Genomic DNA, 72,089 nt, shown 5'->3' with positions numbered 1-72,089 from the left:
ACCCTTGCTAGTAACCTCTAAGACATGGTCGTAACAAAGGCAACATATTGAGCACTGAGCATTCTTGATTCTGCAACAACTTCAGAATCAGTCCTACAAGAAAAATGCATCTTTGCTCCTATTATGGTGTTGACGGCTTCAGGAGAGAAAATGGGTGGTTGAGGCATGTAGGGTTCCTAATTCAAATCTAGAATATTAATAGAAGAAAATTGCTCAGTCATACCATCGTTATGGATAAACAAAAACTAGGTCAAGGAGCAATGTGATAAATTTCTTTTTTTTTTTTTAAGTATCCAATGTGTGAAAATGGTCATTTTTAAATAAAAATTCAAAGCTTTCAAATATCTACAAAATTTCGTTTGTCAATAACATCAAGTGAATTTAAATCTCCTTCCACATTAAATTGATAGAGCTACACCTCATGACTTTGCAGCACTTTTTAGGACCCAGGCAGCTCCAATTATTCAACTCTGTACATTTTCTACATGTAAAACCCAGCCCAAAGCCCAAGCCTAGACTTAGAAAGCCAGCCCTTGAGGGCTATACAATGCCATATAGGTAGGTCCTTCCCCCTTTCAATTTCAGTTTCCCCTCCCCCGATTCCTTCTCTTTCACCCATCAGTTTATTTTTGCTTTTTCTCCCCCACATTGCTGTAGCTTTTCCTCTTTTCCACGCCTAGATTTTCCTTCCCCATTATCTCTCCATTCCAATTCCTTTTCTTCTTCTAAGTTCTTCCACCCGCTAACTCCTCTACACGGTTTCATTTTTATTTTCTTCCTCACATCAAACTTCTGTAAGTGCAGATCACTCTCTCTCCCTATTCTGCAAAATTTTTTGAGTGTAAGTGCTATCATGCATGGGTCTCCTTGGATTTCTGGTGTTACCGTCAATCGTCTCCACCATCGGTAAGCCACGCTACACTTGTTCTTTTCTTTGTTTTTCATTCATACACACACACTGACCTCACTCAAAAATCATCTTTACAAATTCGTTTCTCCCCATTGAATAGTACCACCACTATTTTGGCTAGTGTCATCACTAATTACCCATTTCGTGTAGGTAATCAAACGCTAGTTTTGAGGTCATGGTTTATTTTAGAAATTCTGTTACACACGTTGAGTGGAAATTTTGTGCTATTTTGGTAATCATGAATAAATTAGTGAATTATATGAAACGTTCATGGGGATGTTGGATGGATTTGGAATTGTTGTGGCTGGAAGTTGCTGGAAAATTTATTGGGTTATGTTTAAATGGAAGGATCTATAAAGGGGTAGTTTTTCTTGTATGTTGTTGGTTGGGTTAATATTGTTGGTTGTTTGAATCTTTAAGTGGCTGTTTTGTTGAGATACAGCAGTGTGTATATATAAATGGCAGATTAGAGTGGATGATTGATTTATTCGAATTGTAATAAGTTGCTTTTGGGAGTTATTGAGTAAATTAGAAGGTATTGATTTGGGTATTATATTTATTCTTGAATATTTGACTTTGGTGACATGTTAGGAGTAAATTGGTTAACGAAGAAATAGCAATATTCACTTGACATAAGTATAGCCATGGGAGTTGGATTACATGACTACTTTTGGTTTGACTTATTTATGTACAGATAATAGTCAATAGGATTAGTGGTGATGATTTTTATCATTAAAACTCAATGAATATTTTCTGTGGTGAAATACTTAGAGGTAAAACTCAAGACTAAGATAGCACGCTGCAAAAGCTAAGGTAAATGGGGTTCCTATACTAAACTTTGCATAAAAGAAAACTAAAATGAGGTTGATTTTAAAATGTGCATACTTGTTTTGAAAAAAAATGTGAAACAATCTCAATTATTTATTCTGTATTATTCATGAAATTTGTACTAAGGAGAAAAGTATTTTTATCATGAGTGGTGTAAACATGAGCAAATTTTTGGATTTCTGTTTCTAAACTATGCAAAAAAGAGCAAATGTGAAATTTATGAAAATTTGTGCATGTGATGCAAAAATAATCTAAATTTGTTTTTAAATATGTTGCCCAGATGACTAACACAAGAGAGAGGGTGAATTGAGTTGTATAAAAAAATAACAATTATAAATCAAATATATAATATAAAATATAAATAAAATATGAAATAACAATAAATATAAAGAGTAAGGGTAAGAGAGAAGCAAACTCAGAATGTTAACGAGGTTCGGCCCCATTGCCTACGTCCTCGCCTCAAGCTACCCCTTGAGGATTCCCAAATTCACTATTCAACCTCCTTCAGGTGGAGATAGAAACCTATTACACCTTTGAACAATACCGCTACAAAGGATCCGTGTAGAACACCCTCTACACTTGCAATCACCTTACACGTGGTGATTCAACTATTCCCCGTGTAGAATACTTTCTACACACACAAGGGTTATACACACCCTTTTTCTGATACAAGAGCTGATAGTGGGTAGGTTATCAGAAAACACTCCTCAATGAGTGAAATAAGAACAATACAGCGCAAACTATATCTCTCAAAATGAACAAGGATTAAGGCTCAATGCTTAGAGAAGAGAGAATGAAAGCTTTGAATGAATGTTGTATGCTCTTAGTGTTGTGAATGTGAAGCTCTCAAATGATCTATTTATAGGCATATGAGACTTCATATTCAAATTTAAAAAGATTAACATGTCAAAGACAACATCATTCACTTTTTCAAAAAATTCAAATAAAAGGTTCTTCTTTTTCAATTGTCAAAGACAACATCATTCACTTTTTCAAAGAATTCAAATAAAAGGTTCTTCTTTTTCAATTGTCAAAAACAACATCATTCACTTTTTCAAAAAAATCAAACCTAATCTTTTACTTTTGGCATATAACAAAATGAGCACACTTTCATTTTCAAAACATTCATACCTAATCTTTTACTTTTTGTATAAGTCTAAAAAAGCATCAATCACTTTTGAAAATATTCAAATAAAACATGCACATATGAAAAATGACAATCAATCATCTTTAATATTTTCAAAGTTCAACCCTTTAATCAAGGCATACACATGCAAAAGATGACAATCAATCATCTTTAATATTTTCAAAATTTAACCCTTTAATCAAGGCATGCACATGCAAAAGATGACAATCAATTATCTTTCAAAATTTTCAAATTTAATTTTCAAAAATATTCATGCACATGTGGAAAATGTATTTTAATGCTTTATGATAAAATATTAATTTTGAGCATTAATCCTAATTTTGAATTTTGAAGAGATTTACAACATTACTCTATAATTTTAATGTGAACTTGTTCCCTTCTTGCTCATGCTTGTTTCCTTGATGTGCTTGATTCCATTGTGTAGATAACTTGAGTTTGAGACTTCTTTATTCTTTGAATTCATTTGTTATCATCAAAATCCATGTGTAAATATATAATTACACAAAACTTAAAATCTTGGATTCAACAATCTCCCCCTTTTTGATGATGACAAATACTTGATAGAACCTGAAACCTGTATTAATACTTAAGCTCCCCCTGAGAATGTGCGTTAGTTTTTCAAGCAAAAGTATAAATATAATTCCAAGCATATATAACAAGTTTAGCAATTTAAACAGTGTTAATGTTCTAGTCTAACACTTCTCTCCCTTTTGGCATCATTAAAAAGGATCCGCAATAAGTAAATAGACTAAAGAAAACGGTGCGTTAGTAGACACTATAGATAGTTGAAAAATTGAGCCGTCCGTGACCCAACAAGTACTGCAAAGCCTCGAGGCCTAACTCTATGAATTTAATATGGCTGAAGATTAAACAATCGCCTGATGTTGTTGACAAACGGGATTGAAGGCTCCGAGTTTCTATAAAAAAATGATCATTTTCATCTATCGGATGCCAAAAAAATAATCGCTTCTTGACCTGAGTTCTATTTTTCCACAACGATAGAATGGCTGAGCAATTCTCTTCCACTAATGTTCCAGACTTGAATCAGGAACCCTTGACGCATCAATCATCAATCTTCTCTCCTGAGGCCGTCAATACCATGATAGGAGCAGTGAACCATTTTTCTAGTAAGGCTGATTCTGAGATTATTGCATAATCAAGAATGCTCAGTAGTCAATATGCTGCCTCTGTTACGATCATGTCTCGGAGGTTAATGGCGAGGGTGAGTGAGATTGATCATCTTAACATGCAAATATTTGAGTTACGACAGAAGCTTGCTAATAAGGATAGTGAGAATAAAATGCTAAAGCAAGAAAACCAAGAGTTGAAAAAATTTGCAGATTGGTATGCTCATGATCTGCAACCACGAATAGAGGAGCTGGAACGAGAAAGGGTTCAGATACAAGGTCAACATCGGCAGATAACAGCAGAGATTCATCGTTTACTAGAAAAATAGGGACAATCTACTGTTAATCTCGCTGGCTTAGTAAGAAAACTTTTGACAATGTGTGTCCAGCATATCTTGTATTTCTTTTGACTAAATAAGATTTGAATAGAAAATAGTTTGTCTTATTCTTTATGCTATCTCTATAAAATCAGTCCTGAAGTTCATTCAATCTGCATCAAGTTTTCATCTCATCTCTATAACTCATCTGCATTCCTTCAGCATTCTCGTTTTAAGTTTTCTATTCTTTTCTTAATGGCTCATTCTTCTAACATTTCTCTAGATCCATCCATGAGGCATTCTGCATCTCAACCTCCTGTCCTTTCTGCAGCTGCCATTGGTGCCATGTTGCAGCAAGAAAATAATAATCTGACTAATAAGTCAGATTTTGATGCTATTTATGACTTGGTGAGTCTTGGGACTCGCTACTCTTCCTCTATTGTTGCTTTTTCTCAGCGGCTACAAGCCAAAAATCATGAAGTTGAAAAGCTCAAAGAACAAATTGTTATACTTCAACGAATTGTTCAAGAGTCTCACACAAGGGAAGGAATCATTCGGCAGAAGAATAAACAGTTGAAATCTTTATTAGATTCTTCATTCCGCTTGCCGGTTCCCATGGATAAGAATGACATGATATTGTATGAAAAGAATGAGCGTCTCAAACATGAGGCTAAGAATCTCAAGTTTATGTAAAAGTATTTAAAAAATCTATCTCTATTTTTATTGACTCTAGTCTATCTTTTAAGAGATATTCATAGCATGCATCATACATATTTCTCTTCTGATCATAAATAATCTATCTTCTGGTAAAGGCTTTGTGAAAATATCTGCTAACTGATCGTGTGTGTTTATGAATTCTAGTACTATATCGCCTTTCTGCACATGATCTCGAAGAAAATGATATCTTATTTCAATATGCTTAGTTCTAGAATGTTGTATTGGGTTCTTTGAAAGATTTATAGCACTTGTATTATCACATTTGATTGGAATGTGATTATACTTGAGTTTAAAATCTTCAAGTTGTTGCTTCATGTAGAGAACTTGAGCACAACAACTACCCGCAGCAACATATTCTGCCTCAGCAGTAGATAGTGCAACAGAATTTTGTTTTTTACTGAACCAGGAAACTAATGCATGACCTAAGAAATGGCATGCTCCACTAGTGCTTTTTCGATCTATTTTACAGCCAGCATAATCTGCATCTGTGTAGCTGATTAGATCGAAAGATGTGTGCTTAGGGTACCTTAACCCTAGGTTAATTGTACCACTAAGATATCTAAGAATGCGCTTAACTACAATTAAATGTGATTCTTTTGGAGATGATTGAAAGCGTGCACATAAGCACACACTAAACATAATATCTGGTCTACTGGCTGTTAAATATAATAAGCTACCAATCATACCTCGATATATCTTCGAGTCAACTGGCTTACCGGATTCATCTTTATCAAGTTTAGTTGATGGGCTCATTGGTGTTCCAATTTCCTTAGCATTTTTCATCTCAAACTTTTTCAGTAATTCCTTAATATATTTTGATTAATTGATGAATGTTCCACTTTTTGCTTGCTTAATTTGCAATCCGAGAAAGAATGTAAGTTCACCCATCATGCTCATCTCAAATTCTTCCTGCATAGTCTTAGCAAAAACTTGACATATATTTTCATTAGTAGCACCGAATATTATATCATCAACATAAATCTGAATCAAAAGAATATCATCATTTTCATATTTAATGAAAAGAGTTGTGTCGATTTTTCCTCTTGAAAAACCTTTTTCAATCAAGAAACCATTGAGTCTCTCGTACCAAGCTCTAGGAGCTTGTTTAAGTCCATATAGTGCTTTTGTGAGTTTGAAAACATGATTTGGGGAAATATGATTTTCAAAACCTGGAGGTTGCTCAACATATACCTCTTCATTTATAAAACCATTTAAGAAAGCACTTTTAACATCCATTTGAAAAAGTTTGAAATTTTTATAACAAGCATATGCAAGTAACATTCGAATAGCTTCTAATCTTGCGACAGGTGCATATGTCTCATCATAATCGATTCCTTCTTCTTGATTAAAACCTTGGGCTACAAGTCGAGCCTTATTTCTAGTAATGACTCCGGACTCATCTTTCTTATTTCTAAAAACCCATTTTGTTCCAATAATAGTATGATTTTTGGGTCTAGGAACAAATGTCCAAACATCATTTCTTTCAAATTCATTCAACTCTTGTTGCATAGCTAGAATCCAAGATTCATCAAGAAGTGCGTCATCAATATTTTTGGGTTCAATTTGAGATAGAAAAGCAGTATGATTGCAAATATTTCTAAGAGATGATCGAGTACTTACACCTTATGAAGGTTCTCCCAAACTTTGTTCCACTGGATGATCTTTCACAAATTTTCACTGTTTGGTTGCATCTTGTATTAAATTTTGATGATCTTTCCTGATGACTCCATGTTGAACTTCCTCTATTGTTTTCTCTTTGTTGAAATTGAGACTTTCTGTGTTATTTATACCTTCTGTTTCTTCATCAATAGATTTCTTAGAGAGTGGAGAATTAGATTCATCAAATACTACATGCATAGATTCTTGTACAGTCAAAGTCTTTTTGTTGAATACTCTATAAGCTTTACTATTAGTAGAATACCCGAGAAAGATACCTTCATCAGATTTTGCATCAAACTTGCCTAAATTATCCCTGTCATTCAAAATAAAACATTTGCATCCAAATACATGAAAGTAACCAATGTTGGGCTTTTTCTCATTCCAAAGCTCATAGGGGGTTTTATCTAACTTAGACCTTAACATAACTCTATTTATAACATAACATGCAGTACTTACCGCTTCGGCCCAAAAATAACTAGGCAAGTTATTCTCATTGAGCATTGTTCTTGCCATTTCTTGAAGAGATCTATTTTTCCTCTCTACTACCCCATTTTGTTGAGGAGTTCGAGGAGCAGAAAAATTATGTACAAAACCGTTTTCATCACAAAATATTTTAATATTTTTATTAACAAACTATTTTCCCCTATCACTTCGGATACTTGAAATAATATAACCCTTTTCATTTTGAATTCTCTTGCATAACTTGGTAAAAGCATTATGTGCCTCATCTTTATGAGCAAGAAAGATGACCCAAGTATATCTAGAGAAATCATCAACAATAACAAATGCATAATATTTTCCTCCTAGACTTGCAACTCTATTTGGTCCAAAAAGATCCATGTGTACCAGTTGCAATGGTCTAGTAGTGGAAATATGTTTCTTAGTTTTAAAAGAAGTTTTTGTTTGTTTACCAAATTGACATGCATCACAAATTTTGTCTTTAAGAAAATATATTTTTGGTAAACCTCTCACAAGATCATTTTTTGAAAGTTTGAAAATAAGTTCCATGTTGGCATGACCTAATCTTCTATGCCATAACCAACTAGTTTCATTTTGAGCTGACAAGCAAATAGTATCTTGTGAGGTAATTTCTTCAAAATCAATTGTATAAACATTATTGTTTCTAAAAACAATAAAACAAATATTACAATCATAATCATTCAAAATAATGCATTTATCCATTTTAAAAGTAACTGTAAATCCTTTATCACATAATTGACTTATGCTCAAAAGATTATGTTTTAAACCTTCAACAAGTAGAACATCTTCAATTATGAGAGAAGATTTATTATCAATTTTACCTATTCCCACGATCTTCCCTTTCGAGTTGTCTCCAAATGTCACATGTCCTTCTTCTTTAGATCTAAGATCAAAGAACTTAGTCTTGTCTCCCGTCATGTGTCTTGAACATCCACTATCTAAAAACCACTTATTTTTACTTGTGGATGACTTCATGCATACCTATAAAAACAATTAAAATGATTTTTCTTGGTACCCAAGTTCTTTGGGTCCTTTATTTATTAGTATTAGAAGAAACAAGATTTTTAGATACCCATATGGCTCTAATAGTCATTGTATGATTTCTTCTAATAGGACAAGTATGATAATTATGACCATTTCGATTACAAAAATTACAAATAGTATGTGACATATATGAAAAACTTGAATGATTATAATAATATCCTTTTTTGACAAAATTATTTTTATGAAAAAAATTTTGAATATTAGTCTTTGAGGTAGAATGATTATCAAAGAAATTTTTATAAGGTTTGTATTTTTGTTTTGGCATATATCCCAAACCTGCCTTGTCAAAAACACATCTTTGACTACCAAGAAGTTTTTCAAAATTTCTTTTTCCATTCATAAAGTTTTCAACAATATTTTCTAAATCGGTTTTCTTCTTATTCAATTCAAGATTTTCATCTTTCAAAATGATACTTTCTTTTCTTAAAATTTCAATTTCGTTTGTTAAAGAAGAATTTTTCTTTTTCAAAGCAGTATACTTGATATCCAATTTTTCAAATTCCTTATAAATCTCTTCTAAAACATTTTGCAATTCTTCATATGAAGGATTTTCAATATTATCAAGATTTGTTACCTCAATGTCATCTTTAGCCATAAGACAAAGATTTGCTGATTCTTCATTGCTTGCTTCACTTTCTGAGCTACTTGAATCATCATCCCATGTAGCTTTCATTGCTTTCTTGCCCTTGTTTCGATCTTTCTTTAGCAGAGGACAATCTGACTTGATATGACCAGGTTTATTGCATTTATAACAAATTAAAGTGTCGTTTTTACTTGAATCTTTCTTGGAAAACTTTTTGAAAGATTTCCTCGGAGGAGTTCTATTTTTCTTCAACAACCTCTGAATTCTTCTTGTTATCATCGCAACTTCTTCATCTTTATCGTCATTTTCCTTATCTTCATCACTTTCACTTTCATGAGGAACAGCTTTAAGTGCTAAACTCTTCTTTGGCTTTCCTTCTTCTTCTCCTCTTTTCAATGTGTACTCATGGGTGATAAGTGACCCGATGAGTTCATTGACTTCGAGCTTCTTGAGGTCTCTAGCTTCAAGAATCGCTGTAACTTTTGATTCCCAACGTTTTGGTAAAGAGTTGAGAATTTTTCTTACTATCTCCACCTTGGAATAAACTTTGCCAAGAGCTGTCAAGCTGTTTATGATGTTAGTAAAACGAGTGTGCATACTAGAAATAGATTTATCATCATTCATCTTAAACATTTCATATTTATGAGTAAGAATATAAATTTTTGATTCCTTCACTTGCGAAGTTCCTTCATAAGTTATTTCCAAGTTATCCCAAATTTTCTTTGCCGTAGCGCAATTCATTATTCTATTAAACTCATTTCCATTAAGAGCATTATATAATAAATTCATGGCAGTTAAATTTAAAGTATAAAGTCTATCGTCTTCACGATCAAACTCTTCTTCTTCCTTTTTGACCTTTACTCCATCAACCACTTTTGTTGGAATATAAGGTCTATTTACAATACATTTCCAGATTTCTCTACCTTGAGCTTGAAGAAATATTCTCATTCTAACTTTCCAGAATGAGTAATTATCTCCACAAAAGAGTGGAGGCCGTGACCTTCACCAAATGAAGCTGCAATGTTAGCCATAAGATCTTAACTCAAAAGATAGTTAATCTTATAATAGAACTCTTAGCTCTGATACCAATTGTTGCCCAGATGACTAACACAAGAGGGGGGGTGAATTGAGTTGTACAAAAAAAATAACAATTATAAATCAAATATATAATATAAAATATAAACAAAATATGAAATAACAATAAATATAAAGAGTAAGGGTAAGAGAGAAGCAAACTCAGTATGTTAACGGGATTCGGCCCCACTGCCTACGTCCTCACCTCAAGCTACCCCTTGAGGATTCCCAAATTCACTATTCAACCTCCTTCAGGTGGAGATAGAAACCTATTACACCTTTGAACAATACCGCTATAAAGGATCCGTGTAGAACACCCTCTACACTTGCAATCACCTTACACGTGGTGATTCAACTATTCCTCATGTAGAATACTTTCTACACACACAAGGGTTATACACACCATTTTTCTGATACAAGAGCTGATAGTGGGTAGGTTATCAGAAAACACTCATCAATGAGTGAAATAAGAACAATACAGCGCAAACTATATCTCTCAAAATGAACAAGGATTAAGGCTCAATGCTTAGAGAAGAGAAAATGAAAGCTTTGAATGAATGTTGTATGCTCTTGGTGTTGTGAATGTGAAGCTCTCAAATGATCTATTTATAGGCATATGAGACTTCATATTCAAATTTAAAAAGATTCACATGTCAAAGACAACATCATTCATTTTTTCAAAAAATTCAAATAAAAGGTTCTTCTTTTTCAATTGTCAAAGACAACATCATTCACTTTTTCAAAGAATTCAAATAAAATGTTCTTCTTTTTCAATTGTCAAAGACAACATCATTCACTTTTTCAAAAAAATCAAACCTAATCTTTTACTTTTGGCATATGACAAAATGAGCACACTTTCATTTTCAAAAAATTCAAACCTAATACTTTACTTTTTGTATAAGTCTAAAAAAGCATCAATCACTTTTAAAAATATTCAAATAAAACATGCACATGTGAAAGATGACAATCAATCATCTTTAATATTTTCAAAGTTCAACCCTTTAATCAAGGCATGCACATGTAAAAGATGACAATCAATCATCTTTCAAAATTTTCAAATTTAATTTTCAAAAATATTCATGCACATGTGGAAAATGTATTTTAATGCTTTATGATAAAATATTAATTTTGAGCATTAATCCTAATTTCAAATTTTGAAGAGATTTACAACATTACTCTATAATTTTAATGTGAACTTGTTCCCTTCTTGCTCATGCTTGTTTCCTTGATGTGTTTGACTCCATTGTGTAGATAACTTGAGCTTGAGACTTCTTTATTCTTTGAATTCATTTGTTATCATCAAAATCCATGTGTAAATATATAATTACACAAAACTTAAAATCTTGGATTCAACAAAATATTTGAAATGATCTGAATCTTTTCAGTACTTTCTTTTGATATGATGTGGCATCTTAAAACCTTGGCATGAATTTCTATTTCTATATCTAAATATGATCTGTTTCCAATGATGCTTCTATTATATTTCCGCTAAGGCTCTACCATGAGTATAATAGTGTTATACGGCCCCACCATGGGTATAGTAGTGGTATACAACCCCGCCAAGGGTATAATAGTGGCATACAGCCCAACCACAAGTATAATGATAGTTTATAACCTTACCATGAGGGGTTAAACAAGGTATATAGCCCAGCCACAAGTATAATGGTGGTTTATAACCCTACCATGAGAGCTAAACATGTCATCTGTCCCGATGTGATGCTTTGATATAATATAAAGATCATATCTCATGTTTTGATATGCGAAAGGATTTTTGAAGAAAAATGTTTCTGAAAGTTTCGCCTTGATATTTTGATAACATATTTTGATTCTGCATTCTGAAAGTAAATGTTCTAATTTTGTATTTCAAAAGTAAATGTTTTGTTTTGCATTCTGAACTTTATAAATGCTCATTTTTACATATTAGTATAGTTTCTTTGCTTACTGAGTTGTTGATAACTCATTCCTTATCTCTACAATATTTTTCTGATGGTTTGAATTTTTCAGTTGATGATCAAAATTATGGAGCATGGATGAGATGTTTTAAGCATAGTAGAATTAGCAAAGTTTTTATGAGTAATGGCAAATTTTATTAAGTAATTTTGACGTATTTCTCATGACTTGGTATTTCTCATGACTTGGTATTTTGGGAGATTGGTTATATTGAGGTAATTGGTTTGAAATAATGAATTGTATGTGTAATTAAGAAATTAGAGTCTATATCTACACTGTGAGATGTGAGTGTAAGTGACAAGAAGTAACTCTTTGACCCTATCCTGGACCAGGGCATTACAATAACGCATTGTTTTCATCAGTCCATTATTTACTACGATTCCTTTTTAATGATACTAAAATGGAGAGAAGTTTTAAACTAGAACATTAACATGTTCTTTACAATACTTTATTTTAAACTAAAATCCTTTGAATTATTAAACTTGTGATATATGTTTGGAATAATGTTTATCTATTGCCTAAAAAATTAACATACATTTTTAGGGGAAGCTTAAATATTACTACAAGCCTCAAAGTTCTACTAAAATTTTGTCATCATAAAAAATGGGAAGATTATTGAACCCATGGTTTCAAGTTTCATATAATTAAATATTTACATATAGATTTTAATGATAACAAATGAATTCAACCATAAATGAGTTTCAATTTCAAGTTGTCTACACAATGAAGCCAAGCACATAAACAAACCAAGCTGAGCAAGAGAGGGAACAAGCCAAAGTTTTGAATATCGTTTCGGTTAAAGTACTAGAACGAAATATTTTAGTACCAGTATCTTTTCAGGTGTCATTTCGGGATAGTCTATATATAATAAATTAATTATATATGTATAAATTATATTTTAAAATAATACTAATGCAAATCTTAAAAAGTTAAAACACATATTTATAAAACTCAATAATACTTCTAAATTCTCAATCCAATTATTTAAAAATATAATCACTCATCTTTATTACAAAAATGGGACTAAGAATTTGATTTGTAGTCCTCGAGAAAAGGGGATTAAAAAAAGTTAAGATAATTTTCTGATGTGAGAATTAGAATGAAAATTATGAAAAAATTAGAATTTTTACATTAATTACAAAAATTTACTAATTTTGATCGGTACCGGTACTGGCCAGTATTGATCAAAACATATCGATATGGTCGGTATTTGACCCAGTACGAAACAAATGCATTTTCTGTACTGGTCACTATTCCAATATGAGAAATAACAGCCATACCGGTCGATATAGTTTGAAATTTAAAATGTTGAAACAATCGCACAAATAAAATTGTTAGAATAATTTTGTATATCTCTTAAAAAATTCAGAATTGGATTAAGGCTAAAAAAAGAATCTTTTCTCAATAAGCATCAAATTACATTTTCTACATGTGCATGATATATTTGAAAGTTAAGAGTTTGACATTTGAATTTTTTGATAAAGATTGATTTTCATTTTTTACATGTGCATGACATGATTAATTGTCATCTCTCATATGTGCATGATAAGTTTGAAATGTTTCAAAAGTGATTGATGCTCTTTTTTTACATGAGTAAAAGGTCGATGATTTTGTTTAAAAATTTTAAAAAGTAAATAATGCTCCTTTTTTCATATGCAAAAAGTAAAAGATTAGATTTAAAAATTTTTTAAAAGTAATTAATACTCTTTTTTATATATGCAAAAGATAGATGATTTTGTTTGAAATTTTGAAAAATAAATAATGCTCATTTTTTCATATGCAAAAAGTAAAAGAAAAATGAATGATATTGTTTTTGAAAATTGCAAATAGAACAAACTTTTATTTGAAAATTTTAAAAATTGAGTGGTGCTCCTATTTGACATGTAAACATTTTTAAATTTGAAATGGAAGTTCCATATGTCTATAAATAACTCACTTGAGATCTTCAAAATCAATTTACTACACATCAACTACAAGTTTTACAATATTCATTTAAAACTTTCAATCTCTCTTATCTAAACATCAAGCTTTAACCTTTGTTTATTTTGATAGAGAAATTATTTGCGCTGTATTATTTTAATTTCACTCATTGAGAAGTATTTTCTGATAGCCTACTCTCTATCAACTCTTGTATTAATAAAAATGTGTATATAACCCTTGTACATGTAGAATGTATTTTATATAGAGAATAATTGAATTACCACGTGTAAGGTGATAGTAAATGTAGAGGGTGTTCTACACTAGCGATACTGTTTAAAAGTATAATATGTTTCTATCTTTTCTTAGAGGAGGTTGAATGGTGAATTTGGCAATCTTCAATGAGTAGCTTGAGGCAAGAATGTAAGCAGTATGATTGAATCTCGTTAAAATACTGAGTTTGCTTTTCTCTTTCCTTACTCTTTATATTTACTGTTATTTCATATTTTGTTCGTATTTTATATTATGTATTTGATCTATAATTATTAATTTTTAAGTACAACATAATTTACTCTCTCTTATGTTAGTCATCTTAAGCAACATTTTCCTTCTTATAATTTACCTTGGCTTTTGTGATACGATAACATAAAATCCCAAACAACTTTCATTAATACAATTCCTAACAGATCTCAAAAAAAAGTTGTTGTCCCGACAATTTTACATTCTACTTCTTATCCTAACAAGTTATCATTTTTTCTAACACAAAACACACCAGATTTTCCATCAAGAATCTTAAAAGAAATAATAAGTTTTTTTTATTTACCAAACATGCTTAATTAGTCTCTAAGTAGTAGGAGTGACAATATTCTACAAGCCAAGTTATCATTTATAACTTAGTGTAGATTATAACTCTAAAAAACTAATATATATAACTTCATCGTCCAATTTCAGCTTTTAAAAAAATGAAAAATATGTGAAAGCTTAATGTTATTAACTATTGTATTAATTATTATCTTTACATATCATCTTTAATGTGTCATCAAATGATTGGTAAATTATCTATTAATTTTCACTGATACACCAACTATTAAAAATCACATCAAGAATAATGAAACAAAATAAACAATTCAACTTTTTCAAATCTTAAAAAAAAAATATTAAAAAGATATATTCTAACAATATTTTATTCAACTTTTAATTTTTATCTCAACTCATCTCATCTCATCTGCGAAAACAAATGAGGCATAGACGATAAATAAGTTTTTTTTTATAAAACATACGATGCAACACAATTTTAATTATCAGATATTATCAAAGAATACATATTCTAATAACAGTTTGAGGTTAACCATTTATGGAGGTTGATGACAAAAGTGTAGGACACGTTTTAATTGGAAAAAATAAATTTTATATATATATTAATTATATTTTGGAGAACTGGGGACGGGCTGATGCAGCAATGATGTGGCAAATCACTTCCTCCATAAACACAAGATATACATACACGTCAGCTTAATATTTATGTGTGACCAAAGGCAGGTTGTGGCATTAAAAGTCTTCTCCAGTAGTAGGCCAATTTGTTTAATTGAACCTACTGATATTAATTGTTAATGTTGAAAGGGTTATGCATTTGTCAAAGAAGCAATACATCTTTGATCTGGCATGGCCTACTGTCCAGTCATTCACACCTCAGACTGAAAGTTACATTATTGACTAAATAATCACCAAAAGATTGTGTATTTAATGTTTATATCTATATTCAATATTTATATAAAGTTGTTATGAATAAATGGTTAACCCACTACATTGTATATGTGTCCTTTGGGATTAAATCATGTGGTTATAAGCAGCCCAAAGTTATTATTATGCCAACTCATAAGGCTCCAATGCCACGCCCTCACCATCAGTAGGAAAAAGAAAGGGGCAACCAAGACATATGATGCATGTTGTTGTTTTTTCTTCACAAAAAAGGCCGGTTGGAGGGGGTAACCAAAGATAGCTTCCCTACTAGGACATGACCATAATAGCACCCAACTCACTGGGGAGCCAGACAAGAGGGACCTAGACGACGAGAACCGCAGGCGCTCCTTACAAGACGAACTTGAGCTATAATCTGACCTTAGCCTCACAAGAGCATCGATGGTTCATAAGCCAATAGGTCACCAATATGATTCATGTTTTTAGTGCATGATTGAGAGGGGGTCATGACTTAAGTCATAACCATACAAATTGTTTTTTGTTCTACCAAGCCTTATGCAATAGGGTGGTGTTATCTTTTACTGATATATGATAGTATGACCAGTAATTATTTAGTAATTTTGGAATACGAGTATGTGATACTCTCACCAAAGATTGAAACATCATGAAATTAAAAAATAAAATAAAATGCTTATAATATATACAATTTTACCGAAATTAGTTGCACGTTAATGGCGTAATGTACAGGACAAAGTCTATGAATTCATATGATAGGATAGGAATATTATCTTAAAATAAGATGACAGTGAGAGGTATCTCGAATTAGCTAAAAATCTCCTTAAAATTAACATGACTGACTCCCTTATACAATTCCTTAGTCGAATCCAGATGCAATAAGACAACTTGTGAAATCGTTGTAAGTCGATAAAGCAAGTCACTTTCTGTATGTTTCCAAGAAGTTCAAATCTGTCATTAATTGACCAAGTCATATATAAGAACGTTCACCTAGAAGGATTGGCCCACTGTTTATCTATCAATTCAAAGGCTTGTTACATGCAATATATAAGAGGATTATTACACATGCAAAAAATACCTTAATTCATTCGGAAAATATTAAAGTAATAACACAAACAAACTTTTCATCCATAATTACAGCTATAAACAAAAGAGTTGTCTACCATAGTATATATGTGTGTGCACACGCGCGTGTTCACTGCTCTATGTAAGACTGATTAATCACAATGCAAGGTTTTAATTTTTTATACTTATTTTTTATTATTAGTTAATTAGTCGTAAACTCGCTCGATGTGTGGGCACAGTTAAGTTATTAAAAAAAAACATGGAAAAAAAAAAATGGCTGAGACGTTCCCACGTAGATTCAACCACAAAGCCAGATCAGTCCAAACCCTTCAAAAGGTATCACTTTTGGAGATCAAACACTGTTAGATTTGTATTCCGTGGATAGTCTCTTCATTGCCTTGTTTTACATAAATTTTATTTATAGTTACTTTTATATATTTTTTTTGTACATTTTATTGATGTAATTAATTATATATTAAAAAAATAAATACAGTTATTTATATTAATAAAGTACATAAAAAATATATAAAAGTAATTGTATATAATATTACTCTTTTATTGTTCATAAGAAATGGCCAAATTTACAAGGAAATACTAGGTAATGCTATGTGTAACTAAAAAAATTTAAGATGCAGTTCTTTGAACCGTCAAATACCCAAATTTAAGGGGAGAATATGAATGATTTGACTGAAGGGAACAAAGGTTTTGGAATTATATATTTTAATAAATAAAGTAGAAAAAGCATTGCAAAAGGAACATGCAGCTAATACTAGGGAAGAACATGACTGAAAGTCTGAACTCTCCTCGCTATTATTATTATTTTATTACTATTTATTATTTTATTATTATTTTTTATTTACTTTTTATTATTATTTACAACTTTTTTTAACACTTCTTAACATCCAAACTCAAGTCTGATTTTGTTGAGATAAAATGAGATAAAATTAAAGTTAAAAATTGAAGAAGATATTGTTAAAATATTATTTTTTTAATATTATTTTTACTTTAAAATTTAAAAAATTTAATTGTTTATTATACTTTATTTAGAAGTTTGAAAAAATTATAATAAAAGTACTGTTTGGCTTTACAAAATTTTCATCTCAAATATAAAATTCTTATCTTATCATTATAATTTTTCTAAATCTCCATATAAAATATAATAAATAATTTAAATTTTTTTTTATTTTTTAAATTTTAAGATTAAATATTAAACCTAAATGAGATGAAATGAATTCACTATCCAAACCGCCATAATGTCTTCTTTGTGAAGTAATTATCAAACTTTACGTGTCGCTGTCCCTGCCTTTATTCTTGTTGGATTAGCAATAGATGATGACTCACGCAACATAAAGTTAAGAATCCTCGACCATGTTTTAGGCCTTTAAATACAAGGCTTGATCAACCTTAGCAAGCTCCCTCCCTCCCTCTCTCTCTCTCGATCTCTGAAAGGAAAGAACTTTAATTCATCGGCACAAGGCTTTGCAGAAAAACAGATTCAAGAACGCCAAAGGGAATCTTTGCCATTTACTGAAACATGACATCCCAGATTCCTGAACCTGTTATTGGAATTCCAATCAGCTCGCCAGCCGTTGAGGGTTCTTCAAATGGGCCTCCCACTTTGAAACATGGTATGTCTCTCTCTCTCTCTCTCTCTCTCTCTCTCTCTCTCAATGAAGGTTTTGTTCCTAATGAAATGGTCTTCATGTTGCAGGTAGAGCAGATTCTGTGCTTAATATGATGAATAAACTCGTAAAGAAGGCAGACAATATAGCACATGCTGCATGTGGAGTTCGAGAGCATGGTAAAAATTTCATTGCTGTCTAGTTCCTGAATTGTCATTGACTTCCGTGGATTCCATACTAGTTTTAGTGATTCAAGTTATGGGGTTTCCCCAATTAGAAATTCTAATTTTCGAAAGTTATGAAATTGCAGTGAGATTGGGGCCCAAGATCACTGAAACCGTGATGGGAAAATTGAGGTTGGGGGCTAGAGTTCTTCAAGTAGGTGGAGTGGATAAGATTTTCAAACAGTTATTTGGAGTTAGAGAAGGAGAAAAACTATTCAAGGCTTCCCAATGCTATATATCAACAACAGCAGGTCCTATAGCAGGCCTGCTCTTCATCTCAACCGACAAGGTTGCCTTTTGTAGCGAGAGATCTATCAAAATCTCTTCTCCAAAAGGTGAAACGGTTAGAGCCCATTACAAGGTAAGTCTTCACAAGATATTCTCTCTCTCTCTCTCTCTCTCTCTCTCTCTCTCTCTCTCTCTCTCTCTCTCTCTCTCTCCATGATTATTGAAATCTCAAGTGGCATCTATTTTGTGCAGGTCATGATCCCGATTAAGAAGATAAAGAGAGTCAACCAGAGTGAGAATGTAAAGAGGCCCTCACAAAAGTACATAGAAATAATAACTCTGGATAATTTTGACTTCTGGTTCATGGGTTTCGTAAATAATCAGAAAGCCTTCAAACTTCTTCAGCAGGCTGTCTCTCAGTCTTTAGAGTGAATGTCAGCCTTAAAATACAAGAAGTACCTTCTCCTCTGCTTCAGCTACTGTAATACAAGCCATTTATAACGTCCATATACATAAAAAGGTCATGATAAGAAACGTCTTTTAGTTCCTCAACCAATACTGATATCAATAATACTGGTATTGGCTATGTCCCATTTTGATATTTGATGTTTGGACTTGGTTATCAACTTTATGAGCAGAATGATTCTCCCCTGCTTCAACAACAACCAATAAATTCTAACCTAGAAAGCAATATTCAAAACAAAAATACATCTTGTTCGGAATGGAACGTCATGCACTCTGTCATTGAGACAGGAAACATGCCTCTCAACTAAACTAAATGTGGAATAGTTGCCAAGTAAAACTACTAAAGTGAGTGGCGACAGCATTCAAAGACCCCAATTGAGCAACCAAGCAATTAGTTTACAAATTAATCAAAAGATTGGTTCTTAGACCATTAAAAAAAACTGATTGTCAACAGTAATGTAAGTTAAAACTAAGAGATAGCATCAAGGTAGCAGCCTTCTAGGATGACATTCAAATCAGTCAAACATATTTCTTATAGGCCACCATTTTACAGACTTCACTGCTATTTCTCATTCATTCACAGCTCAGGATTTTCTTTATTTGAAAGACACAGCTCAGGATTAATATAAAAGATTGACAAAAAGAATTCAACCAAGTTTTATACCTCAAACTATTTTTATCCAATGAAAAACGGAAGACTATGTAGGCCTTTTCCAAGGGCGTCTTCTTTTCTGCCTTACTTCAAAATCAGAAGTTCCATACTTCTTGCAATAAAATCTCAGGCCACCAACCATCATAGTCATACAATTATTTTAAAACCAACGAATGTGATGGTGCCACTTCATCAAAAATATTGAAGTTTATTAGTTTGAATTCCAAATTTTACATAGGAACATGCTCTTCAACAGTTGCAAAAATAGTTGTAAAAAAGATTGTATTTGCATCTGTATTCCTGTAGCACCAAAATTATGAACTCTCAATAACCATCACACTAGTATACAAACACCCACATCAACATCCAATAACTTGACTCCATTGGTTAGTTCCAATTATAATTTAAGACTAAACTTCCATCCGTTAATTGCGAATATACATTATCATTTCTTTCTACATGAGATTTGGTGCATTTAACATCTCTCTTTTTTCTTTCTTGTTCCGTCTCTTTTCCTTACTACTGGAAGAAAGTTGGCACCAGAAAGCTAAGATGCACGTGGTAGAAGAAAAGGGAGGCTACATGAGACAATGCCTGTGCCACTTATAACTCACATATGGTCCGCTGAACAGCCTAAGTTCAACCGCGTCAACTTTTTCCCATATGGTTGAAAGGATTAATTCCTATAAGTGTGCGTTACCAAAAACAAAAAAGAGACGGCAAAAAAGGACACTAACTATTGGAATCTATAACGTAAGATTAACCAACTACTTTACACCAACAAAAACAACTGCAGATATCAATGTCTCACTCCCTAAGCCAGTATCTCTTCATCAAGATACTGAGAGTAGATAACAGTTCACAAGGAGAGAGAGAGAGAGAGAGAGAGAGAGAGAGAGAGAGAGAGAGAGAGAGAGAGAGAGAGAGAGAGAGAGAGATGAACGAACGAAGAAAACTAAATACATCAAGAGAATAATTCTCATATTAAAAGAAATATAAAGCAATATGCAAACAACAATAGATTTGGTATTTGACTTCCTTTTATCTTGCGTTGCCAGCTCCGTTTTGTTGAATGTGCAGAAGTCAGTACTGTGCACCATTCTACTGAACGAAATTTAATAAAAATATTTGATAGATGCAATGAGATCGTTTGTGATGGGAATCAAGATGAACCAAGTCATAAAGATCATTTATAAATTCTATATGGAATAATTACCAAATCAAGAATCAGAAAGATCACGAAAGCTATGTGGAGATGCGTCAAATCCACTTTAGAAAAGTCTAGCAAAAGTCTGATTCTTGAAACGAATTCCTCAACTGGTCTAGATTTTTCCATTCATTGACTTAATTTTGACTTTTTTAAGTAAATCTTCAAATTAATTATAAGTTCAAAGAATTCCAATTCCGCAGATTCATATTAGTTTGAAAAGGGATAAAAGCAAGTTGGAAGTTTCCATCGATAAAATGGCTAACCTCTTTTCAACGTATCTATAGTTGGCATCAGAAGATGCTTCCAATTGAAATCCATCCGACTGGCGAACACATCAAGCCCTCTTGGTATTCTAGAGCGATCCCCAAAACCTTTTCACATTCATAACAAAAGATAACCACTCCACTTTATTTGATTTATTTTAAACACAATCAGCAGCTATCTTCGAGTTCCTCCTACAAATCCTAATCTCCATAGTGCAATAATCTCTGCGGGACGTTAAGTATGAAAAGTCGATTGCAACAGTTACGGAACTAAATTATGAGGAGTTCAAAATGCAGACCAAGGGGAAAAATACAATATTTTTCGATCCAAAAAAAAATCAAGGAAAAGATTACAAGGCAACCGAAATACAATGCACATGCAACATATACATGTAAAATATGAGTGGCAGGTATCCAAGTCCAACAACAAATCAAATTCTAACCCCAGAATAAAATGAATGTGAACAGGGCTGCCAGTAGGATTAGCTCTCTCCAGTTGCAGTAACCTGTCAGGCTTTCAAAGGCAGTGTTTGCTGTATGATAACTCTGAAGGGAAGAACTTTCTTCCAGTAGTGCCAGACCATTCAAATCAAGGGTTTTAAACACAACACATCAGACTCGGATAAACTCCCTTCAAAGTTCACCATACAGTGTGTGGGAAACTGCAATCCAGCCTCATCGAATCCCGCCTTTGTAATAAGTGGGCATGACCTCACATCCAGATATTCCAGAGAGTTGCATTTGTCAAGAAGCAGACCAATCGCCGCAACTGTTATCTTTGGACAGTTGCTAACCTTCAAAACCTTCAATCTCAATTCAATTTCCCTAGAACCTAAACCCTGGAAAGCAGCATCTGTCACCTCCTCACAGCACCCAATGTTGAGAGCCTCTAGGTTTACACACTGATTGAGGATACAGCTCAATGCAGAGTCAGAGATATTTGAACACCAATCCATCCGTAAGTTCTTCAGACTATTTTTACAAGAAGCAGCAAGTGACTTTAGAGACTCGTCAGAGATGTCCCGGCAGCCACCAACAATAAGAGTCTCTAGATTTTTGCAGAATCTGACCAAGGAAAATATAGAAGCGTCCCCAATTTTGTCGCAATCCAACAATTTGAGTGTCCTGAGAGAAGCTGCGCAGGCCTCAGACACACTTAAAACCCCACCATCCCCAACATTGCTACATTTATTGATATCTAAAAACTTAATACGTTGACAACCGTTTACAAGATTCGTGAGTCCAGAATCACTTATATTGGTGCATCCTTGCAGCCCCAACTCTTCTAAATCGTGACAGTTTTTGGAAAGAGCATGTAATAATTTGTCTGTAACAAATCTACAGCCAGTAAGATGTAGGCTTTTCAGTTCACAACAACCCTCAGCAACAGCTGAAAATCCCCTGTCAGTTAGCTTCCTGCAATAGGATGCATCTAAGCATTGTAGTGAAGAAAGACCATGCCCAATTTCCACCATGCCAACATCAGTGATTCCTGCAAAACAAGAAAAATATAACAAAGGAAACCATGATAGGCATGTTAAATTCTACTCCAAAAGAAATTATAAGGGAAAACGAAAAACTGATTTCATCAAGTAAAAATAATATAAAGAAAAAACAAAACAGGAACTCCAGATGGAATGGCATAGTAAAAGAACATCAAAAATCAAAACTGGGAATAAATTACAAACTATAATCAACCGTGCAGTAAGCAAAAAAAACCAGCAAACCATATGAACATTTTATGAGTGTTAATTTGGTGGTCTTCAACCCACGATCAGACCATAAGAACATTCACATTCTTAAAATCAACTAACATGATGCAAACTTCTCTCTAAAACATGATGCAAGCTTCTCTCTAAAGTCAATTGGAAAAGAATTATTCCTATTTGTGAGTTGTAAAGACTGATATCTTATCTTAGAAAATAAAACAGCATTTTATTCAATCACAAATTGTATTTAAGTAAAGTTAAAAGTTAACTGGTGACCTCAAGTAAAAGTTTGAAAGCTCAAGTCCAACCAGCAACAAGATAGGAGAGGTTGAAGATATGTTTTAATGAATTCTATGATGCTCCAAACCATACCCAAGCAGATCTCCCACATAGGTTTCATATCTTAACTTTCTCACTAGTAAATAGAACTTTCATGAGAGACAGCAAACCATCCAAATTTGTCGTTGCCATCATTCTCGAATTCAGCACTCTCACACACCTCCTATACTTCCATCCCATCCACACATTTTCTCAGAAAAATAAACAATTCTTCCCAGAAACAAACAGAACAGTCAAACAAACACAACCAAGCACTCCAATTCCAAAAGCTTACTAAACCAATACAAAAAAGAGCTTTGCAAATTGAGCACAAAACACAGTCAGATAAACAGATTTAGTTCACTTTCTCGGAAAAAACAAAAAACAGAAAAATATACCTTTGCAGTTCTGCAAATTGAGCACTCTGAGGCATCTAAACCCATCGGCAATAACAAAGAGATCGGAGTCGATAACACCAGGGAAAAAGGAGCGGGAAGCGGACTGAGAGAGGTCGAGCTCCACAACCCGAGAGAACCTCGCGGCCACCTTGCGGAGCATGTGGATTCCGGCCCGTACGGCGAGCCTCTTCCTCTCCGTGCTCTGCAGGTACAGCCATTTCTTGCAGACCAAGCCGAACGCCTCCTTGTCCTTGTCGCTCCCAAGCCTCGCCAGAATCAATCGTATCTCGTCGTCCGTCAGGATTTCGTTTATGCAGACGCTGGAAGCCATGGCTTGCTTGCAGAGTCACAAATCCCGATCCCTAACACTGATTTGGGGAGATTAGGATAAGGGGTTTCGTTAATTACACGAGTCGGAAGGCTTGTGTGTGTTTTGTGCGAAGAGCGAGAATACAGTATAAATAACTTTCTTGTTGATGAAGTTACATAAATATCCTCGGTGGATGATTACCACTGTGCTTCTTCATCAGGGGCATTTCGTAGTTTCGCATGACGGGTGGAGGGTTATTATCACTCTCAAAGTCTCTTATCATTGTTGTTGGTGGTCCCAAATTGTCATATTTTTTTTATTTTTTATTAATTTTATGCAAAAAAATATTATGCTCACTCGGTGTACTTAAACCGTTTAATTAAAAATAATTATTTTTATTTAATAATTAATAAAATGATTTTAAATATATTGATATATTTTTTATTTTTTAAAAATATTTAAATCTATTAAAAAATATAAAAAAATTATTAAAAAAAATACCTAGAGATCAAATAAAGCAGTGCAACCAAGACAGTAAAGTAACTCGATCCTAATTTTACTTAGCATTCAACACACATCCCATATCATTTAATTCGTTTATTATAAATAAAACAAAATAAATTAAAATATATATATATAATATATTATGTGTAATGATAAGTTGTGTTTCCTTTTTGGAGTTTTTAATAGTTAAATATATTTTGCTAAACTGAGAATAATAATATTCCCACTGTTGTATCCTTTGATTTCGCTTTTCGAGAAACTATATTTCGATTCATGTCACACATCATAACTTTCTAGAAATATCATAAAAATAATATTATCATAACTTCAAAACATTCCACGATTAATCAGAATATAATGAGAGGTGAAGTATAATATCATAACAGTAATTTTACTTTACTTGCCAATTATTGTAGAGAAATACCATTTGCGCCGTTATCATGAAGAGCTTAATTTTTAGAGAGTAGTTTATAATTTTTTTCATTTTTTTTATCATTTTAAAATTTAATCGTCAACTACACTAGCAGGTGTAGTGCATTGGGTGGCACCACTGCCATCGCTCCAAGCTCGAGCTAGCGTTAGTATGAAAGTGGGTTTTATTTCTTTTTTTACTTTTTTTTACATGTATTTTTTTAATACTTTTAAATATTTTTTTTAAAAAAATTATAATATCATTAAAATACAATTCCTTAATCATGAAGTAAAAATAAAAATGAAAACTAAAAAGTTGGCAGCTGTAACTCTTAATCGGAGTTGGAAGCGGTGTGTTTAGCATTTTAAGTGACTTGATTTAAATGATTGGCATAAAAATACATTTAAAATGCGTCAAGTGACTGATATAACTATATGTATTTGATAGGTGACCGTATAGACTATACCTTATTAGTTTATTATACATGTGATAGTTTGTTGTGTATGTGATAATTTGTTGTCCATATAATGGTTTGTTGTGCATATTGTTTGGTTGGCACAATAAACTACCAAGAAGTTGCCTATAAAATGATGTCTTGAATATCATTTGTAATACACAAAAAGAAATGAGAGGGAGGTGAATAATATTGAGTTCTTGAAAATCAAGTATATTGCAATATCTCAACCTGGTAATATACAATTAAGCAAGTATTTTTAATTACAGTTTTTTACTTTAATGCTTAATTTTTATTATATCATGCATATGGTCAGTTATACCTCCTGATTATTATTATCTGTGACGATTTAATATTCACATAGTTTACATACCAATTATATTTGTGATTAATTAATATTCACATAGTTTATATAACAATTATATCTGTGGTTGATTTTTATTCACATAGTTTACATACCAGTTATATACTCAATATATTTGTTATAGATCATATCAAGTCTTACAAAAGTCAAGTTTGTTGCCCTTGATATTTATAGCATCAATGATCCATGATCCATCATGGATCATTGATGCTAATATTCATCTAGTTAAATGAATCTTAGAAAGGAAATAAAGCATCCCTAAATGATCACCCTAAACCAATAATTTTATTGAGTACCTCACAATAAAAGATTTATTGATTCTGTGAAATAGTTTAAAGGAATGATACGTGTACAAGAAGATCATGATTGTTCCAAGAGTTCGTTATGATTGATACACATGAAGTTTCACAACTGAAATTGTGTAGGGGATAAAAAACACTAAAGAGGATATATTTGAAATGAAATATACAACATATTCATACTTCGAATATGCTCTTGCAGTAGCAATATTGATTAAGAAAGTTCATGAGATATTCTAAATTAATATCTTGTATGTTAGTAGCTAAACAAAATAGTGAGCTTTTAATGAAAAATCATTAATCTCATCCAACTGGTTCTACCTCATTCGTTTCATACATCATTTCCTGAAGCGAATATAATCTCATTTTATAATAATATAGAAAACAATGGTTATGGATGTCATGATAGAAAAAAGACCATTGGAATAAGGGAAGCATACTCAAAACTTTTCAAAGAAAAATGTTCTATACCAACAAAAGTGGAACCATACCATGATAAAACGAGACAAAAATGAAGGCTTGAAGAATAAGGCTATAAAGAAATAGGTGTGGTATGAATGGGCATTGGTTAAGTACATGTCATACGTCCAAACATTTGGTGGATCTATATCAAGCATCCACAAAGGAAAATAAGAAATAAATTTTGCCAACCATAATGATTCAGAAGATCATATAAATTGTAATCATATTATATTTAAGTTGTTATCTTTTTATACCTCTTGTTAAACTTTCTTCGACATTAATAATATTTTATACATACTTTTGTTTATAAGCACATATGGATTCTATTGTGCATTAATCAATTGTGAAACTATAGGTGAAGATTTGTGTCTAGAAGATATTTGCATAACATAATTATTAAGGATAAGAAATATTTTCATTATTTAACATTGAATAGAGCTAATGTCAATACCATATCCGATTTTTCGAACATATTTGAAGGCTCTAGAAGAGCAAATATAATGTTATTAGAAGGAACAAAATTTTGTATTGTAGATACTTTGTATTCTTCAAAATCTAGAAGAAATTTAAAAAGTTTTAAAATATTTGTCTTAATGGTTATCATATTGAAACTATCAATGAAGGCAATAATGAATATCTTTATAGGAAAAATCTGATTGTAAGCAATTATACACACCAATATAAGCACCCATTCAACATGATTGATCAAAAAATCAGACTTTAATAAAAACTGTGCCAATTTGGATTTTGAATATGAATGCAGCCGCATTGGTACGCAGATTGGTATGCGGATTCGCTTATATGTAGCAAAACTCTATGATTTCGGGCCAAAAATTACTATTGCAAAAACTGTCATCTTTCTCTTTAGGATTATATTATATTATATAACTATTTAATCAAATATGCATCAGAAATGTTATGATTCAAAATATTTTTTTGTTTTTTCATGATTAACTTGGTCATTCGAAATCAATTATGATAAGTTGAATAATTTTCATATGCACATCTATTAAAGAACCAGAAGATTCTTTTACTATAAAGTCTTCTTACTATGAGGGGGAAAAATTGCCTGAAACACTAAAATAAATAAGATGAAATAATTCGACGTTATCTTGATTATCATATAAATTTATGTGAACTGGAAGTTCAGATAATCATTCATTATAAATCAATTGATGGATACAAAAAGATAAAAATATCTCATATTTTAGCTGCTAATATCTCAATGAGGATTAAAATTTATGTAGGACAATTAAGAAATTTAGTAGTAAAATGAACATAAAACACGCCTGAAATTGTGAGAGACATATTGATACAAAGAATAAAACATCCCGAAAAAGAAAAGCACATAGAAAAAAAAATCGGTGATCCTGAAGAGGCCATACCCACAAAACAGACAATACGAACTATAAAACTATCCAAACTTTTTATACAAAATTCTTCCAAAATAAAATCCCTGAATGGGAGACTCTTGAAGAGTAATCCCCTTGAAGAGAAAACTCCTTAAGAGTATCTCCTGAAAAGTTATCTCCTAAAGAGGAAAATGTATTTGAAATAACAAGATTTCAATACATTATGAAAGTACGAGAGAATTATTTGATAAAAATAAAAATTGTTGTAGATAACATATTTTCATTAGATGTCAACATAAGAGATAATGAAAAATAAACAAAAAAACCGTCAAAAAATACCGACGTAAAAATATTTGCCAAAATAAAATGAAATAATTTTTACATAATTGAAATCACTAGTAAAATGTCATATATATGGACTTGTAGTCCAAATACCGAAGGGGTGATGCTTGTTGAATATTAATGAGAATTTGTACAAAGGAAATGAAAATGTGATATATAAATCACGACTTGATTTCTCGCAAAAACCATATATTGATATGCCCCTGAAGTAGATGAAATTACATTAAGATTTTTATTAGGTTGATAATTATAGAAATTTTGGGTATGCATGATTAATTGATCACTAGATATGAAATGCATGAAGTATATAGTCCCAAAATACTTATTCTATCATGTTTCAAAAATCCTTATATGATCTAAAGCAATCCAAATACATATGGATCAAACTGTTTGGAAATAATCCGTTTTGTTTATATATTTTCAGTATATGGATTAGCTTTTACTGTAAAATATGTAGATAATTTAAATGTCATAAATACTCCAGAAGAGTTAATGAAAACTACATATATTTAAAATATAAATGAGAAACCATTTCGGTTTCAAGGGGGAGATGAATGAAATTATTATTAGTTTTGAAATATCATTTCTTAAAAGCAATTAATATTTTAAATTCATATTATAGTTTTGTAAGAAATGTGCATGATTAAAATAAAAACAAAATAGAGCATATAGAACATCTACCAGAAGATAGAAACACAATGTGAATTTTTATGAAATATTATTTTATCATCTCGAAACAAAATTACAACAATTTAAGGCTCTTCTCCTCTTTTTCAAACGATCTTACTCTTTATAGATTTGCATGTCATTTCTGTCTAAAGGAGTAAGTAATTGAAAATAATTGTCAAGTAAGGATTTTAAATTCTTATTCTTTTATTTTATTATTTGTACCTTCACGTTGAACTCATGAAGAAGTCGCTGAAGAATATAAATCTTCTCATTGAGTTTCTCAACCTCACGAGCTTTGGATTGTAGTCGCCAAAAAAATGTGACAATGGCTAACGAGTATCGAGTATCGAGACTTACATGCTCGTAAATAACATCATCATTTGACTTATCAGTCAAATAATTTTCATGTTGCATTATAGCACATATTGCATATACAAAAACAACTAGTGAATGAGGTGAAGAATACCTCATATATTGATAATGAGAAGATAGTTGAGTCATTGCGAAAAAAATTGCAAAGTATGAATGCAGAGAGAAATTAAAAAGTAAGAATGCAAACTAATTACAGAAAAATAAAGAAAATAAGATGCTAATAAATATGAGCTAAATACACATTTTATAGAGAAAATCATGAAAGTAAGACATATCTTGATAAAAGATACGCTAAACATAGATAACCTGCAATTATTTACTAGACTAGTGAAATTAAATGCAGCTTGTCGCTACTCTCTAAGACATTGGACTTCTTCAAATATTCGTCGTTGCTAATCCTGTATTTGAACTCATTCTCTTTTCAGATCCTTCTATACGTGGTTGAAGATCACGGGCATATTATTCTACAACCTATTTTAGCTCCTTATTCTCCTACTTTAGCTTCTTGTTCTTACAGCTTTTCACAGAGAGCTTTTGGCGCAACTCAGATATTTGATTATTTAGTTGGTTGACCTCATTCATTCTTACTAATAACCTCCGAGACATGGTCGTAATAGAGGCAACATTTTGAGCACTAAGAAATCTTGATTCTGTAACAACATCAAAATCAATCCTTCCAAAAAAATGCATTTTTGCTCCAATCTTAAAATTAACATCCTCAAGAGAGTAAATGGGGGAGGCTAAGGCACGAATGATTCCCGATTCAAATTTGAAACATTGACAGAAGGAAACTATCCAACCATAATATTGTTATGGATAAACAAAAGCAAGATCAAGAAACAATGTGAGGATTTCTTCTCTCGTGAATATCCTTCTCTCGTGTGTTTTTTATAAGAAATTATGATCCTTTAAATCGAAATCCAAAATTTTTTTAAAATCTTCACAACGTCTCTATTGACACAACGTCTCCAACAGACGCATTTGAATCTCTCTACAAGAGACAATAGAGCTAGCCTTATAGCCCTGCAGTGCATTTGAATCTCTATATAAGATACAAGAGAGCTAGCTTCATAGCCCTGTGGCGCTTGTCTGGCCTAAACAACTCTAGAATAGTAGTTAATATTTTACGATGCTTGTTTGGCCTAAATGACTCTAGAAGAACAACCAATATTTAGCCAAAACTATGTTATACACGGGAACTCCATAAGAGCACAACTCCAGAAGAATAGTAAATTTAATGTTAAAATGATCTTGAATTAATATGGCGAATTTGTTCACTAAAACATTACCCAGTGCATCATTAAAGAGTTAATACACAATATTGAGATTCAACAATACAAGAACCTTTCACAATAAAAACATTAAAGCTCTACATACATTTGAGGGAGAGAAAATAATCAGACGAATTGTACTCTTTCCTTCGTGAAGGTTTTCTCCCACTGAGTTTTTCTTGACAAGGTTTTAATGAGACAATCCTAAAGCATTTAAAGACACATTAAAATATTGTATTCTTTTTCTTTCGCCACAAGTTTTTTCCATTTGATTTTCATTAGCAAGATTTTAACGAGAAATATTCTTTGTATAGGATCATCCAAGAGGGAGTGTTATAAATATATACATTTAGTGGATAATCATATGAACTACACCTTATTGTGTTTGTTGTATATGTGATAGTTTGTTGTGCATGTAACTTGGTTGGCACAACAAACCACCATAGAGTTGACTATAAAATGATGTCTTAAGAATCAGTTGTAATAAACAAGAAGAAATGAGAGATAAGTTAATGATATTGAGCTCTTGAAGAGCCAAATATATTGCAATCTCTTAATCTTCCTACTTATCTTTTGCAATCTTTCAATTATTTGCTACTTCTCATTAGTTTTATAACAGTGACACAGTATTGCTGAGAAAAATAAATGATTAAACATGGCATTCCTCGACATCTCCAAATGGAAAAAATGTCTTATTTCCTATTTGAACGTTGAGAAGAATACAGGGGAAAAAGTCTGCTGAGTATTTTCAAATTTGAGGGCATTACTCTAGCTACAATCCATGGTCAATCTTAGCACAAACTTCTTCATTTCTTGCTTTCTTAATTGACCAGCGGATGCATGCCACAAATATATAAATCAATCTCCTTCTGCTTCCTGGATAACCAAACTTCAGAAGAAAATCACAAACTCGAGGGAGGCTCCATACCAACTCTTCTTGAAGCCGAAGATGCACCAACATCACAGAGACTTGTACCAGTAAAATTAAATAGAAAATGTTGAGTTGCCGGCCAAGAATTATTCAATAAAGATATAGCTTCTTAGTATCAAAGAAACCCTGGCCTGTATTGAATGAGGTATAACCTGTTCATGTATTTGTTTTTTTACATGTAAAGAACAAAGTAATATGAATAGATAGCTAAAACTCTTTTTGATTGCATTCCACAACCTCTAGATCAATGAATCAGTTATGAGCTGTATATATATAAATGGAGTAAGAAAGAGTCGGTTAGCGACTCATGAGCTTGACTATAGCGAACGTTTGCAACAAGTAAGCACGCAGTCCTCTAAAAACTGGGTCAGCTGCAGACTATACAGTTTTGGATCATTTCTAAAATGATCAACATGAGGTGTGGACACAAAGTTGCAGGCCCGGACCTCATGCCCTGCTTTCTGCTGCTTCTCTATGAATGATTCCACGGAACCTGAAGGAATAACTCTGTCTGCAGAGCTATAAATGTATAATTGTGGACAGCTTGGTTGTCCAGATGATAACAGGCTCAATACATCAGAAAGCCTCCTGTAATCCAACGAAATCATTTTAAGGAGTTGAGAGACAGTAAAGTCCAGATGATTAGTATATTAACTACACTAATCAAATTCTGGTACTTAATTAGTTTACCATCGCAGCAATGTGAAAAGGCTAATCTATGGTGCAAAATGATGTCAGTTAGTAGGATGCTGTTTAAGAGCCATCTTGGAACTAGATAGCCTAAAATAAATGCAATAACCCACGGGCAAAGTTTCAATAAAATGCCTAACATGTCATGTGAAATGAGCAGAAAAATAAAAGTAACTTCTATTGCAGAGATAGAGAAAAGAGAAAAGGGGGGGGGGGGGGGGGGGGGGGGGGGGGGGGGGGTTGTGATCACCAATATCCTCTCTATTTTTTGCAATGAGTTAAATAATCTCTATTGAAAAGCCCAAAAGGCATAGAGTTATTCTATTCTCAAGCTGGTGTGTAAAACACACCATCCATATCATTTAAATGGTAAGATTTGATTTGTAAGATTCAAATTTTAAAATTTATCTTCCAAATCAAAGTATGCCATGTAAGCACTTTACTATATGTGTACTCTACACACTGGCTTGAGAATATAATTTTTCAAAGGCGTAACCTAAGTACACAAGCATCTCTCTAAAAAATTTAAAGAAATCTGCATATGATGCTTTCTTATTTAAGATACATAATCTTTCCCCTCCCCTCGCATTCAATTGAATACCCTTGAACAAAAAAGTAGTTCCTAATTCATAAATTATTTAACATATTTTCAAGCTTATGAGGCATTACAAGGCTACAAGCTTATTAAATGATACAGCAGTGAAATTTCAGTAAAGGATAACTACCTGTTAATTGCAGGGAGATTCAAGACCACCTCAAAGAACTTCTCCAGAAGTAAAAGTAATGCTGCTTCAGTCACTGCAGGTTTAGGTTCCGCAGCTTGATTATTGCCAACCAATACCTCCATGCCAGATTCCTTGGGACTAATAGCTCCCTTTGTTGCAACACTACGCTTTTTCAGAAAAGCTGCAGAGAAACCTGAAGCCCAGACCTACACAGAAGAAATGGAAGATACATTAACCATTGTTCACCATATTCATCCAGTCAACTTTAAAATGGAATTGGCAGCAATGGGAGCAACAGATGCAAGATAAAACAAACAGCATTAACACAGTTACTCGTGAGAAATTGCACGAGACATAAAACATTTATTGAAATTGAGGGTGCACAAAAAAGTCCCACACAGCTGGCCTATAGTTTTAGATTTTTATGGACATCTAATTATTATTTTGGTCATAGCAGATAATTTCAGACATACTAAAGTTTTTTTTTTATTGATAAGTAGTTTCAGACATGCTAAAGTTAAAAGGTTTTTGGAGATTTGGCCAAGTCTTTGGACTGAAACAAAGGTCACAAAGCTCTATGTTCGTGCATAGCTGATTGGTGTGTCATATGTAAGAAGGATGGTGAATCTGTAAATCTTCTTTTTTAACATTGTGAGGTGGCAAAGTCTTTGTGGAATGAGGTTCTTGGTCCGACAGGGTTATATTGGGTGATGCCTAAGGAAGTTGTGGACCTCCCTTGCATGTTGGCGTGGATTTGAGGCAAAGAAGGTGTTGCTGCCAGATGAAGAATGATTCCTTTGTGTCTAATGTGGTGTATATGGCTGGAAAGGAATAGAAATTGCTTTGAAGGTAAAGAGCATTCTTTTGAAGATCTTCGCTATTTTTTCTTTTCTACTTTGAGTTTGAGGGCTAGGATCTTAGTAAGGAATGATGATAATGTACAGAATCTGTTTCTATCGTAGTTTCCCGCTTTCTAGTGTTTTGTAGGTATTTTCTTGTATACTTCCTGTATACTTGGGTTTTGCCTATGCTTGGTAATAAAATTCTTAATTAACTATCAAAAAAGACATAGGAATGTTAATGACGAAAGTTTGCTTTCCAACATAAGAGTAGTCTCCTTCATCATATGAACAAAAACCACTTAGAATAAAAAACATGTAAATAAAAGCCTCTCATAGAGCCGAAAGTATCATTTACCTGTGGATCAGGTGCTGCAACTGGTGCAGAATCTACAATGCAACCCCTAATCCTTCCCATCAAAGAAGGATCCTGTTTCTTCAACTTCTCCAAAATAACCCCATACCTGCTTACAAAATAAAAATCCAAATAACCAATCGAGCAAGATGATTCCACAAAGAGGTAAGAAAATAAGAAAATTGTCAGTGCGTATTCAAAGAGTAAACTTACGTTAACCATCCAGTGTTGCTGAAGGTATGAAACACCAGGTTCTTTCCATGCTCCTCTTCTAACCAACCAGCCAAGTGGTTCACAAGCAAGTCTATATACTCTTCAGCGTTCCCACCAAACTGGTAACTAAGAATCTCAGCCATTGGAAAAGTAAAGGTAATGGCATGAAACCCCCTCGAAGTATACCATTCTGCATATCTATTAAGATGTTTCTGCTTTGCTCCCAACCATCCAAGCAAAACCACCACCGTTCTAGACTTTGCAGAGGAACAATCAGAAACACCTGATACATCTATGGCATTTGGCTCGGGTAAATGCCATCTATACATAACCTCAGAAGGCGAGTTAGATATCCTCGGCCCATGTGCAGTTGGCTTTGGAGCTTTGGCCAAGTCTGCGGACTGATACAAATTAAGAAGAAGCGGAGAAGACGCAACAGAAGAAGAGAACAAACTGGGTAAAAAATTGCGGCCTGAATCAGGAACCGGGAAGTTAATGTTAGGAACAGGCACTCGAATTCTAGTCCCAAATGACAAGTTGGCTAGCCTAGAAACTGAGATATGAGAAACCCATGATGGCTTCGATCCTTGCAGGGAATTGTAGGCCAATGAATTCGCTAAATCCGAGGTAGCACAAGTATCTGAGGATTTGTGTAATGGCAGTTTATCAGAAAGATCAGCAGAAACAGATGCTACAGTGACCGCAGCAGCCGCAACTAGAGGTCGTTGAAGGATTCCCGATAAGGAGCCCATATTGGTAACGCAACTCAAAATCTCTCATACCAATACCAACGAAACCTTTTGTAACATCATAAGCTACAATACTGCTAACTCAATCGGATAGGTGAAGACCCAGACAAACAAAAATCACACCTGCGCAAGTTAATAAGAATGAGTTGGTCTATAAAGATCAACCACTGACAATATCAACAAATAATATGCGTTGTATCAGATTTGACTCAGAATGAGTGAGCCACAATGGAAGGAAATCAAACAAGAATGTAGCAACTGGTATATTCGATTAAGAACAACGCGAGAACATAGCAAAAGTGGGCATATTCGTTTAGGGCGATGAGTTATCTTACCTGGGTGTGGAATCTATTTAAGAAAATCGGGCTGCCAACCGTGTTTGACAGCCCGATCCTCACTTTTCACACACCGGCCAAGAAGCTTCCTTTTTGGGTCAAAGCACGGCTTGCCAACTACGCTGCTTCTGCTGTTGAAGAAAGTCTCATTTAGCAGTCACATAATTCCAATGCATAAAAACAAACATTAATTCGCAAATAAATCGATGCGCAAAACCAAAAAGAAGAAACAAGCCGTGTGATTTGTTCTCATTTTGTCTCATTTTAATCCTTATAATTTTTTTAAATTAATTATTATACAAGATATATAAATAATTTAATTCTTTAAAATTTTAAAATAATAATAATATTTAAAATTAATATTTTATACAATTTTTAATTTTTATATCAACTTATGCTCGTAAAACCGTATCTTAACGAAGAACGTGGGTTGTCACTCGTCATTCTCTAGCTTTTGTATGTGAAATGTAAGGGACATGACGATGACGATGATGTCCCTTCCGGTAATTTGGGAGACCCGTGTACTAAACGGGAAGGGTGATATGCAAAGACTGTTTTGCCCCTACGAAACTTAACTTTACCGCGACGCATTGGGGACGCGTGAGAGATTCTGTAAACGCTGTCACGGAAAACACGTTTTGTGCCCCCACCCCCTCTGTTCTTCAACCTTCTTTCGCTTCCGTCTCCAGGAGAGAGCAGGAAAGGGATTCAATTCGATCACCGAGTCAAACCGACACTCCATTTTGGTTCTCTCTTATAGTTTCTGAAAATTTCGAATCACAATATGCTGCCAATTTCTGCATTGATTATTTTTTATTTTCATAATTAAGAAAAAAAATATCTTTGAATTTGGAATGCACAAGGGACTCGAACTGCTCCGCAAAAAGAGTGGAAAAGGGGGATCTATAGAATTCAAATTAATGGAAAGGAAGAAATGTACGCCATGGACAATAGAAAGGTGGTTGGAAAGCCAATTGAGAGAGAGAGAGAGAGAGAGAGAGAGAGAGAGAGAGAGTGATCGTACACAAAACAAACAGAAGGAGGAAAAAAATAAAAAAACTGACCTCCGATAGAGGGTTCGTCTTATGTCCTTCTTTTCTCTTGAAAACGGAACGATTGAATGGGAAAACTTAAGGACTATATATTGGAGATTGCAGAGAGAGAGAGAGAGAGAGAGAGAGAGAGAACTTCGTAGTTGTAAGGGGTGAATGAAAGTGGATTGGGCTTGTAATTGTAATCGGTTGTAGTTTTAAGATAATAGCCCATTCTAAACAATTTGTCGCACCTTATTACCTTAAGAGTAATACGTTTTACTTGTGGATATATATTTTGTTAGTTTTGTTTTAAATTTAAATTTTATGATTTTAAGTATATCAATAAAAATATGGATAAATAAGTTTTTTTTTATAAATTTATCTTTTAAGTATATTTAACATTTTCCATTACCTTAATGTACGTTCCTCCAACAGTTTAAAATTAGAGAAAATTACTGATGTTAGTGTAGTTTTCACTTTTTTGTAAAATTGGTATATCTAAGTTAAAAATTTTAGAGCCAATACCTATGGTTACGGTCAAGTTTTAAATTAGTCCCTTAATCAATTATATATATATATAGAGTGAGGTTCGAACCTGACTCTTCAAGGTGGGAATTAGGCCTTATACCATCTAGTCTAAAAGATCTTGACACAACTGTTCTAATTAAAAGACAATATAAGACATATTATTTATGGTCAACATAAGTAGTTAAAACTCATAAAATAAAAATAAAAAACCAATTAAATATTATTGTATATGTTATCGTGTTATCTTCTTGTTATGCTGATATAGCGATTCATGACCATATCATTTTTTACCAAGAGACTAATGGAATGATAATGAATGAACTAATTTAAAATTTAATCATAATCATCAATTTAAACTTTTAAAACAAGTAATGATACGAAAGTTAAAAAGGAAACAAAAGAAAAGATTGTTAACAAATAAAATCCCAATGGTTAAAATCAATCAACATTCATTATAGTTGCATATGGTAGTCAATGATATTGTTGTCTACTGTTGATAACTTGATAACAGGGAAATGCTTGGAAGACCGTTGGGACTACTGCTGTTTTTTTTTTTAATATCCTATTTAATGATTAAATAAGTACTTTTTAATAATATTATAAATTTTTTTTATAAAACAAAAAAAAACACACATTATACAACTAGCATAATGTGTAGAGCTCAAGAGTTCCTTTCGTATACGCCAATAGCATTCTAATTGGATATTCTCCAAAGATATTCCATGGAATGGAATCGCTGACAGTAGTGACAGTCTCATCCACCCAGGCCCATAATATTCTCTCTCATGTCCTGTCAATTCTGTTTATCTGTTTTGTACCTTTTCAGAAATTTTTAGATTTATACGTAAGAATAAAGCTACGGATCGGGATCTCGCTGGAAGCTCCCCACTTCCAATTTTTTTGTTTTTTTTATTCCAAAGAGATTAAGAAAAAATTATTTAATACTATTAATTTTTTTTTAATTTTTTAAATATTAAAAAATGATATGAAAAAAAGAAAAAAAAAATTAAGCCCAGTGGGAGCCTTCAGTAATGACTCTAAAAGGGTCCTATACGAAATGAGATGTTCTCTCTATCTCTCACGAAGAAGTTGGAATTTGTAAAAATTATATAACAATATCGTTATTTTGGAAAATTATTATCGATAAATACAATAATCATAGAGAAATTTTATGAAAATAGAAAAATTTATAAATTGATGTAGATTCAAATGATATATTAAATTTACTTTATAATAAAAATAATTTTATAATATAACGTATTATATAAATTCATATCAATTTATGAATTTATTTTTATAAAAAAAAATTTATGATTGAAGCATTTCTTTTATCATAAAGCCGTATATATAAATGAAAATAGCTTGTACTCCCAATTTATCATAAACAAATTTGCCTACAAAAGCACAAACTTTTAATGATATGAAGTTCAATAAATGAGAGTGCTAATTATTATGTGTCAAATATTGATGAGATTAATAGACATAGGAGTACCAATTATATATATATATATATATTCCAAGACTCTTTCATGATAATGTGCGACTCTAGCACTCTGGCCCCTCCAACTTATGACAGTTCTTGTATTTCTTGAGCAAGTTATTGGCATTATGGCATAAAAATAAGGATAATACATGCAAGTTATATTTGTCACTATATCATTTCTGTATCAGAAAGAGCAGTGTTACTGCAAACAGCCACAGGTATTCGTTATCTTACTGTTTATCATCGTGGCTGCAAGTGGAAAATGGCTGACTTGAGGCTGTGCAAGAACCTGGTCAGCCTCCTTGGGAATAACTAATAAGTAGTAGTTCGTGGTGGCAGAAACTCCACCTCCACCAATGCTAAAATCAGTTCTATGATCATTTAAGCCGAATATTTCCACTACGCTTTGGGGAAGTGAAGAACTCAACTCAATAGGCATGTCAAAAGTAAAGACAAGACAACAGGGGGAAAGGGAAATGATTCTTTGTTGGAAAATGATTTATATGGTCCTAAGGTAAAAATTTCGAAAGTTTACGAATTAGGTTCTCGCTCTTCACCAATTCTACTGGTGTGCAATTCTATCCATCTCATAATTTTTCTAGGAGAGAAGAATGATATGGCATTTTAAAAGGCCAAAAATTAATTTAAAAATCCCAAACACAAAAATAATATGTTGATTGAACTAGTAATTCCCACCCTCATGAATGACAGTCTAGCTAAAACACATGAAAATTTAGAAACACATACAAATGTTTCCACCTTGAGCACATTGTGCTAAGATTGCCGGATGATGAACCGTTCAAAAATCTCAATGCATGTTGAGCATCAAGTGTCAAACTGAATGAATTTGTGAATAACTTAAAAAGAAAGCCAATTTAATCCCTATTTGATTGTAGTGAGTGGAGAAAGAGAGTTTGCAGATCTGCATAACCTGAGTTCCAGAAGAAGAAGAAACGCCCTCAAAATTAACAGGGTACTTGTGATATCCTTTTCCCATCAAGAAACTACTCCGAAGCTATCCTTAGAGACCCCTGCAAAATACCAATCAAGCATATATGAGCAGGAATAAATGAAGAAATTAACATATTTTACAGTGAGTTGATTTGTTAAAAAGAGAAGAGTACCCCTCAAGAAAGAGATCAAAGAAAACATAAGAAGATGAAAACGGGCAAAAATATGGATGTGGAAATCCCATCAACAGCAAAAAATGGATTTTTATATAACGCCCACTAGACAGTATATTCACCTAATGATGATTTCGCATTGGACTAGCATCAACTAGCTCAGACATTATCTATTTTTTTCTTTGAATAAAATCTAGAAAACAGCGGCAAGTTACAAAAATGGTCAGGGGGCTGAAAATGAAATTTGGGTCAAACAGGTGTCTGAGGATGGTTAGGAAGGGAATTCTTCCATGGATATTATTCGAAGTTGCCCATTTGACTAGCTCAAACATTATCTGTCCTGAGTGGATTCCAAAGCCTTACCCTCAAGTAGCACTTACACAAAATTTAGATTTTTGCAGGTTCACATAATAAAAACTTCAGATCAACAAAAGCTCTGTGTCTCCAAAAACGCAAAAGACAGAAAGAATCCCTTTAATAATACAGATAACTAAAATGCAGTCTAGGTAGATTTTTTAGACATTATAAACTGGAAAAAAGGCATAAAAACTAAAAAACAACATGTAGCACACGAAACAAAGCTACCAGATGTGTAAACCATATCCATCCCTCTGCATGGGACCTATGTGATTAGAGAACAATGAAGCACCATAGGTTTTATCAGTTTTACACCATTCTAGGTCAGTTTTGCAAATGTTCAAACTCAAATTACATTTTAAAATTGAATGAATAATCAAATTACTAAAAATTGACTAATATCAAGTGCTTATGAACAGATCAAATCACTTTAAGAATAAAATTCAAGAAAAACCCTGCGCGCATTCATCAACTACAATTTACAGGGGTTGAGGAGAAAAATAGTAGTGAAAAACATTAAAGAATCTAGGCATCCAAAATTAATTTACCTGACTTTTTTGACAAGAATGGCCTTGAGCTTGCGTGCGAGGTCCTGGGATCGGATCTTGCGCTCGAGGTTCTTGCGGGCCAAGACACGCTTCTCAGAGTTCTTGATGTGGTGTCTCTGCTGGCGCTTTATAAGTCGCTCAATCCCACTCGACTGCATCTTCCGCTGCAACCAAGTCAGCGCTTGCTCCAGGTTCCCATCCCGGACCTTCACCCGGATCCCCCTCCACTGCTGCAGCTGCAGCAGCGGTTGGTAATGAGGTGCACCACTGCACCACTCAAGGGTCTGACTCGGCCGCCGTAAGAGGCTCGATGCAAGCGTTCTCAGTGAGTTCATTTCTAGGGATATACAGGTTACAAATCTTCAGACAACATGTGTGCCACTAACTGAAAGATAAAGCAGTTTTCTGTTTGGTAGACAATAAAACAAGAAAAGATGAAAAATAATTGTTGATTACTATATCCTTAGCAAAACAAACCAACTGCGCCAGGCTTAGTTCAATCGAGATTTTGCTTTCTTTATCAGGTCCCAAACAATTTTTTATTTTTTATTTATTTATTGGCACCGGATGTCCGAGAACAAAGTCCCAACTAATCCTGTGGGTGCATAGGCGCTCTGCAAGCAGTTTCCAACAAGTGCAACTTGGGTAATTTAGGGGGAAGTACCCACAGTCTGATGGCCCCTAGAAATTGTTTGCACCCAAGAGGATTTGAACCTTTGACCTAGAGGGAGCATAACACCAAGACCAAGGCCTTTACCACTTGAGCCAACTTCTAGGGGTTAAAACATTTAAAACAATTAGGAATCTAAAAAAAGAAAAATTTAGTTTCTTGTGCTTTCTAACATTTCCTTGGCAAACAAACAGAGCACAAGTAGAGAAATAGACAATGACATAGCTCCAAAATTTAAAAAATTTAGCAAAACGAAATGTCGCAATGTATGAGATTAAAAATCAAATGAAAGATAACTGGAACTGATTCAATAGAACTGGAAACAGATACGGGTTTTGAAAGCATAAAAAGACTCAAGGAATGTGGTTTCTCTCTCTCTCTCTCTCTCTCTCTCTCTCTCTCTCTCTCTCTCTCTCTCTCTCTCTCTCTCTCTTTAATATAAGTCAGCAATGCGTTTTTTTCTTAAAATATAGAAGGCCTACCTCAGAACGAAGGATTGAGATCTCAAATTGAATATGCGGAAAGGAATGTGGGAATGAAATCATAGCTAGCTTTCTCTCCTCAGGGTTTATTTTTTATTTTCCTGTGTGGAAGAATCTTTCTCTGTAGTTTCTCTCTCTTGTTCTGGAAGATCAAAATGATCATAAGTCAGAAGTTTTGTAAAAAAAGTTCAACCTGGTTATGGCAGTTGGTTACCAAGTATTAATCTCGGGAGCTGCATTATATAACAGTACCCGCATCCAGGTAGATGCAGTTATGAAATCTGGATACCCAACCGAAGAAAGATTCAGTTAAGAGAAGTGGTTTGGAAAACCGAGGCTCACGAGAAAATCACTTGTGTAATCAAAGTCACCAACTTCATGATCACCTTTTCCTTGAGAAAGGTATGAAGAGAGGAAAAAAAAAACCTGAAAAAAAAGGCTCACAAATAAATGAGGAATTTACCGGCCAAAAGGGAGAGGGAATCACTAGCTATGACATAATGAGGTCCCTATGATTTTTACGGAAATGGAGGACATAGAAAGAGGAGAGAGGTTTTGGAGAATTCTTTAGGGCTGAGGAGTTTTGGTTGGTATAGTTGTTTTAGGCCTCCTTGTATTTTGGTTTGGAAATTATTAGATTGAAAAGGGCAGTGTTGGGACTTCGATTATAAATACATCACCTGTACTTACGGTAATTCTGTTTTTAATCTACCCCTGATTTTGTCACCAAAATAAATATAAACAGAAGTAGATAATCATTATGGGAGCGATTATTAGGTGATTCCATAATAAATGTCCTTATTTTGAAAATATTTAATAAATTTTTTTTTACACGACAATGGTGTCCATACTTTGAAAAGATTTAAAAACTTTTTGGTTACATGACAATAAGCATCCTTGTTATTCAATATATATTTATTGGTTGGTTTTTCACAAAGCCACCACCATCCATGGTAAGGCGCAAGAATTGCAGAATGTAAGACATGCCCCACCAAATTATTCAACATTTTCAGGTATATCAAAGTTAATTGGACCACAAAAACATTCAGTACATTACGAGGACCAACAATAAAAAAATCTGTCAAGAATTAGACATGGCACATTATTGGGAAAAAAATGGGTACATTACAAGAAGTTTCTACAGAAAAACGCTATGTCACACCTGACACAATGTTACTTAAGTATCACTACAGAAACAAAAGGCTTTGCATTTTTATAGGTGCAGAGACATGTACATCCCACACAGACTAACAACGCCATCTCAAAGGAACCATATGGGCACAACGAGCACAAAGAGTACAAGTAATTTGGAGGGAAAAGTTTCCGAGAAGGAAAAAGATACATATTGTAAAGTCGAAAGGGATGGTCTCTTACCTTTTCTATAACACCAAGAAAGATACCGAATAGGATTCCTACTCAAATTATCCTGCAATTCAAAGGAATATCTCCTTAATCAACTATTTAATATGTTAGAAAGAAGTTGCAAATGAAGAATCATATAGAGAGATAAATTCAAGCTAGAGAAGCAAATAAACACCAAAATTGCCAACGGTGCTATTTTCCTAGACACTTCAATGTGTTGCATTTTTTTTCTTTTTGAATTTTCCAAACAGCACTTACAAGCACATGAGAACATATTTTTTTGACAAGTATCTCATGAGAACATATTAAAGACAAACATTCCTCTTAGCTCCATCACTTTGTATCCTTTCCGTAGCACATAGGCACACCATGGCAATTAGATCCACGATTACATCTGTGGTGATTAGATCCATAAACTCTCTCTTTTTTTATTTCTACAAAGAGAGGACTCCTCTGTGGGGGTTAGAACCCACAACCTCACACTCCAATTTGTTACTAACTTACTACAAAGGGAGGGCATATCAGTTGAACAACAAGTCAGCCAGTTCAATGTGTTGCATTGTAAATGGCGAAATGAAGTGGTGGTAGATGTGATGGTATATTATTATATCATAATAATTATATGATTCATTATTACTAATTATTGTTTTTTGCTTATATTTTCAATGATTATTATTTGCAAGGGAGAATCTATCGGTAAATATCTAAGATTTTAAGAAGTTGTTGATTTAATTTCCTAAATTACCTCTCTCTTTTTCTTGTACAAATAGAGGAGATTGTCCAACCAAGCTTTTTCCAACAATATAATGCTTCAAGCGTCCAGCAATATTTTACAAAAGAAATTCTAGCAATATAAACTAAAGTTTTGAATTCCGTTCTGGTTGAGGTACTAGGACGGAATATTTCAGCACCGCCACATTTCGGTGTACCATTTCAAGATAGTTGTTATATGGATAAATTTTCTACATATAAATATATAGAAAAACTATATTCCAAGTAAAATCAATACAAATTATAATTTCAAATCATAATTGACTTTTGAATCATAACTTCTTTTTTACGGTTAACTGATTTTTGAATTATAATATCCAAATTGATCTTTCAATTCAAAATCATAATTGATTGAACATGTCAATGTTTTCAGTTCTCTATAGCCCCTAGCACTTGATTTAGGCTAGGAACATCTTCTCTGGGGAATGGCTTGCTTCAATGACTTTGAACATGGCCATTAACTCTGCATAATCTCCCCAGGAATTGAAAGAGCTATTTGAAAATAACTTACATGGTGTCTCTAATTGTAAGCGCAGAAAGTGCATCTTTCTAAAGGCATCACATTTGAAAATGCAGCTGAAGATGTTAGGGTTTTTGGGTAGAAGAAGCAAAAATAATGTTTTTCTTCAAAGTACATTTTCAAGGGGATTAAACATGTATCGACAAGGCAGGGGTTGCTTTTTTCAACTCTAAAGGTTCTGATGACGTTGGTGAGAAAAATGTGTAAAACCCAAGAAAACTAGTGCTGCTACTGCCACTCCTCGAAACAATTGGCTTTCAGCAGCCTTTGTTGTTTGCAGGTAATCTCTACATCTTTTAATTTTAATGTCTCAACTTAATTATGCGTGTCAACCACAACCATCCTCATTGTCATCAAATTAAATAATTCTAAAATATCACTATTAAAACTGGAATGATGATAGAATAATGATTAAATAGGAAGGCTATGCTGTTATTAAAAGAGAATCAAATAGCACAGAATAGAGTTATACTACAGAATAAAAAAAATAAAAATCACACATTCTTGGCAGTATGCTCTCTAAATTAACGAGGTGTGAAGTTTTACAGTTGTAGACGTAATGAACTATTAAAAATTTAGGGGACGTAATGAAGTATGAACTATGGAGACGTAATTGAAGAAATTTCAACCATCTCATACAGTTGTACAAATCTCAAACAGTACCAATGATTTATAAGGCCATCACAGAGAGAGAGAGAGAGAGAGAGAGAGAGAGAGAGCAGTCGAGAAGAACCGGTGGAATGTAGATCGACGACGACCTGCGGCGGGGAAAGAGGAGCTGTGACGTAGTGGACCGAGTCAACGAGCTGCTGCTTGTGGCGGAAGGCTGGAGGCCGGAAGGTGTCTGGCGTAGGGTAGGAGAGAAATTAGCGATTAGGAAATTGAGGGAAAGTGAAACTGATTTGCTTCATCGCAGGCTCACAGGGAAGGAGAAAAAGAATTCAAAATTACAAGTTCATCCTACCATTTCAAAAAATTTACCAAATTGTCATACACCTGAATTCCGGACCGAAATACCAAAATTCGGCCGGAATGGACCGGAACATAGAGAGTAAAAAAAGCGGACACGAACTGCTCCGCCAAAAGAATGGAAAAATAGGGGAAATTTACGGAATTCAAGTTACATAGAAAGAGTGAAACGTAGGGGTGAGTACGGTCCGGTCTGGTCTGGTCTGGAGAGATTTTATGGACCGAATCGGATTTATTCGGTCTAGAATTTTTTCACCCTGGACCGGACCGAACTCCCTAAGGGTCGAGACAGTCCGGTCCGATCAATCCACAGTTGACTTTTTTTTTTTAAATCTTATGATATTTTTTTAATACTTATGTAATTATATTATGATATATTTAATATATATATATATATATAGTATACTATTATATATATTAATAATATGCTAATACTATTAGTCTATTAGTATATAGTAAATTAGTAATAGTTATTAACTTATTTGCTATAACTAATAATACACTAGTACTAATACTATAACTAATAACTATATGTAATAATAGTAATACTATATGTAATATACTAGTATTACTATATCTCTTCAAACACCACACATTTATTAATACTCTATGTCATACTATATTAAATAATAGTAATACTCTTATTACTAATATTTTATGTAGTTATATTAAATACTATATTACTAATACTCTATATAGTTATAGTGATTTAATACTAACATATTACATATTAAGTTAACTATACTAATACATTATAAATTTATACATATATGATATATTATAATTTACACCATAACTCTTATAATATGTTTATATATTAAAAATATATATAGTTATAGATTTATAATGATTTAATTATTATGAATTTACGATTAGTTATAGACTATTAGTTGAGATGAATAATATTATAATATTAGAAATTGTATCTAGTAGACTAGCAAGATGACTTTGAGTCCTAAGAGTGGAATTTAGGGGTGGTGGGCAGATGAGATTGTGAGATTATAAAACCTAAAACACTAATAGGAAAAAAAATTAAAATTACAAAAAATATAATCATATATACATATGTCAAAAAGTTAAAAATATAAAAGTACAAGTACAAATCCAGTGAGACTATCAAAGATTGTAGGTTAGATATTGGGAATTTTGGGATTAGGATTGGAACTTGGGAAGTGAGGGTGTGAGACTATAAAACCTCAAAAAAAAAAAATAAGCAAAAAAAACCATAAATTTAAACATTATATAGATATATGATCAAGTTATAAAATTAAAATTACAAACCAATTAGAAAACCAATGAGACTATAAAAACTAAAAAGAAAATGATAAAACCAATTAGAAACTCTTAAATTAAATTAGGAGCTTTCAATATTGAAACCTCCAAAACATATTGCTAGATTAAATTAGGGGTTTCATAATTGAAACCCCTAATAGTTTGGGGTTTCAATTTTAAAACCCCTAATTCAATTTAGAGTTTTGGATTAAGACCCTAAATAAAAATATTGAAACCCCAGAACATACTGGAGTCTCATTATTTAAATCATTAAACTAATTTAGGATTTTGGATTAAAACCTTAGATTTACAATTTTACATCACAAATAAATTTAGGGTCCTCGAGATACTTACAAGATAAAGACATAGGAAAGAGACACATGGGCTCAATGTGGGCAACGGCGTGAATCGATAGTGACGGCATCCACGACGGTGATGGGTTAAGGCAACGTTGAGAGAGAGAGAGAGAGAGAGAGAGAGAGAGAGAGAGCCTATGTGTGGGTCGTGAGGCAAGAGAGGGAGAGAGGTTAGCTAAGGGAGTCTGAGAAAGGGAGTCGAGAAGGGGGGAATTTACACATTAAACAAAATGACATCATTTTGGGGATTCCCAAAATAGCATCGTCTTTCTATTTAATATATAAGTTTATATATATATATATATATATATATATATAAGGTGTGGGGCGGAAATGTGGATAGGGGCCAAGCCCAGTTCATCCCCCCCCCCCCCCACCTATAGGCATGCTCAGATGCTGGCAGATAGCCCCACCACCCGCATCCAACGGACGGGGACACCACCCTGCCCAAGCGGGGTAGCGGAGGTCAACGCCCTAGACTCAAATGAAAAAAATTAAATTTTTAATAGTAGACTCCACTATTTTTCAAAAAGAGTGCGTAACACTTGCAGAACTCATGACTGTATGTAGTATTACTCTTTTTCAAAATACTCTGTTTTCTCTAAATGAATTTAGTCTCGATCTGCCGTTTGCATTCCCTCACTGCTAAGGTTGCCCCTCTCCCTTTCCATTCCCCTTCCCCTTCACCGTCATCATTACTATGGTGTCCCACCTCCCAGTGGCTATAGTGTTCGGTGTCCCCCCTCCCTTTTGCCATTTCAGTTCTCCCTTTCCTCATCCTAGTTGGTTACGGTGGTTCTCCTTCCCCTTCCCCGTTGCTACTATTGCCCTACCCTGTCTCGGTCCACCAACGCCTCTGTAGGTCAAGCTCAAATCCTACTTAATCAGAGGTAAGTTAAGCAGCTTCTTCAGCTTCAATTTGGCAGTTGTTCTATTTTATATTTACATAGAAAAAAATATCATTGAGGTGTGCTTGAAATTGCTGATATGTTTTATCTTAGAAAGCTTAAACCTATGGAGGTAAGCTGTTGGTTTTTTCTCATATTTATTCATTTTGGAAACACCTAGAAAGAGAATTTTTTTTTTCTTGGTTCATATATCTCAAGTCTGAAATAGAAAAATCTACGTGATTGGCTTGCAAAGTTTTGAGTGATCTTTAGAATAGAAGAAATATAATTTGTTTGCATTTTTTAATTAATAATATTTTTTAATAACGTTTTCCTTAGCGTTGCTTAAAGTTTGATCATACCGGCTCTTTGTTAATGAAGTAATAAGTTAGTGCAATCGAATTTTAGTTAATTGGTTGGTATTAGTACCAGCTGCTACTAGTACAGTTGATGGCCAACGTACGTCTTGTGTCATGTCAATTTCTTCAATTTATTTTTTATCGATTGCCCAATTGCCGGATGGAGAAAAATGACTATTTCTTATTTAAATGGTTGAGCTTTTTGAGAGAAGGGGGCATCAGTCTAGTATTATTTTTCCATTTGAGTGTGGTTTTGTTTTTCTATACAATATAGAGAAAAATCTGTAAAGAGACAAAAAAGATGGTTGTACCTAGATAATTTTGAGAATATTTTAAGAGAAAAGAAAGGTGTTCTTTTGGTGGAGCTTTGAGCTCAACCGCTTGTACAGAATTGGTTCGAGTTATACAACGATTAGTCGGACTGTTGTATCCTGGAACAGTCAAGTCGAGAAGAGTTATGCTACACTAGTTAATTTGAGACTTTGTACACTGCAAGGGGTTTGAATCTCCTTAAAGAGAGCAAGATTTTTATGCCTCAGTCCAAATTGGTATCGTTTGAATGTTAATTTTATTGTAATTTTTATTATATTATTGTGTATTTCACTAACAATTTTAAGGAGAATCAGATGGAGTGTATAATTGAAAAATGCACGGAAAGCATTGAAGATCTCAACATTTAGTTTCAAGAAAGCCTGTTTCAAGAGATGAAAGTGTAATGTGCTCTTCTATCTAAGCTTTTTGAATGTCTCTAATGTTCTCACCACAAAGGTAAATTTATTTTATGAAAATTATATATTGCCCAAAGGTCAGAATTCAAGACATAGTTGTTTGAAGCAGCAAAGAAATTTTTTTAAAAAATTTAGTAAACCTCACAAAAAAGGCTTTCCAAGCCAAAAGAGTAAGAACCAAAGACCCCATTCACAAATTCAATCATGTTTTGTTTGTGGAAAAAGTGGGCAATTTACTCAAACTTGCAAGTTTTTGAAGCGAGAAAATAATTCTCAAGTTAATGTAACTGAGGAACCATTTGTAATAATGATTACAGACATTAACTTCTTTCATGGATTTGTTGAAGGGTGATGGGCAGATTCCGATGCCAATAGGCATGTCTGCTATGATAAAAATTGGTTCAAAAATTATACTCGATCCATTTATAGAAGAGAAAACAATTAGGCTTGATAATTCAAGTAAAACCAAAGTTTCTTGGAGTGGTGAGATTAAGCTAAAATTCACCTCTGGATGTATATTGACGCTCAAAGATGTGCTTTATACATTGTCTATGAGGAAAAATTTGATATCGAGTTTTTTACTCAACAAAGCGGGCTTCAAACAAATTATTGAATCCGATTAATATGTTATAACAAAAAATAGAGTTTTTGTGGGCAATAGCTATATTTGTGATGGAATGTTTAAATTGAATGTTAAGCATAAAGCATCTAATGTTTATGTTTATATGCTTTCTTCTTTAAATTTTTGGCATGTTGTTTATGTCATATCAATGGTAGGTATATTGCTATCATGAGTAGTTTAGGATTAATTCCCAAACTAACAAAGAATTTTAAAACATGTGAAGTCTGTAGTCAAGCAAAAATTACAAAACGGTCTTATAAAAGTATTGAAAAAATTATCAAATTGTTAGATTTAATTCACACCAATCTTTTGTAAATTTGAAGAATTTTAACTCATGGAGAAAATAAATATTTTATCACTTTTATTGATGATTTTTCAAAATATACATATGTTTATTTATTAAAAAATAAAAGTAATGCTTTTGAAAAGTTCAAAGAATTCCTCTATGAAGTTAATAATAGCCAAATTTGGGATACTTTAAAGTTTGGGTTTGTTTGGCATTTGTAAGGCTAACAAATCCTAAAAAGTCCAAATTGGGTATCAGAACTACCACTTATGTCTTTTTTGAATATGAAAAAAATAGCACAGCCTAAAGACTTTTTTATATCAAAAATAAAGTTATTTTTGAATCAAACAATGCAAATTTTCATTAAAAAAAATTCCTTTTAAATCCAAAAATGATGGAAATCAAGAATTTAGACAAAAGATATATAAATATATATATATATATATATATATATATATATATATATTCTGAAACTAGTTCTTCTACTCCTAAAGCAAATGAAGAGATTTTTTAATTAAGGAGTAAAAGAGCTATAATTGAAAAATATTTTGGTCCCAACTATTGTGTTTATAATATTGAGGAAAATCCAAATATTTTAAGAGAAGTTTTAGCATCACCTGACTTCGTGTTTTGGAAAGAGGCTGTGGATGGTGAGATGGATTCACTAATTTCTAATAAAACTTGAAAATTAGTTACTTTCGGGTTGCAAAACCATAGGGTGTAAATGGGTTCTTAGAAAAAAATTTAGACTGGATGGAACAGTTGAAAACTTCAAGGCCAGGCTAGTCGCAAAAGGTTTCAAATAAAAAGCCATTGCTTTTTTCGACATTTTTTCTCCAATTACAAAAATAACATCCATTAGATTATTGATTGTCATTGCAACAATTTATAATTTAAAAATTCATCAAATGGATGTTAAAACAGTTTTTTTTCAATGGAGATTTAGATGAATAAATTTATATCGATCAACTTGAAGGCTTTGTAGAGCTTGGCCAAAAAAGCAAAGTTTGTAAGCTAACAAAATCCCTATATGACTTAAAACTGGCCCCTAAATAATGACATGAGAAATTTGACTCTTGCATAATTGAGAATGGGTATAAGTCAAATGAAAGTGATAAATGTATTTATCATAAATCTTGAGAAAACTCACATGTTATTATTAGCTTATATGTTGATATTTTTTGATATTTGGTTCTAATTTGCATGCCATAGATGAAACAAAAAGCATGCTTAGCAACCATTTTGATATGAATGATCTTGGTGTGGCTAATTTTATTTTGGGAATAAATTCACTAAAATATGTGATGGTATTTTTCTTAATCAATCACATTACGTAGAAAAATTATTAAAGAAATATAATTATGTTGGATGCAAGCATGTTGTTACTCCTTTTGATTCCAGTGTTCATTTATTTTCCAACCGTTTTGATATGAAAAATCTTGGTGAGGCTAATTTTATTTTGGGAATAAAAATCACTAAAACATGCAATGGTATTTTTCTTGATCAATTGCATTTCATAGAAAAATTATTAAAAAAATATAATTATATTGGATGCAAACAGGTTGTTACTCCTTTTGATTCTAGTATTCATTTATTTTTCATTGAAAATGATGATGATGTGATTAATTAAAAGAAATATGCTAGCACGATTGGGAGTTTATATTATGCAACTGATTGTACAAGACTTGACATTGCTTATGTGGTAGGAGTACGTAATAGATTTACTATCAAGCTTGGAAGAGACCATTGGTATGTAATGAATTGGATAATGAAATATTTATCTAGTACAAAACAATATTATGACTTGTTTTATAAAAGGTATCATACTGTACTTAAAGGATTTAGTGATGTTGATTGGAATATCTTGTCAGGTGATTCTCTTTCAACTATTGGTTATATTTTTACCTTGGGTGGTTGTGCTGTATGTTGGAAGTCTAAAAAATAAATTATTATTGCTAACTTAACCGTGAAAGTTGAGCTTATAGCTTTTGTTTCAGCAAGTGAGGAAACAAACTGGTTGAGAGATTTATTACATGAGATTTCCTTATGGGAAAAACTAGTTCCACCCATTTTAATTCATTATGATAGTATTATTACTTAGTAGAGTATAAAACCGTTATTATAACGATAAATCCATATCCATAAGAAGAAAACACAATAATGTAAAATCTTATTTGATTGATGGTGTTATTAACGTGGATTATATTAAGTCTTGTGATAATCTTGTACATCCACTAACTAAGATATTGACGAAAGAAAGGGTCTAGAATATATCAAGGGGAATGTGAATAAAACTCATAAATTCATGACCCATAAATGAGGATACCCAACCTAAGGACTAGAGATCTTGAGAACTGTGTTCAATGGAAAAAATGAATCATATGATGGTAGTAAGAAATGCACTATTTATTTTATTTCTCATTCCTATGATGTGGTGCATTTATCTTATAATGTTTTAGAGGATGAGTTTTTGATTTAAATCTTAATGAAATTTTGTAGCTCTTATGAGTAGGGTATTAGAATTATAGGAGTCTCATTGATAGTCTCATTATCTTATAATAAAACTCATAAATTCATGACCCATATATGAGGATACCCAACCTAAGGACTAGAGATCTTGAGAACTGTGTTCAATGAAAAAAATGAATCATATGATGGTAGTAAGAAATGTACTATTTATTTTATTTCTCATTCCTATGATGTGGTGCATTTATCTTATAATGTTTTGAAGGATGAGTTTTTGATTTAAATCTTAATGAAATTTTGTAGCTCTTATGAGTAGGGTATTAGAATTATAGGAGTCTCATTGACAGATTTCACCTATATGAGTGTGGGAGTGGGGCCATTCTCTATGAAAATTGGGTTTTGATGGACACCAAGGTGGACTGACTTTTAAAGATCACTTGCAAGTTCCAGATGGGCCAATCACTAGGTCAAGGGCTAAAAAGATCAAGGAAGCAATGCAAGGCATGGTGCAATCCACTTAGACCAAGTTTACAAATTCATCTAGGAAGACCCCAACATTTAAGATGGATTTAAAAGAAAGAGAACCAATTTTAATTCATGTGATATAAGGTATGAAAGGAGGCAACATGACTTAGGGATTTAGTGTAGAATTTATTTCAATAAGTATAGGCTTGTGGGCCTATTGTTATGTTTATGTGTTTGAAGGCTTTGGATATGTTTTAATTCATTAAAATGACTTCTATTATTAGCTATAAGAGTGTAGTCTAGGTAATTTGGGCTTTAAGAGGTTCAGTGCATATATTTATTTTGTTAAAGACCATATTCGGTGCCTAGGGTTTTAGGGAAGGGATTTTATAAAACCTTGTAGCTGCCCCTTGCATTTTTTATTATTGAATGAATTATTTCTAGAGAAAATTTAGTATTTCTCCACTTGTTCTTGAATGAATTAAGAACTTATCAAAAGCAAAAACCTTTGTGGCATTCTCACTAAATCTAGGTTCTTGAAACAAGATTTCAACAGGTCTAGATCTCATTGATTTTATTTTTTGACTTTTTTTGGTGAGTTTCCAATTGGATTGTGGGTTCAAGGAATTTAAATCCCACGGGTTCACATAATTTGGTATTTAGAGCTCGGTTTCCAAATTTAGTCTGATTCTATTTTTTAATTCTTGCATCTATAAGTTTGTTATAGGGTTGTCGTGCTAGGGTTGCTAAGTTCTAGCATTTCCTTTCTTAGAGTTGTCGTGTTCTAGGGTTTGTCTTAGGCATGTTAGGGTTTCTTTCATGATTTGTGTTTCCCTTCTACTTCCTTTTCAATTTCATGTGTTTGAATTCAATTGTTTGATTTTCACAATTGAATACCCATGCTTATTATTCAAGAATTTAGATCTATGAATTGATTACATAGAATTTCCTTAAAATTCCAGATTTGAATTCCATTTCATCTTCGATTGTCCTGTGTTATCCTTGTTTCTTGTTACTATAATCAAATCAAAATTTTCAGCAATTGCAGTTCTTGTTACAACTTGTGATCGAATTAGTTCGAGAGGGAAAAAAAAAAGGTAGCACATTCAAAGGTTTCTACATAGTTAAAACAAAAGATAAAGAAATAAATTTTGGATATACCTGTTTGAAATACTTTGCAATCTAAAAATTAAGTGATTTGGTGTTGATTGATCCTTATCTTCAAAGGGGTCGAGTACATCATTCTAGTTGGTATCTTGTTTCCTAATTGCTCTTTTCCTCTTACAAATTCATTGAGATTCGTGTCATTATTTTATTATTTTTTTTGTTTCTTGGATCTATTGTTAGTTGGAATAATACAAGGTTGTGTATTGATTTAGTTCAACTAGTTCTTAAAAAACTTGGAGGGAAAAACTGGTAAGGTAAAATGCAAGAGAGTGCGAGACTAATATCGGGAAAACGCCAATTTAAGAGTGAAACATGAGTAGAGTACCAATATTTGAGCATAACCACGTAAGGGAGTGTGTGAGGTTTTACCACTACATTTTTGTTGTGCAGCGCATTAAGATATCTCATAAGAGACTCAACATCGAGGGAGGAGGCGGATAACTCATTCTTTGCATTGCAAGCCATGTAACAACAGTTTGAACGATTGAATTTGGTATTGGGGGAGGTAAGAGATAGGATAGATCAACAAGATATAGTGATTGGAAATCTGCAAGGCGGGCAAGATAGACAGAGATGTGATCCTAGCATTGAAAATGAGTATGAGAATGAAGAAGATAGTAATGATGAGGAAAACATAACATTTGAAGTGGGGATGGGTGGAATGGGTAGAACTAGATGAGGTAGGCATAGAAGAGGATTTTGGGAAAATCCAAAGGGTCGAGATGGGGTAGATAGAAACCTTAAGAGCATCAGAATGAAAGTACCATCTTTTCAAGGCAGAAATGATCCTGAAACCTATTTAGAGTAGGGAAAAAAATAGAGTTGATTTTTTATTGTCACAATTATTCAGAGGAGAAGAAAGTGAAGTTTGTGGTAGTTGAGTTCACTGATTATGTAATTATTTGGTAGGATCAATTAGTGAACAATAGGAGGAGGAATCATAAGAGACTTGTAGAAACATGAGGTGAGTTGAAAGCTCTCATGAGGTGGAGATTTGTACCTAACCACTACTACAAAGACCTCTACCAAAAATTACAAAACCTTATACAGGGGTCTAGGAGTGTAGATGATTACTATAAGGAGATGGAGGTGGTTATGATTCGGACTAATGTAAAGGAGGATCGGGAGGCCACTATGACCAGATTTTTATTTCGTTTAAATAGGGATATAGCCAATGTCGTTGAGTTATAGCATTATGTAAAGGTAGACGGCATGGTGCACATGACTATGAAGTTGGAGAGACAATTAAAGAGAAAGGGGACAACAAGGTATATTTCAGTTTTTAGCACTCATTGGAAATCAAAATAGGATAGAAATAATTAAGGTGCAACAAAAGAGAAGGCCAAACCACCTAAGGGAAAAGATGAGGGAACTGGTAAGAACAAACCCAGGGTAGAATTCCAACTTTTAAGAAATAGAGATATTAAATATTTTAAATATTTGGGTTTAAGGCACATCGCATCTCAATGTCCAAATAAGCGATTGATGATTATGCGTGAGAATGGGGCAGTGATGACTCAGAGTGATGATGATAGTGATGAGATGCCCGAGTTGGTTGATGCTAGTGATGATGATGAAGTGTAATACTTTATAACAAGTGAGTCTCTTGTTGCTATGCATGCTCTCAATATAGAAATTAATTTGGATGATACAGAGCAGCAGAGAGAGAACATATTTTATACTATATGTTATGTAAACAACAAAGTGTGTAGTATGATTATTGATGGGGGAAATGCATTAATTTAGCTAGTATCACCCTAGTTGAGAAGTTGGGCTTACATTTACTAAAGCATTCTAAACCTTATAAGCTCTAGTGGTTGAATAAATGTGGGAAGGTCAAGGTCAATAAGTAGGTTTTGGTGGCTTTTACCATTGGGAGGCATAGTAATGAGGTACTTTGTGATGTAGTGTCTATGTATACTGGCCATATTTTGTTGGGGAGGCCGTGACAGTATGATAGGAAGTGATTCATGACGGATTCAGGAACAGGTACAACTTTGTATAGAATGAAAAAATAATCAAGCATGCTCCTTTAACCCTAAAGCAAGTCCAACCAATTAAAACTGAAAAGTGAGATTGAGAAAAAAATAAATGGTGAGGCCGAAACACAAGAGAGAGAAAATGAGAGGAAAAAAATGAGGGTGAGGCAAAAACCTCAAGAAAAAAAAAAGAATGAAAAAGAAAATAGCAAGGTGTCTGAGAGTAAAGAAAAGAAAGTGCAGCCATGAGAGAAAAAGGAAAGAGAGCCAATAGAGGGACAAAAAAGACAAAAGAGAGTGAGGTTAAGAAGGCTTTCTTAGCAAATCACCCTATTATTTTTCTTATTTACAAATAATCTTATCTTAATCTTAATGAAACTAACCAATCTCTTCCTAGTTTGACTATTTCTTTGTTGCAGGAGTTTGAGGATGTATTCCCAGAAGAGATGCTGAGTTGCTTGCCACCCATTAGAGGCATTGAGCATCAAATTGATTTTGTATCGAGAGCTACTATTCCAAATCAACTAACCTATAGGAGTAATTCGGAGGAGACAAAGGAGTTTCAAAGGCAAGTTGAAGATTTGATGAGCAAGGGGTACATGAGGGAAAGCATGAGCCCATGTGCAATACCAGTACTACTAGTGCCAAAGAAGGATGGGAGTGGAGGATGTGCATTGACCATAGAGCAGTCAACAATATTACAGTAAAGTATCGACATCCCATTCCTAGATTAGATGATATGCTTGATGAATTGCATGGCTCATGTAGTTTCAGTAAAATAGATCTTAAAAGTGGATACCATCAAATTAGAATAAAAGAGTGAGATGAATGGAAAACCGCTTTTAAGACTAAATATGGACTTTACGAATGGTTGATTATGTCATTTGAACTTACAAATGCGCCTAGTACTTTTATGAGATTAATGAACCATGTCCTAGGTGCGTTCATAAGAAAATTTGTAGTCGTGTACTTTGATGATATTCTAGTATACATCAAGAACTTAAATGAAAATATTGAGCATTTGAGATGTGTATTCGATGTGAAAAGTTGTATGCTAATTTTAAGAAATGTACATTTTGCATGGAAACAATTGTTTTTCTTGGTTATGTTGTTGGTATAAAAGGTATTGATGTAGATGAAGAGAAAGTCAAGGCTATCAAGGAGTGGCCAATGCCTAAAGGTATTTGTAATTTTTATTATATTAGGTCATTTGTAAGTATTTTTTGTGTATCAAGTCAAGATGTAGTAATATTTTAATGTTTATAAGACATTTTGGAATGTAACTGTTCATCCAGCAAATGTCATTTTGGATGCGAAGAGCTGGCTTTTGGAATGTAATAATGTTTTTTTTTGTTTTTAAACTAATTCATATGACTCATTAAGCAAATAAAACTTCCACTATAAATTTGTCAAGAATTACAATAACCGAAATCTGTTCTAAATTACAAGCCAAGATCAGTTTTTGAATAACAATAATCAAAATCTATCCATAATTACAGCAATCCAAAATCTGCCCAAAGTTACAAGCACAACCTATCGAGAATTATAAGCAGCCAAAATCTTCCCAGAATTACAAAAAGCCAAAAAATTTCTAGAATTACAACAATTCAAAATTTGTCAAGAATTATAGCTAATTAAACATAACTGTAGCTAATACAATTTTGACTAAACATCAGTTTCAAATACAACAAATTTAACATAAAAACATAACACCAGATAACTAAATAAACAATTGTTTTTCTAAATAATACAACATCAAAGTCTTGACCATAATAAATCATAATCTAGAATGCCCAATACTAACAACAACATCTTTAGCATATATTCAATCTTCTTGAACTCCCAGTTTCAATAATTAGCATCACCTGACTGCTCCATGGATATAGGTTGGCATCTGGACATGGAACAACATGTAAATGTACTATGGTTTTACTACAATTTACCACAACAAGGGTTATTAAAAAAAAAATTAATCACATTGTACAAACTTAAAGCACAAAATCTACAAGTCCAACATATCATTTAGCTGTGGCTTGGATATGGATTATCATCTGGACAAGAAACAAAAGGTGGTAACCATGCATGGGGCACTGGTCCATAGTAATCACTCATGTAGTTTGCATAGCCTGAATAAAATGGTCTCGGTATGTCCTAACATATAAACTATAATGATAATTAACCCAAGATTAAGTATTAAAAATACACATCAATTCAACACACAGAAATTGAATTTGAAACAATATTGCAATGTCCAAGTTGATGGATTTGAGACAGGAGGTATTATGAGAGATGCATGGCCTTTCCATTTTCCCATCTAAACAATCCTAAGAAGAACTAGCTCTGCAAACCGTATCACATATTTGAAACCTTAAATATGGATTACATTAAAAAATAAATAAATAAATAAAGCAAAACTTTCCTAAAATCAATCAATTTACATGCACTAGTTTCTCGTGCATCCACCAATCGCATTCCACAAAATTCTTCATGAGCTAAACCGAATCAAAAGTAACTTTCTTTCTTTTGTTGCCCCGAAATTCCAATGTAATTATTAGAAAAATGAAAAAAAATAGAAAAAAAATTAATACGGAGAGAGAGAGAGAGAGAGAGAGAGAGAGAGAGAGAGAGAGAGAGAGAGAGAGAGAGAATCACATTTAGCTTTATTGATTGTAATTTCACTCAATGGCTAAAAAATCCCTCTGTAGAAACCTTCCCTATAAGAGTTTGGAAAATCCTAGCCAAAAATTAGTGAATCTAGAACAACTTTCAAAGCCACTATAAGAGAGAGCGAGAGAGACATACATTTAACTTCAGTGATTGTAATTTTACTTAATGGCTAAAAATGCCCTCTATAGAAACCTTCCCTATAAGAGTTTGGAAAAACCCCAAACAAAAATTAATGATTCCATAACAGCATTCAAAACTAATGTGAGAGAGAGAGTGTGTGTCTAACTTTTGCAAGTTCAGTTGGATGTGAACACCTCCAGGGTCTAATTACCAGATCTCAAAGACGAAAATGCAGGAAGAGAAAAGATGATTTTCCTTGGTGAAAAAGTTGAGTTTTCTCGATATTGGATGAAAATGCTTTGTTCTTTGTAGGATATCTCCAGACCGACTAGATCTATGTCTGGTCTTTCTCTTCTTCTTTTTTTTCTTTTTTTAATATCTAACGTGAACCGAGCCACGTCAGATTTAGTGTGCAGCGACTTGGGGGCGATTGTACGTAGCAGTTTTGAAAAATGGAACAAATGAATGGAGAACTATTAAGTATTGTGTTACGTGATGTGTTCTTAATTAAATTATAAACACTTAGAATGTCAATTGGAGATGCCAAATACCTCTAATAGCACAAGAATTTTAGGGATTCAAAATATGATTTCATTTATGATACGTTAATAGTTTAAATAGAGAGAATAACCAACAAACAACATAACTGACTCCGAATATGACTCCACACACAACCACATTAGCCCACTTGCATGACACAATAAGCCCATGTAACAAAAGACAAGAGCCTACTAAAAATAGACTCATTAGACTCTAAAATTAATCCCATGAGAATTAAACAAAGCAAAAGGCATAAATGAGCTTAGACAATATAACAAAGACATTGCCTACGTTGCCTTGGAGAAAAAGTGAAAAGTCCAACTTCCAGAAGCCCTAACATATTCCCTCTCCTTTAGAAGACTTTCCCTAAAAGGTCTAGGTAGTGCCTTTTCAGATCCTACAGATCCTCTCATGTCGTTGTGCCTTTCCTTTGTCGTGCCTTTCCACTGTATCAGCACCTTTATGCCGGGTCTTTCTTTTTTTTCAAAAGCCTCCATTGTAGCACCTTTTCAAGTACAGGGGCTAGGGTTCCTTCTGTTGTTAGGATAGGGAGGTTGGGGATGGGTTGAACGTTGTTCCCTAGCTTATTTTTTAGGTGCAAAACATGAAAAATAGGATAAATGAGAGATTTTGTGGGTAGGTCAAGCTTGAAAGGTCCATAGTATCATAGGGAGAGCTTTGATTCCATCGCATCAACACCAACCTCTAGTAGCAAGGACACAATTGGTAGAAAATCCAGTCACCTTCATTTAAACTCTCTAACCTTTCTTTTCAGATTTGCAAAAAATTTCATTTTAGCTTGTGCATCCAGTAAGTTTTCTCATACCGAAGTTGCTAAAAAGTCTCAACTTTTGAGTTCCTCTTCTAAGACTTGTACATGGGTTGAGCTTGGTTCATAGGGCAGCATTCTGGGTAGGGGTGGGCTGTATACTACTTCAAAGGGTGAAATCTTAATAGATGAGTGTATAGAGGCGTTGTATACATAATCTGCTAATGCTAACCACCTCGCTCAATCTTTTGGCCTGTCACTGGAAAAACACCTCACGTAACACTTGAGCCCTTTGTTCATTGCTTCTATTTGACCATCGGTTTATGTATGATACAACGAACTGAGGAAGATTTCTATGCCATAGATTTTGAATAATTTTTTTTTTCAAAAATGACTTGGAAAAATTGGATCTCAATCACTGATAATAGTTTGAGGCATCTCGTGTAATTTGAAGATATTATCCATGAAAACCTTTACTATAGTCATAGCAGTGTATAGATGCGTGAGGGACATGAAATGAGCATATTTGCTTAGTCTATCAACCTCCACCATAATCATAGCTTGATTTCTCAAGGAGGGTAATCCTTTGATAAAATCTATACTGATGTCTACTCAATTTTTTAAAGGAATTGTCAAAGGTTGAAACAACCTCGCAGGGTGGAGGGTTTCAACCTTGTTCTTTTGGCATGTATCACATTCATGTACATATGCTCACATATCACTCTACAACCCAAGCCAGAAAAACTCTCTTTTTATCCTTACATATGTTTTATGAACTTTTGTGTGGCCTTCTAATGGACTGCTATGGAATTACTGCAAGATCTGTTGTTGAAATGGCACCAAGGACCAAAGGTGAAGTCTGCCCTTATAGAAGAGTAGCTCATTTCGGACTTGGTACTGGTTAGGTCCAAGATCCCCTAAATATAGTGGCTAATTAGCTGGCAACTGGGGTCTTGGGGGTAAGCCTTCTTTAATTCTTCCATCCACTATGCTTGCATCGTACTAACTACTTGTAGTTGCATGTTTGGAAAATGGCATTCGGTCCATTTAGTGTTTGGAGTGGTGGTTGGATTGGTTGATTAGGTTATGGCTAGTTGGGTTATGGTTGGTTGAATATTGTTTTCTATTGAGGGGTAGTTGGGATAGTGCATTTGCCAATGTGTTGGTTTTCCCATTCTTATACTACATTGTGAAATCATAGCCCAATAGTTTAGATACCCACTTTTGCTAGGTAGGAGTCCCTACATGTTACTCCAGCAGGTATTTCAAGGCTTATTGACTAGTGTAAATCTTGAAACTACCCTAACAAATAGTGTCTTCACTTCCTCACTACCATAACTAATGCAAGCAACTCATTTTCATAGGTACATAGAGTGAAAGATTTTCCTTTTAATGCTTGACTGAGATAAACAATAGGTCATCCTCCGAGCATTAACACTGCTCTTAAACCTTTCCCAGAAGCATCACATTCCAGTATAAAAGTTTTAGAAAAATCTGATAATCTCATAACTGGTGGGTTGACCATTGCCTCCTTAAGTTGGTTAAAAGCCCCTTGAGGCCTTCCGGTCCTGATGAAAGAATTCTTCTTTAATAGTGCTATGAGAGGTGCTGCAAGTGCTCCGTAGCCTTGTACAAACTTTCTATAATATCCAATAAGCCCCAAGAATCACTTTAGAGCTTTGAGATTCTTTGGAGTTGACCATTAGCCAAAATTTTCTAGGGGTTGGCCTTGACACCCTTATGGGAAATTAAATATCCTAAGTATTCAACCTCCCTATTGCCAAAAGCACATCTAGAAATCTTTGCAGATATTTTATGAGACTTTAGAGTCTCTAAGACAGTGTGTAAGTGATGCAAATGATTCTCCAAAATTTTGCTATATATTGGAATGTCATCAAAGAAAACCATAACCAACATAAATAGAGTTGAAAAACTTCATTCATCAACCCTTGGAAAGTGGATAGAGTGTTGGTGAGCCCAAAGGGCATCACTAAGGACAATAATCCTCATGGCCCGAAAGACAGTGTTATGTATGTTTTTAGAATTCATCCTAATTTGATGATACTCCAAAAGAAGGTCTAGCTTCAGAAAGATTACAACTCCATAAAGTTCATCAAGCAGTTCGTCAATGTTAGGGATAGGGTAATTATGTTTTGCAGTGTCCTTATTGAGGGAACGGTAATCCACACACATAGGACAATTACCATCCGCCTTGCTTACAAGTAAATCCAAAGATGAATAGGGACTTTGACTACTTCGGATTATGTCATTCTTTAACATCTCTGCCACTAGGCACTCGATTTCCACTTTTTTATAAGAGGGGTACCTATAAGGTCTCACCAAGTAGGTTTGACACCATCTTGTAGCTGTATTTGGTGATCATGACTCCTGAGGGGAGGCAACCCCTTGGTTCATAAAAAATAGCTCTATATGCATTAATAGCCTGCTGCACAATAAAAGGGATTGAAATAGTACAAGTCAAGCTAGTCCCTTCTAGAACTTGGAGCCATATTCCTCTCGCTGATCCCTTCTTATGATGATAGATATGATCAACTTCCTCTATAGTCTGATCAACTTCCTCTATAGTCTAAGTGGCAAGTTGTATTCTTGTAATTTCACTATAACACAATCAAAAGAAAATTGTATAGTAAGATTAGTAAAATTCCATAAGATAGAGCTGAGATATCTCAATCAATCCACCCACTAATGTTAGCAAATATAGGTGAGGAATGCTAACTCCATTAACCACTTTGACTGACAAGTAGCTTTCCTCCACTTGCAGTCTTGTTTTCTTTGCTACATAAGAATCAAAGAAGTTCTAAGTACTCCTTGTGTCAATGAGAATCAACACCAGTTGATGATTAATAATTCCTTCCAGTCCATAGTCTTTAGTGATGGGAATCCTTCTGTGGCATGTAATGAGATGCCTTACAGTTCTCCCACTTCCTTCTCTTCCTCAATAGTTTCATTTATTGTATCACTGCTAGAGTACCCTCTGTTTCTTCTTACTCTCCTTCACCTTCTAGTCCTTTCAACAGAAAAATCTTAGGATGATTACATCTATGGTCTAGATGAGATTTTTCATCACAATAATAACAAAGCTCTCTTTCTTCTTCCTTGCATTTGGGTAGGGTTAATTCTCCTAATGGGTATGGTGAGCATTTGGTTTGGGTTGTGAGGTGGGAAGTTGTTATTGTTGGACCTTGGGTCTAGGTGAGGAGGTGGTGCAAGTAGTCTTAGGATGGGAGTTAGGGTAGGATTCTAGGCTATTGTGTTTTTGGCTTGGCCCTTAGGTAGTCCATGGTTTCAACATATTACTTCTTTTTCTTGCAATCAGGCTAGCCCAAAGGCTGTCGACAGAGTAATGGGCTTAAACATTGTAACAATGATCCTAAGATCATCTCTGAGTCTACTAACGAATGTACTAATATGAAATTCCTTAGCAAAGCCACTAATCATGTTGGATACTATCTATTTGAGATTGATATTCTTCCACAATTGCTATTTATCGAAGCTTGGTAAAAGCTCCAACTGGGTCCTCATAAGCTGAAGGCCTAAAATGAAATTTAAGGCCACTACGAACTTGTCCCAAGAGTTGGTTGGGTTGGAATCCATTAGCCAACAATACCATGAGAGGGCTTTACCCCCCATATGAAAAAAAAAACAATTTGCAACTTTTGATCATCTGGAGTATTACCATAAGCAAAGAATTATTGGACCTTAAGGATCCACTTTGTGGGCTCCAATCCATCAAACTTGGAAAAATCCAAGTGGAGAGTTCTACCTTGAATTCCCCCAGTTACTTCAAACAGAAGGGTTACTATTAAATTTAAGGGCATTACTTTATGAGCCTTCTCTTGACTGTTGATTTCCAGTTGTGACTGCCAATGGATCATAACTAGCAACCAAGTTATTAATCTGTTGCAGCACTAATTCTAACATTTGCCTTTGTCGTTCTTGTTCTTCTCTCAATTGGACATATTCTCCCATCAAAGCAGACACAGCCTTAGCGAGTTGAGCACAGTGGGTACCTTCAACCATCTGTGTAGGAAGTAGTCAAGGTTTTGAATACCGTTTCGTAGTGGCCAGTACAACCGGTATTTACTGTACTGGAACAATAATAGGCACGAGGAAGATATGTGTTTCATGCCAGGTGATATACCGGCCATATCAACGCGTTTCGATTAAGAAAAAGTCTATTTGCACTCAAGAGGGGTAGCCCTCACGTACATGGGCCTCCGCGTGGACAAATGAAACGTTGCGTTTCATATACATGCCAATCAGCCGCTGCGTTTAACCTTCGTCCCAGCATTGTTCTTCTAGTTGTTGTAATTGCGGTATTTTCTTTTTACTACATCAAAGTTCATAAGTTTGAGAAGATGTTGATGGAAAAGGAAGTAGACATAGAAGGCAAAAAGGTAGATGAGAAGATTATAGAGGCAAGAGGGAGGAGAATCATGGTAGAAGAGAGACAGAACCTCATATTCATGGAGGATGAAGTTGCTTTTGAATTCAACAATCTTCTAAGAGATTTTGCTAAGGGATTGGGCAAGGGGAGTTTCAAGAATTGTTACAAGACTAAGTTGAATAATGGGCCATCCATTGTTGTGAAGAGGCTAAGTGATTTGAGACCTTTGACTAGCGAGGAGTTTGCAAAGCAATTGCATTTGATTACAGATTTGAAGCACCCTAATCTGCTATGCTTCATATCTTATTACCATTCTAAGGACGAGAAGTTGCTACTGTACAGATATGTTGAGCACAGAAACTTGTTCTACCGTAGTCATGGTGCTCTTATTAGTCTTTACTTCTTCCTCTTGTTTTCATTTAGTATATTTTGTTTCTCTTTCCTGCGCATGCAATCGCCGACAAGAAAATATAGTATTTTGGGATAATTTCCAAGTTTCTCTCTGTTTTTTTTTTCCTTCCAGTTCTCTACTTTTTTGGCTACTTAAATAAGCTTTAACATCTCCTTTTTCATTTATAAATGGAATACAATGGACATTGTAGGAGGGAGAGGTAATGAAGAACGATTTCATTCAGGTGAAGTACAAGATTATCAGTTGTCACGCCCCCAAATCCCCACGCACGAACACGGGGAAGTCGAGACATCTGGATGATGACATCACGGGTCATCACCCTATCGACGTGTACCAAGTGCGTGTATAAGCGACGAATGTGCACAAGAAAAATGCAGCGAAAGGCAAAGTCAATAACTAAGTACCAAAATTTTTCTTGTTTAATACAAAGCTGTTCAAAAACATATAGAATAGAATATTACAAACACAAATATAATTTTAAATCAAATACAAAACATAACATCAGCATCCCAGCGGAGCCGCATCCTCGGGCTCAGCCTCCTCCTCCTCATCCTCGATCTCTGTACCAAAATCTACGGTACCAAAAATGGTGTCGCAGGTAAGTAAACTCCAAACACCACTAGATAAAAACATAATAAACTCCACAATATGCATGAAAGAATGCAAATGCTCTCATCCCATAAAATCACATTTTTTCCATGCACGCCAAAATCTCATTTGGCCCAAAAACATATCGTATAAAACCAAGCCTCGCCATTATCCCAGATAATGGCCCAAACCACCATTTTTCCAGAAAATGGATCGCAATATCCTCATACAAAATCTCGCCATTTTCTCAAAAAATGGCCCATTAACCAAACCATCAGAGCACTGTAGGCGGGAATCGCAGGCGGGACTCTACTACCATCCCTGCTCACCACCATCCCTACGCGTGCACCGTAGGTGAGAATCACAGGCGAGACTCTACCACCATCCCTACTCACCACCATCCCTACGCATGCACCGTAGACGGGAATCACAGGCAGGATTCTACCACCAGCCCTGCTTACCACCATCCCTACGCATGCCTCTGACTCAAACCAGTCAGTCCAACCGTTCACATATACCATAAATCATTCCTCGCTTACCAGCACAACTTTCATTTTTCAAACACGTGTACATGCATGCAACTACACGAAAAACTCGATTTTTCCTTTTTAAACATGAACATGCGTGCACTATACAAAGCAAACATCAAGACTCAAATATCTCAAACAAATAACAATATCAACCAAACAACTCCGTCCTCAATCCATCCGACCCCCGAATTCCTCGGACTCAGTCCGGAATCAACCAACCAGCAGTCAAATAATTATTGTAGGAGTAAAATATATTTAAATCTAAAAGTAGAGTTTGGAAAATACTTACAGCGCTATACGGTATTTTTAGAAAGGTCGCAGCGTTGCAAACGGCGGAGGAAAAACAACGTAACAGTGTAATTTACATTGTGGCCGTGGGTAATAAATTACCCACTTTTGAAAGGGGACAAACCAAGGCACAAAATTGATAGGGAATGGTCTTGAGATATTTATGGAGCTAAAGGAAACGAGTTTTGGCCGTGGGTGGTGGTGGAAACGGCGGTCGAAGGCCAAAAAGGGGCTGAACGGAGTTGAGCTCGTGGGAGCTGCTCCGACAACGGATCGAGGCTGGAAATGGGTGGGTTAGGTCGGCAAGAGGTGGGGGAAGAAGCTGTGAAGAGATGGTGGCCGAAGGTGGTGCGACGGCGCCGGAATCGATGAAAAATGGTGTGGCTTGGTGGAGCTCGTGGTGGCTAATGGTGGCTCGGATGGAGGTGAAACTTGGTGGAGATGTTCACCTGTGAGAGGGGAAGAAAACTGGGTGGGTGGTGTAGGCCACGCCGCCAGCGAGCGGCGGTTCTAGGCTGCGAAAGCAACCGGCAATAGGGGAAAAACAGAGCAGGTGCCATGACTTCCGGGGGCTCGCGGCAACTAACGGCTGGTCCGATGGCTCTAAAAATTGGTGGGGATGATCTCTGGTGGAAGGGGAAGACAATGGTGGTGGTGGTGCACTAAACGGTGGCCGGACGGCGGAGAACTGGGCGGTCAAAGGGGCGGCGACGGGAAGGAGAAAAAGAAGCTGTTCAGCGTACGCGGGAGAAAAAGGAGAAGAAAGAAGAAGAAAAGAAAGAAAAAGAAAGAAATAGAAGGAAAAAGAAAAAAGAAAAAGGAAAAAGAGAAAAGAAAAAGAAAAGATGAGGGAAAAAAAATGAGGTCCAGTCCTCACTCGGAAACCAAAACTGATTCACTGAAAACGATTTTAAAAACCGTAAAACGACTAAATAAATTAAACACAACATCAAATAAATTAAAACCAATTTAAAATATAATAATTTAAAATAAAAGAACTATTATATTAAATAAATTAAAAAGCGCCTTCAGTGAAAATACACGTAAAAACGGGTCATCATATCCTCCCCCCTTTAAAAACAAATTTCGTCCTCGAAATTTGCAAGATCAACCATCAGCGCCAAATAGATATAAGATACAACTACGAACATATATGAGAGATACATAACATCGACAACTCTCAACAAAACCAATGGTTATTAACTTCACACCATAAATTGCTAATATACACGACGTCTCTGCTTTACCTTCCAAACTTTCATCCCATTCCAACTTTGGTAACTTAATAGCCACTTCCAAAGTTAACCATCCATAAACCAAATTGCACGACCAAAAGATTAATCTCCCATTAAAACTTCGAATCACTACTAATCCTTCAAAATCAACACAAAATTTGAACTTCTAAGAATCTCCAAAAATCATGCTTTCGCGCGCACTCTGATAACTCACCAAAATACATAAAGGTTATGTCCTCAAAAATTAATATCATGAAGTATAAGCTCAATCCACACCTAATCACAAGAAAAGCTTTACCACCTTTCCATAGAAAATCATATACCTAAAAAAAAAAAAAACCATAAATCTCCACTCGTTCCTCAATTGGCCATCTCTGCCCTAAACGAAAACCAACATTCTGCAAAAATACATCCATTGATTGATGACGGAAACCAATACTAATCAACCTCTAGGCCCCAATTTGAAAACACGTAGCATCATCCTAAAATACACCTGTCTCTCCTGAAGATAAGGAACATCTCCAAAAGGCCCAAGTCCTTCCCGGCCAACCAACGAGAGCACTTATAACTTCTATCCGATATCCCATACTTTAAACTCATTACCTATATTATGAATAACATCTAATTTTGCAATAACTCACACACTATAAACTACCACTGACTTCACCAAGACATAATCGAAACACTCTTGGTAACTCACCCACCTACTTGTACTCTCAAAAACTTTAGTTTTAGCACAACTAATTCCTTCAATAGCACTTCACAAAAAAAACATCTCAAGATAGGTCATACTGTTTAAATCTTCAATCCATCAAAAACTATTAAACAACATCAAGGATCCTACTGATTTATTACTTCATACATATGATCATGCTACCCACCTTTGATGTATAAATTTCAACTTCCAACATTTATTATTTCATACACCACATATGGTGACCTAACAATCTCTTTTCAAGTTAAATAACCATATCCCCAATTCTTCCAACTGGATACTTGATCTCCAAAGAAAAATATAACCTCACCAATATAAATTCATATGACTTCAAGTCGCAATTAATTTTCAAGATAAACACAACAGTCGTTTCAAACCATCATCCCAATGGGTAACCCCCTTCGACTGCACATTCCGTTCAACTTACCAAACAACTCAAAGCCAAAATCTCTTGAATTTAATATTACCACACAGATTCCTCTTCAACTCCTACCAAGCCAAAAATGGATGAGACTAGAACCAACACTCCCCGAAATCCATACACACTTACCATTATTACTCATCGATCTCATGTACTCTTAGCCAACACCACAAATCATTCAAACGTACAAGTAATCCATTATCACATTTCCATCACCTGTACTTATATCCTCAACTCAACAAGAATCATTCTTGAATCTACTCAACTTATATCCTTAAATCAGCAACTAGCCATTGCTTAAAGTTTGGTACCGAGAATGACCTTAAACTTGCTAAGAATCCATTCCCAAAAGTCTACGGATCGTATAGCCTCAAATTCAATCATATTCAATACCAACACAAAATCTACTATTTCCAACACCCTGATGGACCTATATCTTTCGAATCAATAGAATCATTTCCTAAAATCTGCCACTACAACCTCGAGTTAACAATAATTATTTTCTAAACTAGCTCGATATCTTCAATCCTCAAAGAAATACACGCACTAGGTCATTACCTCCAATCCTCAAAGAAATCTACTCTAGAAAAATTTTCATATCAACAACTCAACTCTAATCAACCCCATTTTAATGGTTACAAACTAATCACTCACTAGAGTAGATCAAGCTACAGCACTAAGTCTGTAAAACTAAGAACTCAACTCTTATTATAAATCAGTCCTTCAACTCTGCAATTCTAAAACCTTAAATCAAATAAGAATCATCTTCCAGAACTTCTAAGATCAAGAAACTTACATCGCATAAAAGAAAATCGACTCTCAAATCCTTCAAATTCTAAAACATTACTAGATAATAAATCATTTTCTGAAATTCTCAAGATTGGTAGCTTTAATCCAAAACATTCACCTTAAAAGCTTGTAAAATCTAAAGCCCCAATTGCCACCAAATTATTCATCCGAATCACGAAATCTAAAACTCGAAATTTAATTATGCCCCCCCAAAGCTTGTCGAACCTAACACCTTAATTACCATAAACCTATTTTCCTAAAATCTATAAGGCCCCAAGCTTTAAAACTTTAATGAAACTTCATAAAATCTATCCTTAAAATTTGTTGAACTTACAATCTACTACATTATAGACCATTTCATAAACTCCACGGAACTAGAGAACTCAAGTATTCTACTTCCCTAAAAGATCACCCAGATCATGCCATTCTCTCCAAGCCTCGATAATATACATATATAAAAGAAAACAAAACCACACAAGGCATTCTTCACAAAGGATTAAATTAAACCCATACCTGCCATGACTCCAGCATTTTGAGTCTCTGTAACCTCGCCTCCAATGGTACCAGGATTCATTGCGTACATTCGAGCCCGAACCAAATGCCTCTGGTTAGCTCTACCACTGCGATGAGCTCCACGGCTTTCTTGAACTCGACTAGGGCATTCACGAGCAAGATGCCCCGTCTGACCGCACTCAAAATATTGGTTACTACCCAGACGACACTCGCCTCCGTGAGCTCTATTACATCTTCCATAAACTGGCACTCGTCCTCCCATACGCACTCCCGAGACTGTTAATGGTCAAATTCCAGTTTGCTGAACAAACTTCTGAAGCGAACCCGAACTACTTGCTTCACCAGAAAAACTCCGCCTCTTATGTCCTAGAGTGGAGCCCATTCTCAAATTATTCTCTCGCTCCACAAGAGTGGCCACATCCACTAAATCCTGAAAAGTGGATATCCGGTGGCTGACCACCATACGGCGTATATCAAGACGTAGACCCTCCTGGAAACGCTCGGCTCGCATTTCTTCTGTGGTAATGAGGTGGAGAGCAAATCGCCCAAGTTCTATAAAGCTTCGGGCGTACTGTTCCACTGTCATGCTCCCTTGAACCAAATTTGAGAACTCTCTTGCCTTTTGCTTCCTTACAGAAGCAGGAAAGAAGCGGTCGTTAAATTCTTTCTTGAAGCGCTGCCAGGTCACAGCGGTGAAAGATCCCAATTCTAATTCTAACATCACCCTCTTGGTATCCCACCAATCAGAAGCGGTGCCTTGCAACAGATAGCTGGCGTAGAGTACTTGTTGTGCTTCGGTGCAACCACACACCTCAAAAGTTCTTTCCAAGTCCTTGATCCACTTTCCAGCTTGAAGTGGATCTTCTTCTCCAGTGAAGTGTGGAGTCCTATGCGCCAGAAAGCGCTCATAGGTGCATCCGGCTTGCACCATGCTACTAGATCCTCCCGGGTATAGCCAAGGCCCTCCCTGATGTGGCCAAGGACCTCCTGGTTGCGGCCAAAGTCCTCCTTGTTGCGGACAAGGCCCTCCTTGTGGCGGCCAGGGACCCCCTTGTTGTGGCCAAGGTCCTCCTGGTTGTGGCCAAGGCCCTGTCTGCTGTGGCCTAAAATTCTGCTGCATAAATTCCGTCATCTGTCGTATTGCTTGGGCTATGGAGTCATCTCTTGATGTATTGTCCCGTGGCTCCTGAGTAGATTTCCTTGGTCTCCCCATTTTTCCTGCCACCACAACCTTTGACCCCCTTTAAGAAAACAAAAACAAATAAAACTAACAACAAACAAAAACAAAAACAAAAGACCAACACCACATAACAAGAAACAAAAAGAAACCAGCTTGCAACAACATAACTAAATAAATAAAAACAAGCAAACAAGCTCAAACAAATAAAACAAATCAAATAACAACTTTACTTAACATAATTTTTAAAACACAACCTAAAAAAAAACATTCTGGTACTACCTACGGAACATGTGGTTTTACCTAGAGCCACACCGCTCTGATACCATCTGTGACGCCTCCAAATCCCCACGCACGAACACGGGAAAATCGAAAGGTCCGGATGATGACATCACGGGTCATCACCCTATCGACGTGTGCCAAGTGTGTGTATAAGCGATGAATGTGCACAAGAAAAACGCAGCGAAAGGCAAAGTCAATAACTAAGTACCAGAATTTTTCTTGTTTAATACAAAGTTGTTCAAAAACATAAAGAATAGAATATTACAAACACAAATATAATTTTAAATCAAATACAAAATATAACATCAGCATCCCGGCGGAGCCGCATCCTCGAGCTCAGCCTCCTCCTCCTCATCCTCGATCTCTACACCAAAATCTACGGTACCAAAAATAGTGCCGCAGATAAGTAAACTCCAAACACCACTAGATAAAAACATAATAAACTCCACAATATGCGTGAAAGAATGCAAATGCTCTCATCCCATAAAATCACATTTTTTCTACACACGCCAAAATCCCATTTGGCCCAAAAACATATCGTATAAAACCAAGCCTCGCCATTATCCCAGATAATGGCCCAAACCACCATTTTTCCAGAAAATGGATCGCAATATCCTCATACAAAACCTCGCCATTTTCCTAGAAAATGGCCCATTAACCAAACCATCAGAGCACTGTAGGCGGGAATCGCAGGCGAGACTCTACCAGCATCCCTGCTCACCATCATCCCTACGCGTGCACCGTAGGCAGGAATCATAGGCGGGACTCTACCACCATCCCTGCTCACCACCATCCCTACGCGTGCACCGTAGGCGGGAATCACAGGCGGCATTCTACCACCGTCCCTGCTTACCACCATCCCTACGCGTGCCTCTGACTAGGGGTGGGCAGCGGGTGCCCGCCACCCGCTGCACCGCACCGTTCACCCCGCC

At 34.3% G+C, this 72,089-nt stretch overlaps 4 protein-coding genes and 1 long non-coding RNA gene across 13 annotated transcripts; 2 read left to right on the top strand and 3 right to left on the bottom strand.

The window, feature by feature from the left end:
• The first annotated feature begins 563 nt into the window (after window positions 1-563).
• On the top strand, window positions 564-12,000 carry LOC122309498. Its single transcript, XR_006242443.1, has 2 exons — window positions 564-906; window positions 11,891-12,000. It is a non-coding gene; the product is annotated as an uncharacterized LOC122309498 (long non-coding RNA).
• A 5,933-nt stretch (window positions 12,001-17,933) lies between these two features.
• LOC122309153 (GEM-like protein 4) lies at window positions 17,934-19,231 on the top strand. Its single transcript, XM_043122521.1, has 4 exons — window positions 17,934-18,159; window positions 18,243-18,332; window positions 18,464-18,738; window positions 18,858-19,231. The coding sequence occupies exons 1-4, from the start codon at window positions 18,066-18,068 to the stop codon at window positions 19,035-19,037; spliced, it is 639 nt and encodes a 212-aa protein (XP_042978455.1). The 5' UTR covers window positions 17,934-18,065; the 3' UTR covers window positions 19,038-19,231.
• A 2,204-nt stretch (window positions 19,232-21,435) lies between these two features.
• On the bottom strand, window positions 21,436-24,059 carry LOC122311333 (F-box/LRR-repeat protein 2). The gene is made up of 2 exons (XM_043125866.1): window positions 23,621-24,059; window positions 21,436-22,687 (listed from the first exon to the last, which is right to left on the bottom strand). Exons 1-2 carry the CDS (start codon window positions 23,949-23,951, stop codon window positions 21,780-21,782), a joined length of 1,239 nt encoding a protein of 412 aa, XP_042981800.1. The 5' UTR covers window positions 23,952-24,059; the 3' UTR covers window positions 21,436-21,779.
• Window positions 24,060-31,060: 7,001 nt separating this feature from the next.
• On the bottom strand, window positions 31,061-36,446 carry LOC122311148 (transmembrane protein 53). 6 transcript variants are annotated; one of them, XM_043125576.1, is made up of 7 exons: window positions 36,333-36,445; window positions 35,269-35,399; window positions 34,185-35,056; window positions 33,975-34,080; window positions 32,778-32,983; window positions 32,053-32,142; window positions 31,902-31,950 (listed from the first exon to the last, which is right to left on the bottom strand). In XM_043125576.1, the coding sequence occupies exons 3-6, from the start codon at window positions 34,934-34,936 to the stop codon at window positions 32,097-32,099; spliced, it is 1,110 nt and encodes a 369-aa protein (XP_042981510.1). In that variant the 5' UTR covers window positions 34,937-35,056; window positions 35,269-35,399; window positions 36,333-36,445; the 3' UTR covers window positions 31,902-31,950; window positions 32,053-32,096. The 6 variants fall into 6 exon arrangements, with proteins under 6 accessions (XP_042981507.1, XP_042981508.1, XP_042981505.1 ...); XM_043125575.1 differs by having other exon boundaries at window positions 32,053-32,078; XM_043125573.1 differs by lacking the exon at window positions 32,053-32,142 and having other exon boundaries at window positions 31,061-31,950; window positions 35,269-35,396; window positions 36,333-36,446.
• A 2,506-nt stretch (window positions 36,447-38,952) lies between these two features.
• LOC122311849 (30S ribosomal protein S21) lies at window positions 38,953-45,170 on the bottom strand. Of its 4 annotated transcripts, none has more exons than XM_043126596.1 (4): window positions 44,881-45,170; window positions 42,869-42,920; window positions 40,343-40,747; window positions 38,953-39,344 (listed from the first exon to the last, which is right to left on the bottom strand). In XM_043126596.1, the coding sequence occupies exons 3-4, from the start codon at window positions 40,675-40,677 to the stop codon at window positions 39,335-39,337; spliced, it is 345 nt and encodes a 114-aa protein (XP_042982530.1). In that variant the 5' UTR covers window positions 40,678-40,747; window positions 42,869-42,920; window positions 44,881-45,170; the 3' UTR covers window positions 38,953-39,334. The 4 variants fall into 4 exon arrangements, with proteins under 4 accessions (XP_042982530.1, XP_042982529.1, XP_042982527.1 ...); XM_043126595.1 differs by having other exon boundaries at window positions 40,343-40,727; window positions 44,881-45,168; XM_043126593.1 differs by having other exon boundaries at window positions 40,343-40,679; window positions 44,881-45,146.
• Between the last annotated feature and the right edge of the window lie 26,919 nt (window positions 45,171-72,089).

Source organism: Carya illinoinensis, chromosome 5, assembly GCF_018687715.1.
Source record: "Carya illinoinensis cultivar Pawnee chromosome 5, C.illinoinensisPawnee_v1, whole genome shotgun sequence".
Lineage (NCBI taxonomy): Eukaryota > Viridiplantae > Streptophyta > Magnoliopsida > Fagales > Juglandaceae > Carya > Carya illinoinensis.
Note: the sequence above shows the minus strand (reverse complement) of the source record. Positions and strands in the feature narration are given on the sequence as shown.

What these genes read in the sequence shown, in the direction of transcription:
- LOC122309153 (XM_043122521.1), top strand. Translation starts at nt 18,066, where the DNA reads ATGACATCCCAGATTCCTGAACCTGTTATTGGAATTCCAATCAGCTCG. An exon ending in ATGTGGAGTTCGAGAGCATG is followed by an intron (nt 18,333 to 18,463) that starts GTAAAAATTTCA and finishes ATGAAATTGCAG; the next exon opens with TGAGATTGGGGCCCAAGATC. An exon ending in CGGTTAGAGCCCATTACAAG is followed by an intron (nt 18,739 to 18,857) that starts GTAAGTCTTCAC and finishes TATTTTGTGCAG; the next exon opens with GTCATGATCCCGATTAAGAA.
- LOC122311333 (XM_043125866.1), bottom strand. Translation starts at nt 23,951, where the DNA reads ATGGCTTCCAGCGTCTGCATAAACGAAATCCTGACGGACGACGAGATA. An exon ending in CAATTTGCAGAACTGCAAAG is followed by an intron (nt 22,688 to 23,620) that starts GTATATTTTTCT and finishes CTTGTTTTGCAG; the next exon opens with GAATCACTGATGTTGGCATG.
- LOC122311148 (XM_043125573.1), bottom strand. Translation starts at nt 34,936, where the DNA reads ATGGGCTCCTTATCGGGAATCCTTCAACGACCTCTAGTTGCGGCTGCT. An exon ending in AGCAACACTGGATGGTTAAC is followed by an intron (nt 34,081 to 34,184) that starts GTAAGTTTACTC and finishes TTTTGTAAGCAG; the next exon opens with GTATGGGGTTATTTTGGAGA. An exon ending in AATCTCCCTGCAATTAACAG is followed by an intron (nt 31,951 to 32,777) that starts GTAGTTATCCTT and finishes GTTGGATTACAG; the next exon opens with GAGGCTTTCTGATGTATTGA.
- LOC122311849 (XM_043126596.1), bottom strand. Translation starts at nt 40,677, where the DNA reads ATGAACTCACTGAGAACGCTTGCATCGAGCCTCTTACGGCGGCCGAGT.